We start from the raw sequence: 72,089 nt of genomic DNA on the forward strand, positions 1-72,089 counted from the left end.
AGGCTGTTAACTTCATGTAGTTCTACTGGAACATAGGAGAGATATGACAGAAAGTTAGTTTTATAAGGCTTACCTACTGCACCTTTAACATGATTAACAATGGCTCTGTTCCGTTCAAGTGCCCCATTGTGTGCAATACCAGGACCCTGAATCTAAAGCAGCTAAATGAGATTCAGCCATCATTCATTGGAGTATTTACACCTGTGTGTTTCCTACTGACATCATAACACAAAAAAAAACCCCACAGATATAAGAAATGCAGCTATAGCACATATTGCCTGCAGGGGTCGTATTAAAACTGTAACACTGGAGCAACTATTCCTTTTTTTGCCTTAAGGTGCAGGGAGGGAAATTACATTTTTAATTTATAATAAAGTATGAATATAAAACATATTTTGTTTAAATGTCTTGTAGAATCTCTGACAAAGGTTGAAATAAATAAATGTATTTTATGTCCATGTTACAAGATGCCATTCATCAATTCAGTGCAAAATAACTGACCTAATCTGGTTTTAGATTAAAGTAGGGCAGTCTAGAGGGAAACTCTAGTACAGGGTCCCGTAGCTGAAAAAGAGATGGAGCACGGACCTATAGCTATTGTATAAAATGAAGTTGCATATTCAAATGGGCCTACAATAACATGTAGGGCGGCCTAAAGCCTTTATACATACCTTTCAACTGCATAGAATACTAATCTATTAAAATAATAATTGTTGGCATGATTTTATAAATCATGTTTTAATGTTAAACATACATGTGGCACAGTGAATCTTACCTTTAGTACCTAAATAAAACATCACATTCATTATTAGTTTCACTTGTTTTCATTTTAAACTAATTGTATATCTGAATACAATACCCATTTTCTATAGGCTCAGTCTGCCACTTTTCTTTTTTAAAACAATTCCAGTGCTGGTCCCATGGTATCAGAATTGTGGATAGTCGTCATGGAAACATTAATTAGTCATGTGACAAGGGCTGGGAAGATTGGCATAACAGGCAGCCCAGAGACAGTACTCTGATCCATTGGAAATCACAAATGTCAGATTGCCAGCATTCTGTCAAAATCATATTTCAGGGGGGGGGGGGCGGTGCCACCCCGTGCCCCCCTTCCAGCAGATCTCTGCTCTAGTAGACTAGTCGGGGAACAGGCCCTTTAACAGGTCGTTACTGAAAGGCTGGTTATAAATGGTGTTGATCAGTTTCCCATCATGAGAAAGTGAGTGGCTCCCTGGCTCCAGTTCGCCTCGGGCTCTGGGATCGCTCACTCACAGAACTGATGTATCCAGTCACCAGGCTGTCAAAATATGCAGGCACTGTTGACTCAGCAATGTCGTGAGTTCAATCTACAGAGAGCTGAGAACACGAGCTCCATAGGCCCAATCGCTTCTCAAACAGCGCCACAGCTCTGTGGAGTGAAGTAACACGTGGCGTGTTTCTATATGTATTTATTCAGGATCTGGACACAGGGACACATTTTGTAGAGATACATTTAATATGACGATATAAGGAACCAATTGAACCCCCGAGCTCTTTGGCTGGTGCTTTCAACATTCATCACCATGCAGCTCCTTTTACTTGCAGCGGCGCTTCTATTTACGCACGACTTCACCGGAGCTGTGCGCTCTGACAAGTGCGCCTCCCGCTGCGACGTGAGCTTGTGTCCGAGCCCCAGCTGTCCCGGCGGGTACGTCCCGGATAGATGTAACTGCTGCCTGGCGTGTTCACCGCGCGAGGGAGACCCCTGCGGCCGCAAAAACGACCTGCCCTGCGGGGATGGATTGGAGTGCAAGCTGCTCGCTGCGGGGAGGCGCCGAGGCTCCAAGGGGGTCTGCCGGTGTAAAAAGGAGGATGAAGTGTGTGGAAGCGACGGGAAAACGTACGGTAATGTGTGTAAGATGAGAGCGGCCAGCCGTAAAGGTGAGCAGAAGGGGAGAGCCGCAGTTAGCCAAGCGCACAAAGGACCCTGTGTACCTTCCGGCGCAGGTATGGGAAGACATTCACTTTTTGGGTTTAACGAAAACATATGATTATACAAATTCATAAAACATCGTGTCTGTGGCCTATAGCTGTAATAGTTTACAGTGCTACTGTCAGGGAAAACTCAGGAGCAGCTTGACTCTGGATCCGTGAAGTTTAGGAGACTTGAACCATTTATTGAAATCTCGGTAGAGGAGATTTAGGATTAAGCAGTGCAGTTTAACCACAATGTAGTGCCATCCCAACTCTGAGGCACTCTGCATTTCCAAGAGACATTTATCTAACATGTCAAGTTTGGGTTATGTAAAGTTAAGTTATTAATAATGGCGCCATGACATAGGCGCCGCAAACAGATGCTCACCTAAATCAATGTTGTTTTGAAAGTCCAGTATCTCCCTCTGGGGACAGGCTACCTGCGGGTGTATGTGTTTGTCAGTAAGGTGTGTGTGTGTGTGTGTGTGTGTGTGTGTGTGTGTGTGTGTGTGTGTGTGTGTGTGTGTGTGTGTGTGTGTTTAACGCTGACCTTAAAAGGAGACGGTCCTGGAACACAACATTCCTATATCATGCAGCTGCATACATTCCCTCAACAGAGACATACATATACATTCATACTTGAACACAGAACAGGTTTAGTGATGGAGTATGGCGTAAGTTTGGATGGAGTAAGAGTAAGTCTTCTCCTTGCCTCATCTTACCATCAAAATAGCGTTTCTGGACGTACTGATCCTTCTGTATTGAGAGCTGCAATAATTAGTCGATTAGTTGATTTTCAGAAAATTAATCAGCAACTATTTCTGATTGTTTTCACTAATTTTCAAGCAAAAACCCCCAAATATCCTCTGATTTCAGTTTCTTCAATTTCAGGATTTACTGCTTTTCTCAGTTTTTTAATATTGTATTCTGTCTCTAATATGTCTCTTCTGTCTATATATCTATTTGAAGACATCACTTAGGACTCGGAGACACTGATGGATATTTTTCACTATTTAATTTTATAATCGATTTATCAAAAACATAATAGACGGATTAATCCTAATAAAAATAATCCCTAGTTGCCGCCCTGATTTGAATTGTTATTTTTTTTTAACATACTTTGGCTAATTAGCATTGCATTTTGCTATACTGCACTTTTTTGCAGCACTAGCATTGAAGGAATAATGTTTATCTGATAATATATCTTCCCTAAAATCACATGTGTGTGTGTGTGTGTGTGTGTGTTTTTTTTTTTTTCTGTTAATGCAGTGCTTTCTTCATGTCAGTACAGGTCGTCCACTGGTCCGTCCCAGCAGCCCTCGCTACAAGTTCAACTTCATCGCTGATGTAGTGGAGAAAATAGCACCTGCTGTTGTCCACATTGAACTGTTCATAAGGTGTGTGTGTGTCTGTGTATGTGTCTGTGTCTGTGTGTGTGTCTGTGTGTGTGTACAGAGAGATGTTACAGCTACATGGAGTGTTGAGTAAAAGACACAGCAGTCTTAGCAGAGTGTTTTTGAAGTTTGACCCTTCTAACTTTAAATACAAAATATTCCTATGGAATTACTTGGGTACGTACTTGCGCTCCGCTTACCCCTCATTATAGTGATACAACTTCAACAATTCCAACCTGTGTCCTGAAATAAGGCCTCTTTCTCTTTCTCATTCCCTGTCTCCTTCTCCCCTTCTCTGTCTCCAGACATCCCCTGTTTGGTCGCCACGTGCGTCTCTCCAGTGGCTCTGGTTTCATCGTGAACCACTCAGGTGTGATTGTGACCAACGCTCACGTGGTAACCACAGCGACCACGGTGACAGGGAGGCCCCAGCTGCGCGTGCAGCTCAACGACGGCGACGCGTACGAGGCCACGGTCAGAGACGTAGACCGGAAGGCGGACATCGCCACGATCAAAGTCCACCCCCAGGTGAGAGCGTGCACGCGCTGAACACACAGGAGGGGCTTTTACATCCTGTCCAGGCAACTTCATCATCACTTTTGTTCACCCTTTTTCCAAATTCAAGTAATGTTACTTTAGTACTTTAGTATTTAGAATGTATCTTCCAGACATCTCTTGAACTTAATACAAAAAAGCATTCTGCACTATTGCACACTACCCACATCCTGACACGTGTCTTGTGCCAACGGTTTTCTGCTAGACATTCATAGCGGGAATACTTTCCTAAACACCAGCTCTGTGACTCATAGACACCGCACTGATGTGTGTATTCTCACACCCATATCTCAAATACTTGGACAGTTTTGTAAGCATTAAACTCTTCTTAATTCCCCTCTCTGTCTGTCTCTTTTCCTAATTGATTTGCCTTCATCCTTTGCAACTTGCTCTCTGTACAACTTGTCTTGGCACCATTTCTGTCTTTTTGTCTCCATCTGACACGTCTACCTGTGTTGGTATGTTTGATCCGCGTGCGCCCATTTGGGAGCAGAAAAAGCTTCCTGTGCTGTCTCTGGGCCGTTCAGCTGATCTGAGACCAGGGGAGTTTGTGGTTGCTATTGGCAGCCCCTTCGCCCTGCAGAACACCGTCACCACGGGCATCGTCAGCACCACTCAGAGAGACGGCAAGGAGCTCGGCATCAAGGACTCAGACATGGACTACATCCAGACCGACGCTATTATTAATGTGAGAACACACACACACACACACACACACACACACACACACACACACACACACACACACACACACACACACACACACACACACACACACACACACACACACACACACACACACACACAGGTCATTCAGTCTGGATGAGATGTTTTGTTGTATATGGATTTTTGTCATTTGTGTCAAAATCATTGATGTTATTGTCCCTGTCTCATATTTCATCTGATCTGTGAGAAGTATGGAAATTCTGGAGGACCTCTTCTTAACTTGGTGAGTAGTGTTGTGATGACTTGGATGATTGTGGAGGATTGTTCAATGGGACTGTCAGAGGTCCACATGAACTATTATTATTTTTAATCAGAATACAAATAAATCAGTATTAGAAATATCTGAACCCCCGCCTATCTGTATATCTATATATTTATTGTTTATATTTATTATGCACTGGCTGAAGAAGCACTGCAATTTCATTGTATAAACCTGATGTGCAATGACAATAAAGATTCTTATCAAGAAACTCTACATGGGCTTCTGATTGCAAGATTATAAAACTCTCCCTCTGGCTATGACAGATAAAACACAATGCAGAGCACCCTGGGGCTCCCTACCAGTAGAGAAAACGTGATCAAGTGCCCTAGGTCGCCCTACCAGTAACACATATAGGCTGCCCTACATGCTAGAAATCGTTCTGCATGTGGTGGGGCGCCCCTCAGGCATCACATAACACAACTGCTTCAATATTACTATTGTGGAAATATGTGGTTTTGGGCTATATAATCCAATTTGACTTGATTTGAAAAATATTGGTAGACATAACAATTACAAACTTGTTACATAAAAAATGCTAAAATAAGTCATTTATTGACTGGATATATTAACTGGAATGCACACTTCCCCCAAAAAGCACAAAATAAGTACGAAAAGCTGGCTGCTGTACTTTGTATACTGATCCAAGCAGCAGAGTTACATAGACATAGACCGCTGAATGTCTGCCCACATCTACGATTTGTTGAGCTATTCAAATGAATGAATGAAGTAAACTGGCATTTCAGTCTTCTTTTCGGGCTAACATTTGCATAAATGATTGCATATATACAGTGTGTATAGCAATATTTAACGTGTTAGACTACACACAGTCTTCTTTTAGATAGTATTTGTAGTAATCCAAATGATATATGTGATACATGTGTGTATTTTATTTCAGGACGGCGAGGTGATAGGCATCAACACGCTGAAAGTGACAGCAGGGATCTCCTTCGCTATTCCCTCCGACCGAATCAGACGCTTCCTCGCAGAGTCACAGACCAAACACAGCAAAGGTCAGAGGTCAAAGCTCGGACCGCACAAAGATAGAGAACAGTAGGAACACATGGATTCATAGCCTTCCCAGTGGTTGTTTCTTTGAGCTTTAGCGTCTCCAGGCTGTCCAGAACTCTGCTGCAAGGCTTTTAACTCACATTAACGAAGGAGCACACATCACACCTGTTTTAGCCTCACTTCACTGGTTACCAGTCCAGTATAGAATTCAATTTAAAATCCTGGTCCGTACTTTTAGAGCCCTGCACGGTCAAGTTGCTCCCTACATCTCTGACTTGATACAGCTTCATACCCCCACCCGTAGCCTGAGGTCATTAGGTCAGAGGCTATTAGTGGTTCCCCGCGCTCATTTTAAAACTAGAGGGGGTCGATCATCCCAATCAGCGGCTCCTAGGCTGTGGAATGTCTTGCCTCCCTTTCTACGTTGTGTGAATTCTGTCGAATCTTTTAAAAAGCAATTGAAGACTCTGCTGTTCAAGCAGGCTTTTAGTTATTCAAAGTTTTTTTTATGGTTGTTTATGTTTTCTATTTGTATTTCAATTTTCTTGTATTTTAATTTGTTGTATTGTATTCCATTTTATTGTGAAGCACTTGGTGCTATACAAATAAACTTTACTTACTTACTTTCTCACTATTTCTCAGTAAATCCCATCCCAGTTGTTGTTGTTGTTGTTGTTGTTGTTGTGACAGAAAAGACCAGACTGCAAAGAAGACTTACAGAGGAGCCCCAGTCTGATGCAGGTGAGAAGCGTCTGTCGTCATGGAAATTTCCATGACGGGGGGGTCACATTCTTTCTCCAAGAATAAGTTTATACTACTGTGTTGTTTTCAGACGTGTTGGAGGGGAAGAGACATTTTTTAGGCATCAGGATGCTTGCTGTAACCAAAGCGTGAGTTGTTACATCCCCACACACATTTGAGATTGTAGCTTTTTATTAAAAAGCCTGAGCATTTTCATCAAGAAAATTTTATTCAGCATTTAGTTAAATGATAATGGATTTATTACCCATTTTCTTCCAGTGAAACTAGTTTTTATAACTCTATTTATTGTCTTATAGTACAGTGCATCTATACCATACAGTGCATACAAACCTATACACACACACACACACACACACACACACACACACACACACACACACACACACACACACACACACACACACACACACACACACACACACACACACAGACACACAGTTTAATAATAACGTAAAATAGCATACAATAAATTAAGAAAAAAAGTACATAAATAATATAAACTGGATCAAAATAAAATGTGACATAATTATTAATTAGGTTATTTGTAGTTGTCCATTGTAGTATTTTTAATATGCCACATATTCTGTCTGTTCTGAGCATATTCAATATAGGTTTTATTTATTGTTAATTTCAAAATATATCCACCATTACATATAAATAAGGCATATTATGTTACAGACTTTATAATTGTGTCTAACAACCTTCATCTCTAATTAGTAATATTTGAAATCACTCAGTACGGATAATGACAGACTGTATATATCCCTCCATAGAAGATGGAAGGGTGGTGATGGATGCCTCAGTGAAACTAGTTTTTGCAACATATGAAAAGAAGTTTATTAGTATTAATATTGGTATTGGTATTAGCATTAACATTACCGTTGTATATGTGTGCCTCTCAGTCTAGTAGCAGAGTTGAGACGTCAGAATCTGGACTTTCCCAAGGTCAGCAGCGGAGTTTTGGTGCAACAGGTCATACCTGACACTGCAGCAGAAACGTACGTTCACACACACTTGCAAAAACCCAAGTGCGCGCACACACACACACACCACACACACACACACACACACACACACACACACACACACACACACACACACACACACACAGAGAAAGAGTACTCTGAAGAAACCTTTATAGAAACAAGACCACCATTCATCAAGTAGCACTCAAACTTTGGTGTTCTTCAAATGCCATAATGTATTTTTTTTTACGTGAGGACTATTATAAAGGATTTCTTATACATAAATGATGACTTGTTACATAATCTGTTCAGTCATGTGTTTGGCATGTACACATTTTACATTATGACATACTATAGCAAATCATGGAGTACAGTTTGTTTCCTCTGTGTTTATAGTGGAGGGATTAAGGAAGGTGACGTTATAGTCAAACTAAATGGACAACCAGTCCACACCACCAGAGACATCCACGAGATGCTGCAGCGGGACCAGCCTCTCCTGCTTGAGATTCGCCGAGGCAATGATGACTTACTGTTCCACATCCACCCTCAAGTTATAGTACATTGAAGGACAGGAGTCAGTATAGTGGCAGTAAAGGCCCACCTGGCCATGGGCAACATACTGCAAGGATTTATGAACAAGCCATGTTTGGAAATATAATGATGGAATGAATGAATGATATGCTCAACCATTGAATAAATATAGTATTTTATTACAATACTCAACATACTGCAGAGGAAATATATTACACTGTATATAATATGAAGCTCAAAGACTTTCAGAATAAAAGCTCCCAAACAAGACTGGTATGTATGTGTCTGTCCTGCAGCTGTTGTCCGTCTGCACAGACGGCAGCTTCGACTCCTTTGTTTATGTCTTCTTGTCCCTTCCACTCTGCCTTGGAAAGACATTCTCCTAATTTAAACAAACCTAATCCGACACCTAGACACACAACTTACACACGCACACTGAGCTGTTACTGGAAAACTCACTTTTATCCTCTCCTGTTTTGGTAATGAAAATTCTGCATGCTTAACGTTCTCTGAACCTTGACGTTAAGACAGACAGAAACTCCTTGTGGGGCTGCTTTGTTGGTGTCTTTAGATAATCCAAATGCAGCCTGAAGCTAATGATGGAAAATTGGTAGCATCTGCTTCAAAATAAAATAAAATAAAATGCAAAGATGTAGACCTGAGCAAACTCTCTTCTTGGTGGCTTGACATTACACTATACTCTTGATTTGTACAGATGTCTCCTCCCATGATGACATTAGCTAAAAATGACCCCACACGGCACCTTATGTGTGTGCACAGTTCATAAACTGGACCCAGACAGACATTCCTTCCTGCTTATTTGATTAGAAACGGTGCCATGTTACTGTTGGCTGTGTAGACATACACAGAAGGATGACGGAAAAGAAGAGAAGAGAATGGGATAGAAATCAAGAAAAAAGGGGGGAAATGATGCTTAGAGAATAAGAGACTACCGCAGTGGACACATTACTACCATATCACCCAACAGGAGTCTTTCTTTAATGTGTGTGTGTGTGTGTCTCACACTGACCCAATTGTTTGAGAGTGTGTGTGAGGTGTTCTAGTCTTGCCAAGACATATTGTCATAGCAGAGCGCCAGAGGGGCAGACAGGGGACACAGCTGTTTGTCCTTATACAGACAAAATGATCACACATGGCTCACATATAATCAAAACCTCTCACACTGCCTGTTTCTAGGCTGAAATTAGAGATACATGCGCATCAAATCCGTTCATCTACAATGGAATATATACAGTTTATTTCCCATAAGGCCCCATTCAAGCCGTGGCGCAATGAATGTATCACCATCTAGAGGCCGAATGGAATCAAGTCTTGTTCAAATTCAACCCAAATTATGATTCCCAAATAGAACACTAGATGGCGTGTTGGGTGTAATAATTCAGTCCTGATGTGGCAGCTGAAACTCAGATTATAAGGCTACTGTATAAGTGAAGTATAGAAGTCCACATATAGCTCTGGTTTCTAATGTTGAAGCTAAAGTAGAGCGCACTGGATTAAGTTATTTTTACCACTGAATGACACATTCAAGTGACCAGTAATAACCATTCTCATCAGACTAAAATCTTAATCAACTATACATTTTTGGATGAAAGATCACTTAGAGTAATATCCAGACATCATGCGATATTTGTTGGTTTAGGTGTATTGGGTGGTTCAGGCACTGGGGTCACAAGAGGGGTCTGTGTGTCCCTGATCAACTGTCCATCCTCTCTAGAGGGCACAGACTCTTCTTCCTGTGACTTTTCCTCTGGTGATGGTCTCACAGTAGTCAGGCTCACCAGGGGCAAACTCTCAAGTGCTGACGATCTCTGGGCCTGTATTATGACGCAGGCGGATGTGGTCATGATGTCTGCGGAACACTCGTCCATTCAACAACAAATGAGAGTGGACCTCTCCAGGTAGCCATTTCTGAGTAGTGTTGTTGCTGAAATTTCTGATATAGACATTGTCACCAGGTTTCAGCTGTCTCACTATTGCCTGTTTATCATGACCCTCCTTCTGCTTTTCCTGCTTTCTCAGCGCTGTGGCCTTTATGTCTGGACGCAGCAGGTCCAACCTTGACTTAGGCCTACGCCCCATCAACATCTCTGCTGGAGCCCCTGCAGTAGTAGTCTGTGGCGTAAGGCGGTATTTAAACAGGAAACGTGAAAGCCTTGTGCTTAGAGAGTCACCTTTCATTCGCTTCAGACCTTCCTTCACCGTCTGGACATCTCGCTCCGCTAATCCATTTGAGGCCGGGTGGAAAGGAGCTGTACGAACGTGCCGGATTTCATTCTGTTCTATGAACGCACCAAACTCACTGGCGAACGTTGGACCATTATCCGTGACCACTGTGTCAGGCAACCCGTGGATTGCGAAAACTTGTCTGAGCTTGTCTATGGTTACGGGTGCTGTTATGTTGGTCATGATGTGAGCGTCTATCCACTTGGAGTGGGCATTCACCATTATGAGAAACATCTGCCCCATAGTCTAGACCAGGGGTGATCTGGCCACTCCCAGGGATGCAAAGGGGCTGGTGGCGACATGTGCTGATTAGACTGACATTGTGTGCATGACTTTACCTTGTTCTCCAGGTCTAAATCCATCCTTGGCCAACAGACATAGGACCCTGGCAGGCTTTTCATTCTTGACACTCCTGGATGGGTCTTGTGTAGTTCTTTTACAATCTGTGAGCGACCTGGGGGAGGTACGACTACCCTCGACCCCCAGAAAATGCAGCCATCCTGTAGGCTGAGTTCCGTTATGCGTTTGACATATGGTTTCAGTTCTTAACTGTCAACCACCTTGGCCAGCCCTGCAACAGATAGCCTAAGTCTTTACTTTGGACAACACTGGGTCTCTCTCTGTCCACTGCTTGACCTGGCCTGGCTTAACAGGTGTCTGTGACAGTTTTTCCAATGAAAAGACACGAAAAGGCACATATGTCGAGTCAGGTGTCTCTGGCAATGGCAGACGACTCAACGCATCTGCGTTTGCATTGTCCTTCCCCGCTCTGTACACTATGGTATACTGGTAGGCTGACAAGAGGAGTGCCCACCGCTGGATTCTGGCTGACGCTAGCGGCGGAATGCAGCGAGCATGCGAGGCTCTCCTCCTTGTTGTTGTCGCTGCCCTACAGCCGCTCCGTGTGCCTCCTCATGTTCCTCTTCGCTGCTTTCTCTCATGAAACTAGCCGCCAACCGTTGACTAGCTAGCACTGTAACACTAAAAACAAAAAGGAATGTAAAAACACTTCCAGTTCACCTCGTCGCCAAAAATATGTGGTAACTTAGGCAATCATAAGGACCACAGTGAAGGTTGTACCGAGTGGTGGCTTTTAATAGTGAATGTGGACAGGCAAACAACGTCACTTGAGCCCGAAACTAGCATTCTTCTTCTAGCAAATAAAACACTGCTTAACACACAGTAGCTGAGGGAGTACTGAAACTAGTATCACATAATTACGAGAGCTCCACCTAGTGGCATGAAGGATCACTAACATCTTAAGCATTACAACAATCAGGGTTATCTCAGCTTGGGCGTGGAGACTACAAATTCATAACAGAAAGCGTTACAAACTGCAAGATTTGGGCACATACCAGTCAGGGAGGGTCTAACAAAAACTAAGATCCAGCAGTTTGACCCATGACTAAAAGTCAAGATATCTCTGCCTTTGTATCTGTAATTTTGACCATTCTTAATCAGTTGAATCTGTCTCTCATGAGTCGCCCAACTTATCAAAGTACTCCTTTGAATTGGAACACTTTATCCACACACTACTGTATATTAGCCTGTCTTGAGGGGTTTCATTTTTCACATTTTTACTTATCGACATTCCCCTGTAGGAACTTTTTGACCAGGAGGAACATCTATGGCCCTGAAACCCTGTTTTCTCAATCAGCTTCTATCAGTGATGGAGTCATACACACAATCTTCTGCCAAAGTTCGAACAGTTTTGGCTATTTTACATTTCATTTGTATTTTTATCTGAACTCTACTCAGTTTTCAAGTAGACAGAAAGGTAATGTCATGTATTGCCATCCAATCCAATCAGGATTTAGCAACATTTGAATTAAACTCTTATGAAAGTTGTGGGATTGTTGCTTATGTTGCTAGCACCGTCAGTCAAATCTGATTAAATCTCTCCCACACAATTTCCAATAAATCAGATTATGTTTGCTTTATGAGTTCTGGAGTGTTACATTCTTAATAAATAGGCTACTAAATGAAGCATAGCATTAGTTCAGGCAGAGGGGGCCTACCCGTGCTTTAAGCCCAGCTCTATGGTTGGGGTCCTGGGTCCAGGGACCTTAGCCCTCCAGGGAAGGCATCCATAGGGAATAATGGACCTTCAGCTCAGTCACGTGGGCTCATGATGCTTGGTTCATCATTTAGAGAGAAAGAGATAAAGACTGAGAGACTTTTATAATAGGGCGCAATCATTATGCCCTATGTAATGTCAAACTGTGAGTCATCCGTGACCTCAGAACCTGGTGACATTCTGAGTGCCGTCAGCAGCTATTAATGGATGCTAACCACCTCTGCAGTTTGGAAACAAACACAGGCACTTTGCATTTTATGTGCCACGCAAATGAACCTGAGATGGAAGCTTCTGCCATCAGCTGATACAAATACTGAGCTGGTAATCTCTAATAACAAAAAAGGAACCTTCTGGATTTTGGCAGTGGTAGAGAGTAACTAAGATCATTGACTCAAGTACAATTATTAGGGTACTTGTACTTGAGTAATACCCATGTTATTCTACTTTATACTTCCACTCCACTACCTCAGAGGGAAATATTTTAGTTTGTACTCCACTACATTTATTTGACAACATTAGTTACTAATTACTTTTCAGATTCAGATTATTAATAAAATGTATGACCAGCAAAGAAATCATGATTATGCATTAAGATAGTTAGCAGTATACAAGGTATGTAAAGTAAATTAACTCCACCTTTAAAAGCAGCATCATTAAAGTGATCCTTACACATGAAAGCATCAATAATTATGATCCAAGCACAGACTGGGGCATCGGGCATGGCAGCAGAGTTATAAACAGATTGGACTCAATTTTATTTTTTTCTGTCACACTGTGGCAATACAGTAGTACACGCCTAACTACTTCCATCTGTCTGGATTCCAACTCTCACTCTCTGTTTGACTCAGAGCCTTACCGGCCAAAAATACTGTGGGCCACTTACTTCATTAGAAAAGAAGAGAAGAGAACTTTTGGAGAGAAAATAAGAACATCTTTCAACCCACCACACACACAAGCACCCACGCAAACTAAACACACAGAACAATACAGCTAAGGGCAACCTCTCTCACACAATGAGCTTCCACAACTGGACAATTAGTCCTGGAAAAAGCAAATGAAATCCATGTGTTGATGTTGAGTATTCTGCCTGGAATTTATACGTTGCCTCCACCTCCACAAATGGGATAAAATGGCACATTCAAGTGCAAATCTGTAGATGCAAGGATAGTCTATGTGTATCTTTATGACAGCTAATACACAGAATATTTCATTTTCTAAGGCCAAGGCTAAGTTTTGGAAGATTTAATGAGGGCTGGAATTCCAGGCATTCCTGGCAATGTGTGATCAGTGTGATGAGTTTTTCCTCTGAAGATACTCCGTCTATTCCCAGTCATTTCAAAGTTGTTGTTGGACTGAAGGGAGACAGTGGAAGACTCCTTTCCTGTTTGTCCTTTTGGTCCATCCAAACAGCTTTCTGTCCGAACAGACAGAACGGGATGATTATACAAAAGATTTAAAACAAACTAAAAAAACAATAGTGTTTGATTTTTTACTTTTTTGCCCTCTCATACATACAGTACATGTGCAAACACGTGGTGTTGAGAGATCTTTTCACACTTTTTCAGCCTCTCTCCCTGTCCCATCTTTCTGTACTTCTAGTTTCTAACTTCCATATTTTGTCTATTTTTTCGGTCTTTTTATATGTCTATTATGTGGTCTCTAACCCTCAAGCGCTAAAGATATTAATTTATCATTTCTGGGTCTGGGCAGTTGTTTCATGTTGCAGTAGCTACACCTAAATGTTCTCTCGGCTCCCATGGTGGATACAAGAAATTTTTTTTAACATTAGACATCCAAGCTACCAGGCTAAGAGCTTAATAGCAACTTTCAGCTCATATTTTGGCCCACAGCTTTTCGGGTCACTCTCACCGCCCTCAAAGCAGCTACCTGCCCAGCACCAAACAGCAGACATACACAGTTAGAGACTAGCTGGTGAACACAGTGGGGCATGTTACACTTGAAGATCCAGATATTTAGGTGGAGATCAAAACAGAGCTAAAGGTGAGTGGATACTGGACTTACATTCATTAGAGGGACACAAACATTACTCCAAATGCTACTAATTTTGCTCTGCAACTGCTGGATGTGTCAATAGGAAACACATTCACATATCAACGTATAGGCTGTGTCAGTGTTGTGTCCAAGTGCCTTCATAGGTAGTGCTAGGTGCTAGGTTAGGCCAGGCTAGGCTAAATGCCTGATGGCCATATCAATCTTCTCATCTAATGCTTGGCAAGAAAGTGAATTCAAATTTCCTCAAAATGTTGAACTACTCCTTTGTGATTCAAATATTTTTGTCATGCGCTGAGCTAAACTGTTCAGCAAATCTCTTTCAAAACAGAGATAGAAGCCAGTGCTTTGCTGTGGTTTTACACAAATTCTTTAGAACTGGATTGCTTCAAATCCACCCTGCCGAGGAAATGACACACACACACACACACACACACACGCACGCACGCACGCACGCACACACACACACACACACACACACAGTAAACTGAGCATAGAAATTCTTTTGTCAGGGCTCCAGCAATAGCTAAATCCTGTGAGCCCTTCCTCTGTCTCTCAACTCCCTGTTTCTGGCACACTGCTGACTCATGCTTTCTCTCTCTGTCTCTGTCTCTCTTTCTTTATAAATCCAGTCTGCAGCCTTTGACTCTCAACTGCTCTTCTTCTGTACTCACTCAGGCATTTCTCGAAATTTTAAATAATTCAACTGCATTCTCTTATCTTGTGACCTCTGCATGTCTGTGCGCTCACATAAGCGATATAATTGTAAGCGTTTGTGTCGGTTTAGCTCACGGATTGTATGTGTGTGTTTAATGTGTGTAAGCAGTCTTGATCACCCCTTCTGTCTGTGCAGTTTCTTTTGTGTTTGAAGTAACTGGGTAATTGCCTCTTACTGAAGCTGTTTAGCTCTTAATGAGAGTGCTTGCTGTGCCCAAGCTAGAGGCCCAGTATTTTGTGGGTAAAGTTGGCACACGCACACAGAGAAACCAGCGTTTTCCTGTAGTTGGTAAGGGTTCCCCTTGTCTTGAATATAAAGCTTTTAGTCCGTTATGTCTGACAGGTTTTGGCTGTGGTGTCACTACTTTTCTGAGAAGTACAGGAGGCGTTATGCTGCCAGGTGGTCATAAACCTGATTTGCTGGAAGAGGCAAAACAATGCTGTTTTTTGAAAGCGTTTTTTTTTTTTTTTTTTTTAGGCTACAGCATCTAGAAGTCTCCCTTTCCCAGAAACTGAACAGCAAACATCTGGAACACACATTTGTGAAGATAAACAACAAGCCAGCCAAATGAAGTGGAAACTGTAATCTTGGGTATCTTGGATCTTGGATAGGTAGAGGACCACGTGTTCTTTAATGGCCTGAGCGGAGGCCAGAATTGTCATTTCTAAAAACAATAAGCTCCTTGCTAGACAAGAGGAATCCAAAATGAGCCCAGAAGACAGTTTATTAGAAGAAAATGGCCTATGAACTTTAACTCTGCATATACAAAGGGTTAAGTATGGCACTACACACAACAGTTTTTGACTGAATGGCAATGCGTTTGTTTTTTCCCCAGTAGTGGTAGGATATAAAGATGGGAGGACAATTGGTTGTCCATCCATCACTCTGTTGTCCTATCACAGGATTTCACGCTAACAGTTTTAGACAAGATTAAGCTCTATAAACAAATATCTGCATATAAATGCAGAACCTGTAGGCACAGGGACAAGATTGTTTGTAGTAGTATTGACCAATCAAAAAGAGAGCAAAAGAGTGGGATCTTGGAACCCATCAGCTATCGTCCGATGATGATTTAGCTTTTTATTAGCTTATTAACCCTCCTGTTGTCCTCGGGTCAAATTTGACCCATTTAAAAAAAGTTTCACTATAAAAAGTTTGGGTTTCTTTCAACCAAAACATGGATCATTTATTTTACTTCTTCACAAGTAAAATAAATGATCAGTTCACTACTTTCATTAAATTTGGGTGTTTTATTCAATTTTATAACATGTGAATTTTTTTTAATAAAAGAACGTTGAAAAAAGTGACAAAAATATCGTGAAAAAAGCTTCAAAAACGTGAAAAAAAAAAAAAAAACTTCAAATAAAGTAAAGAAGAAATCTACAAAGACATCGAAAAAAGTGACAAAAAAACTTGGAAAAAAGCTTCAAAAATGTGGGGAAAAAGAGTGACAAAAACTTCAGGAAAAAAAAAAGTGTCCAAAAAATCCGACCAGAGCTACAGTGACGAAAAAAACAAGTTTTAATTTTAAATTTTGACCCAAAAAAATTAAAAGTTGCATGGTCGATAGGAAGACAACACAAGGGGTTAATTCATTTTCATTCATTTTGGCGCCACTTTGACAGCAAATAACTTTACATCTGAAGACTCTATTTGTCCATTGTTTATTTCTAAAGAAACACGACAAAAATGTATAAAAGGCTCCATTACCTTGTACCTCACGCTATGGCTCCGTAGCAGACGCTTTTGTAAAAACAGGCTAACGATTGTGTCATAACCAAGTGACTTACTGTCGCACAGTAGAGGAATTACCGTATAGTACAGGAGAAGCTCACAGGCAGTTTCGACTTACATTAGCTGTTTAAGTTTAATTACTAATGTTAACTATCATTTTAGTTAGCAATAATTAGCATGTGCCCATGTTATCTCCTTACATATACCTACGCTCTTGGTCTCTGTAAGATTGGGAATGATTGAGATTTTATTCCAGATATCTGCTGGCTACTTCGGAACCCAAAATACTGACCATCGCCCGCAGGGGCTAACTCGTCATCAGACCAATAGCCAATAGGTTTCCGAGATTGGATCAAGAGCAAGACATCTTTACAAACACTAGCCAGATTTCACAAAAGCACATTATGTCAACGGTGTCAAAGTGCAAGTGCATTTATCAATATACAGTATACACAAGGTAAACTGATTATTTCTCGTCCATGGCTGTTCACAAGTCAAATGGCTTCTGGGATAAAACTTCACTTCCTTCTAATTGTTTCACACACAATCAATCTAAAACAGATTCCTGATGGATTTAGCTTAAGGGGAGACACCCCAGGCAAAACCATCATTTTTGGGCTATTTAGCTAATTTAGTCTTCTTTCAGACTGAAAAAAACATCCCAAATACACATTTAGGTGTTTATTTTACTACATTTGGCTCCTTTTTCTCCTAAATTCAGCAAAAGTTAGCATCAGATAATGCCTCATTTGCATATTTAAACATACAATTTCAGAAAACCTGTAATACAAAAGTCTTGCAAAATGTCTGATATTTTATAATCCATAATCTTTAAAGGTCATTTTCTCATAATGGGTTTTTCTCAGACTCTGAGCCAGAAGTCTCCACTTCAGTAGCACTTAGATACACCAAACTTTCCATTTTCACTCCTATCTATATTCTGAAGGTTTTAACAGAGGGGTTTGTTCAGATATCATTCATAGCCTGATGTATGTAACATTTTATCTACAAACGAATATGGATTTTTTTTAATTCTAATTTATGCAGTGATAAAAGGAGATATCCAAAATCCCCTCTGTAAAAACCTTTGACCCTAATACAGTATGTCAACAAATTAAAAGAAGAATTTTGAACCTGGCTTTTTACAATGTTCTTCTGGAAATGTATGCGAATTAGCACATATTTTGCAAGATAATGCATCATTTCCATATTTAAACGTAAATATACAGAAAACTTGTAATACAAAATATATTTGTCTTAATGTAAGTAATCAACTGGGGTAGTTTCATGGTGATATCTATAAGTTCATTTTTGTTTCCTATTCACCTTGGGTGTCTCCCCTTAAAGTGGTCACAGTGGTACTAACGTGTAGGGTTGTTGAGATAAAGCGGGAAAGAGAGGCAGGGAGGGGGAGAGAGGCAGACTGACAGAGAGCATGGATGAAAGTGAGCGTATGTGTGTGTCTGGACATGTGAGTGTCTGTTTGAGTTAGTGTTTCTGTGCAGAGCGTTTGCTCTGTAGCTCAGAGGACTAAGACCTATTTTTACACTCCCACTCCCACTCTCCGGAAACACTCACTCATGACATTTGTTTCTCCTCATTTTCCCTCTCACATTATCTTCTCATCTCATATCTCGTATTCTTCTCTCATCACCATCATCATTATCACCGTCATCCCTAGACAGGGGCATGCTACCATCACCTCGACAAAATGCCGTGCTCTCAGGTTTTTTGAGCATCGAATTGAATTGAATAGATCAGATAGATCAGGGCCACTGCTGCCGAAAAGGAGGGATTCTCTTCTCTCAGTCACTACAGTCTTTAGTAGGAGAGTGAAGAGCTTCACGCACGGACTGTTGAGGATGCATTCAAATGTGAATTTTTGGGGCGCCTGGTTAGCTCATCTGGTAGAGAGTGTGCGCCCCTATACAAAGTCTCAGTCCTCGCCACAGCGTCCGCGGGTTCGGTTCCGACCCGTGGCCCTTTGCTGCATGCCATTCCTCCTCTCTCTCCCCTTTCATGTCTATGTTATTCTATCAAATAAAGGCTTAAAAATGCCAAAAAATGATCTTACAAAATTTGAATTTTGGTTAAAAATAGACACCTTCTTCACAAAATTCACCTGCAGGGAACCGAGCGAGGCTGACTTGCGTGCAGCAGTTAGATTGGAGTGACGGATGGACAGACAGAGAGTATCAATTATTTACAGGGAAAGGAATAGAGGCAAAGTTAAGGTGATGAGGGCGCTCCATATTGTGTTGCCCACCGTGGGAATTGTGATGTTGTGGAATTGCGCACACACTCACAGCATATGCACAGAGTCACATAGGGCCAGTGGCTTAAGTGCTTCTGCCATCAGCATTCCGTTGCTTGCATAACAGCTTCTCCAACCCTGGAAACCCTATACACGTGACCACTAAGAGGGCTCTTTCTAGCTGAGGAGTTTCTCATTCCCTCTCTTCCTCTTTTTCTCCCTCTTTTTTCTTTCTCTCTTTCTTCTTTGCAACAAAAGGGTTTTCCTTCACGGCAAGATGAACCCGCCCGAGGAGATAGCAGGATGACAAAAGAAGGGGCAGCGAATTGGGCATATTACTACTGTATATGTGATCTTCAAAGAACCTGTTAATGATTGAATATAAATGGAGCCTTTGGTGACAGGAGAGACAAACAACATCTGGGGAGCTGGTGGGAAGAAAATGTATGTAGCCCACCCTCATGCCTACAGACAAGCATATATGATATCTACAGTATATACTGAGGTAATAGCTGCCCACGCATTCGCCACACAAGCTCACTCATGCTTGCAGAGGTGAAAGTATGGAGGATTTAAAATGCCTAAATAAATACAAATCGCAGAAATAAAGTGAAATACAGTACACATTGTTATTTGTATTTTCTTTTGACGTATGCACTTTCTTGTCAATTAAATATAAAACATGTTAAGACGACAATTATTTAGCTTTTTGTCTTTAATAACTGAATTAATTCTTTCATGACTGAGATTAAGGAATTATCTTAGAGTGCTAAATCAGACCAGGCGATGTGCGTGTGACTACCACTAACTAGTCAGTCAATATCTCTTATGTATCATATGTGTACTCGGAATGTACAGAACACATGGCTCTACTGGGCAGTGCCGTCTTGGCTCGTACTACTACACCTGCCTATTTGCTGAGGATGCAATGAACGGCACACTGGAGCAGTGCAGTGCCATTTATATAGAGAGTTTGGCCAACTAGGGAATGGAATGTTCTGAGCTATCCCGTTATGCAATTGGATCCGAGGTAGTCACGTGTTTCGTGGACTCCATGTTGGATATTACATTCATCTGATTCCCATTGACATAGTGCAGGGAATAGTGGAAAAATGTAATAAATTATTTTTTTAAATGGCATAAATCACCGAAAAAATGCCCAACTGTTGCGCGTTTGGCTGCACTGAAAGACAGGGAAGCGGCAAAAGATTTCACATGCTCCCCCGTGAACCAAAAAAGGCGAAAAGTATGGGAGCTGAAGGTGAAAAGAGCTAACTGGAGAGCAAGTGACTACTCATTATTGTGTGAGGGAAATGTCAATATCTCTCTTCGACTTATGATAACAAATTACATAGGACAAATATAGTAATACCATTGCTAATGTGTACCATACTGTCAAAAAAGTTCTAGCACTGTTTGAAGTTAGCCATGCATTATGCCAGCGTTAGCTTTTTTGCTAGCACTCCATGTACCTAAATGCTTTTTGTAGTATTATTTATCATTATTAAACCACATGAGCAGAGTTCTGTTGTATACTTTAGAAGCTGTAGCCTATAGAAATAACTGAACACCTGAACTAGAATAAGCTGCCTGTAACACATTCTGGAAAGGTAAGTCCATCCATTTTTCCATCCTGCACATGACTTTCCTCCCCCTTAATTCATTTCATTTTCTTTTCAGCCTCCACTTCCATCCTTCCTCTCATACTTCCCTTGCTCTTTCCTCTCCTCAAACTGCATTTGTAATGTAGATTATGCCACACAGTGGCTAATATTTTCATGAATCTTATTTAAAGAATGCGCTGTGGCAAATGGTTTCTTACTGGCAAATCAAAACAAATCAGTGCCAAGGCGACGTTCAAATGAAGAGTGATGAAGCCTCCAGAGACAGACACACACACACACACACACACACACACACACACACACACACACACACACACACACACACACACACACACACACACACACACACCATGACATCCCCATCTCTGACATTAACTCCTGCGTGCATGAATATTGTTCAAGCGTCACATGCCAGCTCCCGACTGCACGTGCGGGGCGCACCGCATTGCCTGCGAAAGAGGAGGCGCCGGATAGTGCGCATGTTCGAGAGTAAACACTGCGCACGTGGTAAACCCGGAGTCGTCATTTCAGCACTAGACAGCTCTCTCCGCGTGCGCTTCTGTGGCATGTGCGCGCCGGTAAAGCGACCATCCGTCACAGCTGGTGGAGGGGGGGGGGCAAGCAGAGAGCAATGCACGGCAGACTCTCCACAGCATCCTCCGCACGACTGCTGCTGACGCCGAGCCTCGAGAGATGAGCATACCGGAGTTCCTACTGGAACTGTCCATCGTGGTCATAGCTGTTGTCTCGTTGCTGACGAACATGTCGGTGCTGCTGTGTTTCACCCAGAGCGCCGAGCTAAGATCCCACGTGCCAGGCATCTTCATCCTAAACCTCTCCTTCTCCAACATCCTCCTCACTGTCATCAACATGCCCGCCACTTTTCTCGGAGTGGCCAAAGGGGCAAAGCCCCTCGGCGACTTGCTCTGCCAAGCTGTGAGTTTCGCTGAGACTTTTCTCACCGCCAACGCGATGCTGAGCATGGCCGCGCTGAGCATGGACAGGTGGGTCGCCGTGGTGTTTCCCCTCAGGTACTCCAGCAAGATGCGCTACAGGGACGCGTGTCTGATCGTGGCGTACTCGTGGCTGCACTCGCTCTCCTTCTCTCTGACCCAGCTGCTCATGGCCTGGGGAGGTTACAGCCACACGTACGCCTCGTGCACAGTCCACCTGGACGGGGGGAAGAGGTCGCAGCTGGCCGCCTATGCGAGCTTCACGGCGCTGTTCCACTGCGGCAGCTTCGCGCTCTGCCTCCTGGTGCTGTGCTTCGCCTACCTGAAGGTCCTGAGGGTGGCCAGGTCCCACTGCAAGATGATAGACGTCATTACAGTGCACACTCTGATTCTGTTGGTTGATATTCACCCCAGGTAACGTGTGCGCCTACTGGAGATACAACTTTGAGGCTGTTGAGCCCTTTAGATGACGAAGAGGATTTTAGGGCCAATGTGAAAAAAATGTATTGGAGTTCTGAGTTTAAAGTCAGCACTAAAGTCAGAACTTTAAACTTATAAAGTCAGAATTTTTTTCATTTTTCCCATCACAATTCTGACTTTAAACTTCAAACTCAAATACATTTTACATATGTGGCCCTAATCCTCTTTCCATATCAGATGAATGTCAACAGTGTGAGATGTTCCACTGTTAGTGCAGTTTGACTTGTTTCCAAGAACATTCTTGGCTTAAAAATAACTTGCTTTGTAATACTAATGATATAAATCGTTAATATATTAGCTGATATGTCAGACATGAATTCATCTCTCTCTGTGTGTCAGTGTGAAGGAGAGGTGTCTAGCTGAGCAGAAGAAGAGGAGGCAGCGCGCCGCTAAAAAGATTAGCATCTTCATCGGCACCTTCGTCCTCTGCTTTTCCCCCTACGTTATTACAAGGTAACCGCCTGCTGTCACTGTTTATCACAGGCTTTATGCCAGCTGGTTAACTTTCCACATGACTCGTCTGTCTTCAGATGCTTTTCCAGTAAATCAAACTGTGTAACATTTCCTGTGTGTCTGATGTGTCTTGTGATACAATAATGGGTAAACTATATCCTGAACACACCAGTAATATAAATGCAAGATTTCTGAAATGTGTTTCTAACATTCGTTTGGTTGAATCTGCATTGATTGTGATGTTTTCTAATATTTTTTAATAGAAATATATAATGGAGTGCTATACTACAGCCTCAAGTAAAATTCAATTAACACCTCTCCAACACATCATTTCAACACGATAAGATTTACTCAGGTAACATTTATTGCAGGGATATTACAATGGATTACATTATAATGTGCAATTGTTCATATCCATGCATCTATTAGCTACTGGAAGGACAGAGTAGCTAAGATGCCCATTTAGCAAGAAAATAAGTCATAATAATAAAATACAATCACATGATTCGGATTTAGTATCTCATAATTATGAAAGATAAGAGATAGAGCTAATAAAGTGTTGTTTTTGTCAATTTCTTTCAAGTGTGTGATAGAAATGGACTTCCATATTCAGTACATAAGAGCCAAGAGAATTGACTTCTTCTTCTTCCTCGTCCTGCAGGTTGGTAGAGTTGTTGCCCTCTGTGCACATCCCCCGGTACTGGGGCATGACAGCCAAATGTCTGTCCTACGCCAAGACATCCAGCGACCCGTTTGTGTACTGTCTGCTGCGGCAGCAGTACAGGAAGGTCCTAGTTAGTATCATCAGCCGGGTCCTGAGACAGAATCCCTATGCGCTGTCTATCCACAGTGCCAGCAGCACGCTGGACACCACAGACGACAACTGCATTGCCAGAATCACCTGAGCTCGAGGTGCAAACATTTAAATGATTCAACATCTGCATCCTTCTCGCAGGAAGGTCAGAGGTCAGGGTTTCTGAAGAAGCAGCAGCCCTGCAGATGGAACCGGAACGGAGTCAGTGCCTTGCTCAAGGACACTTTAACACAGAGGTGGACCACAGTGTTGTCCACTGCGAGAACTGTTACGGACACGAAACAAATGCGTGCTCAATAAGACGCACTCTGATGTGTGCCAAAGGCTTCCTCAGCCTCCACAGACTGCTGTTTCCACAGTGCTTGTCAGTTTGCCTGCTGAGGCATTGCCAAAAACACACCACATGAAACCTACGACATTATATTATTTCATTTATTATGTTTAATACTTTCATCAATGTACATGTATGGTTTGAAGAAACCTGGATTTGTTCGAAAGTGGTCTTCATGTTTCAGTGAAAGAACTGGAAATATGTTCATTCTGATTACTGTTTTGAAGCTAATATTAAAGTTTATAAGTGTTAATTAGTGATATTTCTAACATGTCGAGTGCACAAATGTGTGGAGATGTTATATCAGCGCAAAAACACAGATGAAAAATAAACTCCGCTGCCACAGACACACTATAGTCCACTGTACATAAAAGTGAAAAAACAATAGATTCTGGTCAAATTGTGATACTGTAGGTAATTTAAATTATTGTTATGTCGTACATGTAGCGGTTGCTCCCAACATTTTTGCCTTGTGATTCTTAATCACACGAGCTGTGAGTAATTCAAACAGGGAGTGAGTCATCTGAAGGACTAGTAGTGCAGTGCCCTTGTAGAACATGCCTGTTTGGAACAGGCCGACTGATGTGCTATTGCTGCGTGCAGCTTTCTGGAGAACCGCTCATCTAAACAACTTCCCACTCGACGCTGCGCTTCCTTGAGTCCTGAGCAATACGCCTGCCATAGTTGGGTCACATACCCAAGTCACTCGTGGTCAGAAACACTGGTGAAATACACGGGAAAAAAACACCAAGAGCAGACTGTACCATTAGGCAAGACAGGCAACTGCTTGGGGAGCGAGGTAAAAGGGCCCCAAACAGATATAGATTTATTAGTTTACATATGAAAAATATTGAATATATCACTATTTTAAATCCGCCCTGAAAAACACACCAAGCGGTGGCTACCTTCGGTCAACCACACTTAGTGGAGGAAGGCTATTCAGTGCTAAATATCAGTCGCTTGCTTTCACTTAACCACAGCGGCAGCTTGTAAATGTATTTAAAGAATATCAAGGTATTTTGGCGGTGGCAATGTTATTAGTAGGGCTGTCTCAAATAGTGGAACGGTCTGTGACCACTCAGTCTACTGAGAGTCTTCAAGTCGGGCAGTCGTTTTTTTGTTGTTATAGCGAACTGCTACTTCTGGGGATATTATGGTTGGGGTACAGGTCGTTCTCAGTATTAAAGGGGCGCTATGCAGTTTTGGCAATTTCTTCGCTGTTTTCTCACTTTTTGCTTGCAGGTTTCCCTACAGAGCTCCCCCTACAGCTTCGGAATAGATATTTGGCAACACTGTTGTAAAAACACGTTGGCGACTCTCCCCCCCCCTCCCATCTTCTCCCTCTGGTCATGTGCATTTGTTTTCAAAGAAGCCGGCGAACACACGGAGCCATGTCCACTGAGGTGACAGCTAGTAAGCCTGTAGCAGACAGCGATCATAATGGAAACCTTTACAGACAATAGCAAACACCCTGAGGTCACAATAATAAGAAATACAAAGATTAAACTGAGTTTATCTCAAAGATACTTACAAGTGCAACAGCAAGAACACCAGGTCAGCATCGGATTTGCAGGCTTGTGTTTGTCTCACTCGGTCAGTCTGCCATTTCCCCTTTCTCTGTTCCTCCGACAGTGCTTTCCTAGCTTTCTGCTTCTTTTTACCGGCTCAGCCATGACGATAGTGTGAAAAACTCCATCGCTACCTTGTTCTTATAGCTAGCCAGTTCCTGGATGTGTGCAGTGCCGTAAAGCAGTTTGTTACATCGCGAGTCCTGATATCACGCGATACTTCCTGACGCTGAGGCCGGTGGCTCACAGACTGAAAGTTGCAAGGGTGATTTTTCCGCTCACAGGCGCTAGGCCAGACGACCACCATTCAACCCGAAAAAAGTCATATAACCATTCCAATGACTCCGAAGCTGTTCAGTTAAGGTAAATTAAGTTATAAAAACTGCAAAGTTCCCCTTTAAACATCAGGGCCGTGCACAGGTACGGACTATTGTTGCCGGGCAACTGCCCGTTTTCCCTGATTGGTTTAGCTGCCCCTCTGGTGAAAGAGCCTAAATAAACTTTTCTTTCTTTCTTTTTTTTTATATTTTTTTGCTGTGGTGACTGCATTATTACGATAATATGCCAATCATTACTAAAGTTGCCTTCATGACAAAGACGACTGAAGAAGAGAGTGAAAGAGCTCAAAGAAGCAGCTAAAAGATCTGACACTTTGCATTTGATGATGTCAAGCAACCATCCTACATTATTCATTTAATGTGAAGTTGGCCTATTTTATCAGAAGCATTTTCTTTAAGCTGGAGTAGGGTAATAACTCATTAAAACATACATTTTATCTAAATACGTTTTCATTTAATAATAAATGCACAGTAAATTGTGTCTGTGCCGTGTATAGCATTGTGAATTTGTATGGTGTAATTGTTCTTTATAATATATATATATATATATATATATATATATATATATATATATATATATATATATATATATATATATATATATACAGTACAGGCCAAAAGTTTGGACACACTTTCTCATTCAATGTGTTTCTATTTACATTGTAGATTCTCACTGAAGGCATCAAAACTATGAATGAACACATTATGTACTTAACAAAAAAGTGTGAAATAACTGAAAACATGTCTTATATTTTAGATTCCTCAAAGTAGCCACCCTTTGCTTTTTTTGATAACTCTGCAAACCCTTGGTGTTCTCTCAATGAGCTTCATGAGGTAGTCACCTGAAATGGTTTTAACTTCACAGGTGTGCTTTGTCAGGGTTAATTAGTGGAAATTTTTTCCCTTATTAATAAAAAGCAAAGGGTGGCTACTTTGAAAAAATCTGAAATACAAGACATGTTTTCAGTTATTTTATACTTTTTGTTAAATACATAATTCCATATGTATTCATTCATAGTTTTGATACCTTCAGTAAATCTAATAATAATAGTCATGAAAATAAAAAGGAAACGCATTGAATGAGAAGGTGTGTCCAAAATTTTGGCCTGTACTGTATATGTTGCCGTTGGGGGCTATTATAGGAAAACACAACCTGTCTTTTCACTGTTATGCAGATGATTTGCAAATTTATTTGCCTATGAAACCGAATGACAGTGTCGCACTACACTCCCTGCTTAATTGTATTAATGATATTAAGTTGTGGCTGTCACAAAACTTTCTTAACTTGAACGAAGATAAAACGGAGTGTATCATCTTCAGTACTTCAGCCACGACAAATGGTCCATCTTTGAGTTTGGGAGCACTGGCTTCATACTTTAAGCCAGCTGTCAGAAACTTGGGGGTTACTTTTGAATGCAACATGAAATATGACAAACAAATCAGCAATGTTGTTAGAATGAGCTTTTTCCAGCTCCGTCTCCTAGCTAAAGTTAAGCCATTCCTTAACAGGTATGATCTAGAAAAGGCGATCCATGCTTTTATTAGTTCAAGGTTGGATTACTGTAATGCTCTCTATGTTGGTTTGAATTTAACCTCCATCTCACGCCTTCAACTTGTGCAAAATGCTGCTGCTCAGTTTTTAACAAATCATCTAGACATGCACACATCACTCCCGTTCTTTACACCCTACATTGGCTCCCTGTGCGTTTTAGAATAGATTTTAAGATTTTATTATTTGTTTTTAAGGCCCTTAATGGCCTGGCCCCGGAATACTTATAATTTTAAGCTTGCGTGAGCACAGTCGGTCCTTGCGGTCTTCTAACCAACTGGTTTTAGAAGTGCCAAGGTCAAGGTACAAACGATGGGGTGATCAGGCTTTTGAGGTTGCTGCCCCGAGACTCTGGAATAAGTTACCCCCTGATATTCGCACAACTACAGATGTTGCTCTTTTCAGGTCTAAACTCAAAACCTACCTGTTTAGAATGGCTTTTAATACTCAGTAGTGGTGTGACAATTTCCTCTTCCTGTTACTATGTAACTTTTTATGATTCTAGTGTTTTCTACGTTTCATTCTTCTTATTGCAAGATATGTTGTTGTATTCTTTGTTCCTGATGTGAAGCACTTTGGATACCTGCTGGTTGTTGTAAAGCGCTATACAAATAAATTTTGATTGATTGATTGATGATTGTTTGATTGCTAACGTTAGCTCAAAACCATAGACAGTATATTGTAGGCTACTTGTCGCAAAGTGACGCATGCGCAACTCACATCTGCACTCGACTCATACATTGACTCACATAGGGTAGTGACACCGTTGACATGCTGCCCCTTCACTCCGATTGGCTGTCGCTTTGTCACATCACTCCGCATTTGCATAAAATAGACTTGTTGTCTATTTTGGCCCCGCCTTGCTCGTGGCAGCAGCGAGCTCGTCGCTTGTCGCTGGCAAACGGCCACTCCCATTGAAAATGAATGGTAGCCTGTCGCTTTGTCTCTGTCTCTTGTAGCTAATGTGACTGTGGGGTAAAGTAACGGTACAGATCCATATGTCCGACACGACTGAAGCTTGGTGTCGCGACGTCATACATCCATGGTCGATGCTCCACGCCCCTGACCAGCAGCTGATTGGACGAACGCTCGACGTGGGTTTGGCTACTCGAGAATTTCATGGCGGCTCGTTGAGAATACGATCTCGTATTTTACAAAAATAGTTCACTGAAACGTGTTTCTGAAAACATTTTAAGCGAGAAATAGGCCATGCAGTTGCTGAATCTGTCTTCATTTCAGATCGACAAAGGTTAGTTTGAAAGATTTTCGTCTAATTCTACTGGATAGTCGCGTCGCGTTCAACAGATTAATTTGCATAAAGCTGGGCATTGGCCAGCTTCTTGACGCGCAACATTTTCTCAAATGCAGCGCCGCCTTCCCAGAATGCTTTGCGTGCACGTTGAAGTCACTTGACGTTCCTTTTCAGAATGTGCCAACAAATCATCAATCATAGACTCCTTTTCAAGGAGACGCAAATGTTCCTCCACTTTCGCTGATATTTTCCTCCTTTAAGTTCTTTCAATGCTCGGGATCCTGCCGCCGCGGACGGACTCTGCTGCCCCGCTATAGCTTCTCTCTGTCCGCCAGCCACCGGCAAAGGCAATGGAACTTCCCCGACCGAAATCGACGTACAGGTCGTCCTGGACTACGTGGAAGATCCTCCCGATCACCACTCTGTCTTTGGCCGGTCCCATCTGGATCAGCGGGAACCGGCGCAGCAGCGAGGTGAAGCGGTGTTCCTGCCCGGGGGAAGAGACGCAGCCGCCGGCTACGGAACTCTCCACCTCCCACTGCTGCCCTTCAAGAGTATGTGCGCAGTTCTAATATTAATCTTAATTTATATAGCGCTTTTCTTAACATAGTTGCCTTTACAGTCCTGGCTGAGAGTTGTGTAGGCACATATGAACTAAGTGACCGTTATATTTGTTTCTTGCAGGAGGCTTAAAGAAAAACGTCATGACCAGCCAAATCACCCGTAAAGATGCCGAGAAGGCGTTCTCCAAGTGGCTCATTGGTGCTAGGGACCGGGGGAGTAATATGGCATTTTTCCATTACATGGTACCTGCTCGACTTGCCTCAACTCTACTCGACTCGACTCGACTCGACGCACTGTGCGTTCGCTTTCCATTGCAGATTTTAGTACCGCCTCAGTGTGGCTGGTCGTCATAGCGACTGCCGTGGGCGTGGCTTGGTAGCGCTGCATTTCCCCCAAGCCCCCAGGAAGAGCGCCATGTCTATATGCCACCATGGGCTTAGCGGATAACGGTGGTACTGCACCCCATGGCCCAGAAAGACTTTTCACATAGACATTGCATGGCGAAAGAAACGTCTATATTTCAGCGGATAATTTGTTTCGGGGTATATAAACCTACCAGCTTGAACAATGAAAGGGTCCTTGTTTAAAACATCACGTTTTTAACATTTTTAACATTCACTAGAAGCGAATCCAGAATTATTAAATTTGAAATGATGAACGCGCATAATGGACGCGAGCAGACCCACGGGACTGCGCACGGCCGCTCACATGACATGATGTTCTTCCGAGCTCACGTAGCTAGCTGTAATAATGGATATAGCTAATGGTTGTAATTCACCATGTGTTCTATTAATACGTCCATGGTATTATCTTATGAAGTTATGATACATCCGAGGGATGTATGTATGTTGTAAAGCCTGTTACGTGGATGTAACGTCATTAGCGTTTCCCAAACTGGCGGGGCTATCGGTTAGCTAGCTAGTTGCTAACATCAGGGTTAGCTAGCATGGCTGTATTAAGATCATGCCTACATAACGTTACTACAGACATAGTGATTACATGGCCTTGGTTCTCTCTTACATACATCCGAGGGCTGTATGCTGTAAAGCTTGTAACGTGGATGAGAGATGAAGCCATGGATGAGCTCTGTTCACCATACTGCAGGCTAACTGCTAGCGCTAGCTAGTAGCTAGCTAGTAGCGCGACATAATGATTAAATCTCCTTGGTGGTCTAGCTAAATACATCTATTGTTAATTTAGCTAAGCATGTAAACGATCGGGAACAACGAAAACACAATTTTTAACGTTAGTGAATATTTTAGACAATGAAAACGGCGAGTTCATGAGTTCGCCACTTGTAAGAGACACGAGAGATAAGCTCATGAACGAGCATGTTGCTACCGGTTGCTACGACAACACAAACAAATTGTTGCTAGTGTGCGTGTCCATCGTGACGTCATGGGCCAAGAATGCGGAAGATCCGAGCTCCATGTTGTCTTAATGCGCTTTTGAGTACTCTCATTGGAACGTACGTTGCTTCCCGCCGAACACTGTATCCAGTTCTCTTAATACATCCATGATTTTCCCCGACTCATTTCCTGGTTCTCCTTCTCCATAAACAACATGACATCGAGGAGAGAGTTAACTTTTACTGCTCCAGATTTCCCACCGTGGTCAGAAAGAACAGGGGAGACACTTTATTTCTCTCACTATATATGACTCTAGAGTCGGCACTCGCTCCGGAGCTAATTGCTGTCACTCTCTCACTGATCCCTCGCTCTATCACCCACTCCCCACACACACACACACACATACACACACGCCGGCTCGTCGCACACACCAGTGGAGAAGTATAAACATCAGGCCACTTGTATGCTACGGAGAAAGCTCTGCGTGGAGCCTCCGCAGGACCAAGAAAAACTTTGTTTCAAAAGAAGCTGGAGGCAGCAAACAACCACAGCTGGCTAAACTATTTAAACATGCATGGTTGGTTCAGGACACCCCCGTCTGTCACTAGCAATGATGACGCAGTGATCAGTGATGATTCTTTCCGACCAATCTGTAGTCTGCAGGTTTTTACGTCACCTTTTAGTATCGCCTCAGCTCGCTTGGAACCTCGACTGAGGTGGTACTAAAAAAAGTACCTGTTGGCAGGTACCAGGGACTTTTTTTGTAATGGAAAACCAAAAAAGGCGAGTTGAGGCGAGTAGAGCTGGTACCATGTAATGGTAGTAATAGACAGGCCCGACCCCTCAACAAGGACTTCCAGGCTCATTTGAGGTGGAAAGTAGGGCTGCACGATATGAGGAAAATATCTAGTTGTGATTATTTTGACTGATATTGTGATTGCGATATGAGTCACGATATTGGAGGGAATTATCGTTTTTGTATCATTATTCTCATTTTCATTGAAAATTATTAACATTGAAAGAAATTAAAGTGATTATTGTGTGATTTTTGCAAGGATCTGTACCAAACAAAGATTTTTTTTCATTAGTGTGTAGGAGAGGATTTGTAGGCCGTGGACATCTCTGCAGCACCACAATACTTAAAGTGCTCATATTATGCTCATTTTCAGGTTCAGAATTGTATTTAGAGGTTGTACCAGAATATATTTATGTGGTTTAATTTTCAGAAAACACCATCTTTTTGTTGTACTGCACATTGCTACAGCTCCTCTTTTCACCCTGTGTGTTGAGCTCTATGTTTTAGCTACAGAGTGAGGCACTTCTGTTCCATCTTTGTTGGGAGTCGCACATGCTCAGTAAGTACTGCTAGCTAGTCAGTTGCAGAGTATGAGGGAATGCCATGCTAGCAGCTAGGCGAGCATTATAACGGGTTACAAAATGATGCACATTCGTCACGGAAGTAAAGGCTGAAAAGCATGTTTTGTTAATTTTACTTAAATAAAAAGGTAATTAATTGTATTACTGGTCTCTTTGTTATTGTAGCTTGTTTAAAGGTCCCATGACATGGTGCTCTTTGGATGCTTTTATATAGACCTTAGTGGTCCCCTAATACTGTATCTGAAGTATCTTTTATATAGACCTTAGTGGTCCCCTAATACTGTATCTGAAGTCTCTTTTATATAGACCTTAGTGGTCCCCTAATACTGTATCTGAAGTCTCTTTTATATAGACCTTAGTGGTCCCCTAATACTGTATCTGAAGTCTCTTTATATAACCTTAGTGGTCCTCTAAACTGTATCTGAAGTCTCTTTTATATAGACCTTAGTGGTCCCCTAATACTGTATCTGAAGTCTCTTTTATATAGACCTTAGTGGTCCTCTAATACTGTATCTGAAGTCTCTTTATATAGGCCTTAGTGGTCCCCTAATACTGTATCTGAAGTCTCTTTTATATAGACCTTAGTGGTCCCCTAATACTGTATCTGAAGTCTCTTTTATATAGACCTTAGTGGTCCCCTAATACTGTATCTGAAGTCTCTTTCCCGAAATTCAGCCTTGGTGCAGAATTACAGCCACTAGAGTCAGTCCCACAATGAGCTTTCCTTAGGATATGCCATTTCTGTGTCTCTAGCTACTGAGGAGGAGAGAGGGCGGGGCAAGGTGGAGGGTGTGGCCTTGACCAACTGCCACTTTTCTTGTTTGAAAGCCATGATGTCTCTCTCCCATGGGTGGGCCAAATTCTCTGGGCAGGCAAAACAGAGAAAGGGGAAGTAATCTTGCTTGTTATGACCTCATAACAAGCAAGATTCCAGATCGGCCTATCTGAGCTTTCATTTTCTTAAAGGCAGAGCAGGATACCCAGGGCTCGGTTTACACCTATCACCATTTCAAGACAATTGGGGACTATAGGCGGATTTATGATGTTAAAAAACCTCATAAAGTGAAATTTTCATGCCATGGGACCTTTAACCCAAGATGTTTGGGTCTGTGGGACCCGTTTTCAATGTTTCCTAAAATAGAAATTATGCTATTTATTTAGTTAGCCCATAATGGTTATTACCCTTATGGGTAGAATAGCAAGGACCCAATAATCAGCCGATCTGGGGCCCAGCTAGTGTGGGCCCCAGATGGGAGAAACCTGGGTTGCCCATGTGGGTTTTAGCTTCAGCCCATCTGGGCTTGCCCACATGGGGCCACCATGGAACCCCCAGACAAAATTAACTGAGCCCCATCAGTTGCCCACGTGGGTTTTAGCTAGGGTCCATGTGAAGCCCACCTTCAGCCCATATCCAACCCATATGGGCCTCACTTGGGTGTGTTGATAGGGACGGACTGACCGCCGCCAGACGAAAGCGTGCTGCGTTTGGCATCTTTTGCACATGCGGCTCACCGCATGCGCGACAGACAGACAGCCGGACGGACAGACTAACAGAGAAAGATTCCTCCCTTTATTGGTTAGATGCCTAAAGTATCCAGTATTTCACAAGAAATAATAAAAAAAAAGCAAACGAATAGACAAAAGTCACAAGACAACAGATGTGTAGTCTTATTCCTGTAATCATATGGTGACCCCTCCTATTTATCTTGGGACCCTCTGAGGGGTCCTGACCCCTATGTTGGAAACCATTGCTATAGTCATTGTACTTATACGTTCCTATAATGGTTTAATAATAGACTGTTCACACAGACTAAGCACTGAATTGGTGCTCAGCAGCTGTATTGGGTCAAACAAACAGACATGAACTTTTCTCACTCCCACCCCCACAAGCCACGTTTCTTCCTCGTGTTCCCACACACACACACACACACACACACACACACACACACACACACACACACACACGCAGCAATGTGCAGTGAAATATGATCGGCGCTCGCTCGTTACACACAGCCGTGAGCCATAATTTTTTTTTTTTTTTTTTTTTTCGGGCCAGGGATGCTCCGCGCAGACAAAGGAAGGAGGTTTCCGTGCTGTGGGTGGTAATTATCGTGCAGCCTAAAGAAGGGAAAAGTTGCAGCTTCAAACACACACTGCCACATCACACACCGCCGTCACTGCACTCCAGCATGCATTCAGGCCTTTTGGTGTTGTTTCTTTCCTTGACGAGAAGTTGCTGGTGCGCCCCGCAGCAGACTTGTCATCCAGGAGACGAGCTTTTAGGTAAGGTCTCTTCAACTTAAAACAAATGCTTTATAGAAATATGCGTTACTGTACGACAGCAAAGCGCGATGCGTAGGAAAAACAACGCGGGGCAATATGGGCGATTTGAGATCTACTTCTAAGCAATAAAAAATCAGCTGATCGAGTTGGCGATGCAGACCCCGTGGACGCACAACACACTGTATCCTGACATGCCTCTAAGTTAGGTGCTGTTCTAAATAAATAAGTTATTTTCTTAAAGTATATTCTCCACTCTCCCCCCAGCTGTATTGCATACAATCAAAATGTGACCATGACTTCATGTTATTGTCACCTGCTGCTTTTTTAAAACCACATAAACAGTAATAAAGCGGAGGCCCTGCTTTGGCTTAGACTTGCTTTTGAAGATGTCGCCTCCTAGCGTTTTATTTGTGACCCACTAACGTGTTCATGTTTTTTTTTTGTGTGTGGCTTGTACAGGAAGATGCAGCAACAACGTCGGAGACAAACGTAGGTGGCTCATTTTAACCTTGTGTAATGCATGGCCTTCCATTAAATCATATCTGTTCAACCGTGGTAAAGTTGGTTTTATATTGGACATTGGATATTCGACACATTCGAAAAATGTATTATGCGGCTTGACCTTTTGACCTATTCATGTCAAAATACTTCTGGTGAACTCAGCTAACCCCCTACACCCATCTACACATAACACAAAGTTTAAAAAAAAAAGAAGCATCCTTTTGATTTTTAAAATATTTTGTAATATTAAAAAATGCTAAATCTATTATGCGGCTTGACCTTTTGACCTATTCATGTCAAAATACTTCTGATGAACTCAGATAACTCCCCCTACACATAACACAAAGCTTTTTTTTTTTTTTTAAACATCCTTTAATTTTTTAAAATATTTTTTAATGTAAAAAACATGCTATAAATCTATTATGCAGCTTGACCTTTTGACCTATTCATGTCAAACCACTTTTGGTTAACTCAGCTAACTCCCCTACACATTGCACAAAGCTTCTTTTTTCCCAAAAAAAACATCCTTTGATTTAAAAATATTTTGTAATATAAAAAAATTATATAAATGTATTATGCAGCTTGACACACGCGCGTCAGTCGCGGGGGTAACTGAGCAGCAGCCCCGCCCACTGCAGAGAGCCGACAGGATTGAAACAGCAGAAGCTTTCAGAGACTTTACATTGAAAAAACGATGCAGCTTACATTGATGTTAAAATGAATACAGGTTGGCAGGACTGTCTGAAATGTTTTGCACGGTCTAATGCTGTACGTTTTGTTGGTACATGTGAGATGTTCGAGTCACAAACGTGTCGACTTCAAAAACAAGGAAATGAAACGTGTTACGTCAATCTGTTCTCACTTCTGCTTGGTCATTGGCTGTGATTGGTTGAATTCACGGGAAACTCCGGTTATTGGTGAAGAGTAAAATATATTTATAAAATGAAAGGATGTTTTTTTTTTTTAAGAAGCTTTGTGTTATGTGTAGGGGGGTTAGCTGAGTTCATCAGACGTATTTTGTCATTGATTGGTCAAAAGGTCAAGCTGCATAATATTTATAGCATTGTTTTTACATAAAAAAATATTTTAAAAATCAAAGGATGGGTTTTTTGAAAAAAGAAGCTTTGTGCAATGTGTAGGGGAGTTAGCTGAGTTCACCAAAAGTGGTTTGACATGAATAGGTCAAAAGGTCAAGCCGCATAATAGATTTATAGCATTTTTTTAATATTACAAAATATTTAAACAATCAAAGGATGTTTTTTTTTTTTTTTAAAAGAAGCTTTGTGTTATGTGTAGGGGGGTTAGCTGAGTTCATCAGAAGTATTTTGACATGAATAGGTCAAAATGGCAAGCCGCGTAATAGATTTTTCGAATGTGTCGAATAGCCAATGTCCAATATAAAACCAACTTTACCACGGTATCTATTAAAGATCCAATGTTGTATGCCAGGTAGGCTACAGAAAGTGATCAGAGCATGTGTAAAATCACAAATCAGGGCCTATCTACTTAGAAATTAGACTATGTGACCTAAGATGTATTTCGAGGCAATGACTTGACTTTCAGGGCCGGGAAACCAAGCTGTCTGACATACCAAGTGCCACTGCAAGATGCAACAGGCCTTCTCTCCAGACAGCTGGTCTCTGAGAGGAGAAGAAGCTGCAGCACTTGAGCCTAAACCTGCAGGGAAGGATTTATGAAGCTTCAGAAATCTCTCTCTCTCTTTTCTATTTGAAACACCAGGTGCTACACCTGCCAGGTCTAGCAGTTTTTCTTTACTACTCTTGGAGATGTGACTGATACCGATCTTCCAGCGAGAGTCTAGCAACCAAAGAAAATATTTGTATCACCTCCTAAACTAAAAAATAAAATGAACTTGTTTTCAAAAATGTAAATTACCAACTCTCTCTGCTTTCTCTGTTCCACAGCCACCTGTACAGAGCTGAACCTGGGCTACTGTAATGATATGGAATACTCTAGGTGGGTGGTAGTGGTTGGTACTAATGTAGGCGAGACAATCTTTGCCAGCTAAAAACTTAACCATACAAACATTTTAGGGCATCGCTGTAGTTATTTTGATTTCAATGTTCTTTATAAGCTGATTGTTGGCATCATTTCAGCCAGAGTGATGAAAACAAAAGATCATGCAAGTCATTATAATGAGACACTTTCTGGAAATAATACCTCAATATCGCGACATAATACCTGAGTATCTCAAAATAATGACGTAGTATTGCAAATAAATGACTTAGTATCGGAGAATAATGAAAATATTTCTCAAAATTATGACTTGCTTATCTCAAAATGATGAGAAACATATTAAAATAATGACTTAGTATCGCAACATAATGAACAACTTTTAAAATAATGACATAGTATCCCAAACTAATCAGAAACGTGATAAATAATGACTTATCTCGAAAGAATGACTTAGTATCTCAAAATAATGACTTAGTATCTCAAAATAATCAGAAACGTGATAAATAATGACTTAGTATCTCAAAATAATGACTTAGTATCTCAAAATAATGACTTAATATCTCAAAATAATAAGTCAGTATTATTTTGAGAAAGTTTAATACTATAATGACTTAAAGGATCTTTTTTTTTTTTTTTGGTCATCCCATCTGCGGAAATGGGCTTCTATAGTATCACGGTTAACAACTTGTGTTAAAATGCTGCCACTCCAGAACCATATTCCCCAACATCCTTGGCCACCGGAGTCGCCTGGAGGCAGAGTCAGGGGCAGAGTACCTGCTGCTGAGCGTCATCCACGGCCTGCTCAACGGGGAGTGCTCCCCTGAGATCCGTCTCCTGGGCTGCTCGGTGATCGCTTCCCCCTGCCGGGATGACAAGATGATCAAACCCTGCCGCAGCACATGCGATGCACTGAGGAGGGACTGTGCCCATGCCTTTGAAGCCATCGAAATGGCCTGGCCCTACTTCCTAGATTGCGACCGCTTCTTTGCCAGCGACCGTGAGGGCTGCTTTGACCCACTGGCACGGCTGAAAGGTAAAGGCAGTGGGAGAAGAAGTATTCAGATCCTTTACTCAAGTAAAAGTATGAATACCACACTGTACTCTGTTACAAGTGAAAGTACTGCATTGGAAATGTTACTTAAAGAGCTCATATTATGCATTTTTGGCTTTTTCCCTTTCCTTTATTGTGTTGTATATATTTGTTGTGCATGTTATAGGTTTACAAAGTGAAAAAGCCCAGTCTTACCATCTCCAACAGAAAACACTGTCCACCAACTGCTCCAAACAGCTCTATTGTAGTCCAGCCTTTACTTCAGAGACACATGTGCGTCACTTTGTAACACGTTATAATGCTCGCCTAGCTGCTAGCGTGGCACGCCCTCATACTCTGCTTCTGACTGGTTAGTAGTCCTTACCTACAGTGCCTTGCGAAAGTATTCGGCCCCCTTGAACTTTTCGACCTTTTGCCACATTTCAGGCCTCAAACATAAAGATATAAAACTGTAATTTTTTGTGAAGAATCAACAACAAGTGGGACACAATCATGAAGTGGAACGAAATTTATTGGATATTTCAAACCTTTTAAACAAATAAAAAACTGAAATATTGGGCGTGCAAAATTATTCAGCCCCCTTAAGTTAATACTTTGTAGCGCCACCTTTGCTGCGATTACAGCTGTAAGTCGCTTGGGGTATGTCTCTATCAGTTTTGCATATCGAGAGACTGACATTTTTGCCCATTCCTCCTTGCAAAACAGCTCGAGCTCAGTGAGGTTGGATGGAGAACGTTTGTGAACAGCAGTTTTCAGTTCTTTCCACAGATTCTCGATTGGATTCAGGTCTGGACTTTGACTTGGCCATTCTAACACCTGGATATGTTTATTTGTGAACCATTCCATTGTAGATTTTGCTTTATGTTCTGGATCATTGTCTTGTTGGAAGATAAACTCAATCGTCCCAGTCTCAGGTCTTTTGCAGACTCCATCAGGTTTTCTTCCAGAATGGTCCTGTATTTGGCTCCATCCATCTTCCCATCAATTTTAACCATCTTCCCTGTCCCTGCTGAAGAAAAGCAGGCCCAAACCATGATGCTGCCACCACCATGTTTGACGGGGGATGGTGTGTTCAGGGTGATGAGCTGTGTTGCTTTTACGCCAAACATAACGTTTTGCATTGTTGCCAAAAGTTCGATTTTGGTTTCATCTGACCACAGCACCTTCTTCCACATGTTTGGTGTGTCTCCCAGGTGGCTTTTGGCAAACTTTAAACGACACTTTTTATGGATATCTTTAAGAAATGGCTTTCTTCTTGCCACTCTTCCATAAAGGCCAGATTTGTGCAGTATACGACTGATTGTTGTCCTATGGACAGAGTCTCCCACCTCAGCTGTAGATCTCTGCAGTTCATCCAGAGTGATCATGGGCCTCTTGGCTGCATCTCTGATCAGTCTTCTCATTGTATGAGCTGAAAGTTTAGAGGGACGGCCGGGTCTTCGTAGATTTGTAGTGGTCTGATACTCCTTCCATTTCAATATTATCGCTTGCACAGTGCTCCTTGGGATGTTTAAAGCTTGGGAAATCTTTTTGTATCCATATCCGGCTTTAAACTTCTCCACAACAGTATCTCTGACCTGCCTGGTGTGTTCCTTGTTCTTCATGATGCTCTCTGCGCTTTACACGGACCTCTGAGACTATCACAGAGCAGGTGCATTTATACGGAGACTTGATTACACACAGCTGGATTCTATTTATCATCATTAGTCATTTAGGTCAACATTGGATTATTCAGAGATCCTCACTGAACTTCAGGAGAGAGTTTGCTGCACTGAAAGTAAAGGGGCTAAATAATTTTGCACGCCCACTTTTTCAGTTTTTTATTTGTTAAAAAAGTTTGAAATAGCCAATGAATTTCGTTCCACTTCATAATTGGGACCCACTTGTTGTTGATTCTTCACAAAAAATTACAGTTTTATATCTTTATGTTTGAGGCCTGAAATGTGGCAAAAGGTCGAAACGTTCAAGGGGGCCGAATACTTTCGCAAGGCACTGTAGGTACTGCGCATGTGCGACTCCCAACAAAGATGGGACAGAAGTGAGATGCCTCACTCTGTAGCTAAAACAGAGCTCAACACACAGGGTGAAAAGAGGAGCTGCAGCAATGTGCAGTACAACAAAAAGTGTTTTTTGAAAATTAAACCATGTAAACCTATTCTGGTAAAACCTCTAAATACAATTATGAACCTGAAAATGAGCATAATATGAGCACTTTAAGTAACAGTATGTAAGTATCATCAGGAAAATGTACTTAAAGTATTAAAAGTAGAAGTACTCAATGCAGAAAGATCCTCTCGTTTTAGAGACTGTTTATCGGTGTTTAATCAGCTCATCATTTCAGCTGGACTTGTAGGCCTATATATTGTTGGGTAGTTTCATTTATAATAAAACATATGTAAAATATCAATCATATGTAATAAACTGCATGTGTTTTGTGTGCAGAAATCAGAACTTTTTAGCTGTCAGATTAATGTAGTTGAGAAAAAAGTACAATATTTCTCTCTGAAATGTTGCGGAGTAGAAGTAGAAATGAAAATTTGAGTACCTCAAATTTGTTGTGAGTAAATGTACTTAGTTCCATTCCACCACTGGGTAAAGATCACGCTGTTGTGTTGTAATGTTTGGACCAATGCATTCCTAGTGCTCTGTGAAACAACCAAAGCATCCCTTCTCTGCCTTTTCCATAACCTCCTCCAGCCAGACAGGAGCAAGAAATGTCCAGCCTCTCTCCCGAAGAACCCAGCACCATCATCCAGTTCACCTACACCTCCAACCCCCACATGTACAGCTTACTGAAGAGAACAGCAGCCAAGTGCTCCCACATCTCTCACGTGTACAGCATCGGACGCAGCACAGAGGGCAGGGATCTACTGGTCATTGAGTTCAGCAACAACCCAGGACAGCACGAGCTATGTGAGTAAGGAAGAGCAGTGGCAATCGATTGTGTGATAACATTGTGTTATATGTGCAGCCTTGTGATTACACAACACATTCTCACTCCCATCGCGTAAAATACGGATGCTTGGTCAGGTGCCTTTGGCGTTGTTATTGACGCTAAAAGTCTCCTTTAGCGTCATATCTAAACGTGCATTATCGAAACGCACTTGGTCGGGACTATTGGCGTCACTTTTGATGTAGTTATGTTAAGGAAAAGGTTGTGAGAGGGCTTATAAAACGGATTTAGGAAAAGAAGAACGGGACAGTTGGATTTAGGAAAAGAAGAACGGGACAGTTGGGTTTAGGAAAAGAACAACCGTAAAACAAGCGGAACATAAAGTTGAATATGAGAGCTAATCTCAGTTTTACCATCCAGAGTCAGGCTGTATCAGACTCTCCTGGTGATATATCTAAATATTAATATTATTTGGTTAACCAGTTTGGTTAATTGGGTGTTTATTTACTCAAGCATAATACACAGTTTATCAAATTGTCAGAAATAACAGGTAAATGCATAGATTTCTGTCAAATAAGGTAACACAGACTCATTGCCTGGTCCATGTACAGTAACATGGACCAATCCAGCCCAGTCTCACGGCAGTTCGTGAAATGTTCACGTAATTTAATCTATTGATTTCTGTACACGGACATGTCTATCTCGTTTTTTTCGTGATGGTCAGCACGTTTTTTAAACTAATGTATTTCAATGGGAAGCATCTTTCACGAGCACAGCTAGATTCTTTAGTAGCGAGTAGTATGAAAGGCCTGTGTGGTTGTGGTGGTGGATGGGCAGGCCCGGATTGGCTAATCGGGAGCACCGGGAGAATTCCCGGTGGGCCGGTCTGGTTGTTTGGTTGGAGGGCCGGTGTTCAGGTATGGCACTGGGTTGAAATCATAGTTGAATATTATTGATGCTGTCCCTATGCTGCCTGCACTCGCAGCCCACTTTTTGTATTTACAGTATTTATTTTTTCTTGCAGCCCACCGTTCTCTTCATTCATGCAGCCGCACTCGCAGAGTGCAGCCTGGTTAATGATGACCTCTTTATGTTCGGAGTCCTCCGACGGCAGCACCTTGCTAAAAAAACAACAACAAACCGTCATCGTACACAAGTCACTGGTGCTTGTTGGAGGATGCTACCGCGAGCAAAAATAAGCTGTTTTAAACGGGTAATAGAAAGTTAGTTAGGAGAAGTGCCTGCAAACCAGCGTTTATGTACGGTATATGAATCAAACTTGTTCTTGTAGCTCCGCAGCAGCAGCTAGTAGGCCTACTAGTCCAGTTTGCTGCTAACAGTGACAATGAAGAGCCAGTAAGTTTACCAAGCAGCAGCTATATGAGCCCAGAACTCCAGTTTGGGCAGGTAGGGTTGATCATTGACTGAGTATTATAAGAATTAAGAGTGTGGTGTTGACCTGCTCTATATGAAAAATGCCCTGGGATAATTAATGATGCCAGATGATTCGGCACTACCATAATGACACTGACTTGACTTGATCAGAAAGCTTTGTAAAAAGGAGAGATTTGTGCTGAGATTTATAAAATGTGATTTAGTGTCAGAAGCAGAGCCAGTAGTGTGCATTAGGGATAGCGGCTGTCAGTGTGGATGGCACATCTACTGTAAGCTGTTGTATCACAGTGTGTGAACAAGCAAACATGATCAGATTAGCTACAATATAATCACTTTTTATGCCCAAATATTACTTGTGACCCATTATGAAAGTTGTATGAAATATTCAAAGGAAAAAATAGATTATGGTGTCATTAGAAAGTGCAATACAATGTATCTTGTTCTTTATTTAATCTGTGATTACTTATTTGCACAGAAACAAATTCTGATATTGTTCAACATCATTGGGTTGTTGTTAAGATGTTAACTTTTCTAATAAATCTACATTGTTAGGCAACACTTGGAAATAGTGATATTTTACAAAATACACCGAATTACAAGGATGTAGAGGACAGGACGCTATTGCAGACTTATATACTAAGGTTTTGTTTAAATTTTGTTAATATAGTCATTCGTGAAGTAAAGTGGGCCAGTCTAAGGCATGAAAATCCAGGGCTGAAAATGAGTCCCAATCCGGCCCTGTGGATGGGTCAAACAACACAGGACTTGCACCCAGGAGACCGGGGATCGTGTCCCGCGTGTCACGTTTCCTAAACCCACCTGTAGCTTTCTTCTTTTACTAAACCCAACCGTCGCGTTCTTCTTTTCCTAAACCCAACTGTCCCATTCTTCTTTTCCTAAACCCAACCGTCCTGTTGTTGTCCCGCGTCCCGTTATTGTTTTCCTAAACCCAACTGTCCCGTTCTTCTTTTCCTAAACCCAACTGTCCCGTTCTTCTTTTCCTAAACCCAACTGTCCCGTTCTTCTTTTCCTAAACCCAACCATACTGTTGCTGTCGAATCGTGCTGTGATCACGAAAGGGGAATAGTAATATGGGGAATTACTGTACAGTAGTACTCCAATATGTTTGTGAGCTGGTCGCTACCTTTGGTGCTAGGCTGGTGTGTGTATGTGAAATGGGTTTATCTGGGTTTATCTGTTTTTACTGAAAATGGCTGATTGCTGGAAACAACACTAATGAGAGCGGTGAGAGTGAACCAAATCAGTAAAGTTGTGATAGTGAAACCAAACAATGAGCTGACAGACGCTATGACCCTCAGTAGAGCTGAAAGGAACTGCAGAGTCAGGTGATAATTCTCTGTGGATTCATCACGACTGGAGACACCTTTTACATTACACATAGGCCTAGTAATTTGATGCATTCTTAATACAGCAAGCGCAAATTCACAATAGCTGCGGTGACGAATTGGCATGCATCCACGTGTTCATGCATTTACACATTCACACATATAAACATGTAAACAGCCTCCATGGCAAATCTCTACATTATGACATCTATACTTTTCCTGGTCTATGAGTTCTTGAGTTTTTAATCATTGTCTCTTATTTCGTGTAATAACAATTTGTTGTTATTATGTCAATATTTTCACAACTGTGACCTGGATTGTTTCACCTGGTCAATATATCTTCTATCACTCAACTTCAATTCAACAACTAATTTGCACATTTACAAGTTTTGTTCTAATCAGTAGGCTTTATAATCTTTAACAATGGGGATGGATTTGTTTTATGCTGTTGTTTATGCTTTAACAAAGAAGCTCTGATAAATGAATGCTGTATACTATACACCACCAAATTGCAGACACAGCTAGCGACTAGATGGTGAATGTGCTGGAGCATTTAGCTGCTAAAAAAGCCAGATATCTCCCTCAGGAGTTAATGGGGACCTAAACAGAGCAAAAAGGAGGGTGAATATTGGTCTTTATCATTAGATGGACACCAACACAACTCCAAATGCATGCTAATGTTACTACATGTCCGCCACATGTGCAAAGAGGCAACTGTTTGCTTGCACTTTCTAAAGGTATTGTAATACTTTAATATTGTGTTTGCCACCCCAAAGTGGCCAATTCAATGAATGCAGCTTTAACCATGTTTGCTTCTGTCTGTTAACCGTAGTGGAGCCAGAGATCAAGCTGGTGGCCAACATGCATGGCAACGAGGTGCTGGGCCGCCAGCTGCTCATATACATGGCCCAGTACCTGTGTTCAGAGTACATTCTGGGAAACCAACGAATTCAGACCATCATCAACACCACCCGCATCCATATTCTGGCCTCCATGAATCCAGATGGCTATGAGCTGGCCGCCTCAGAGGTAGAGGATAACAATGACCCGGAGCTCAGCAACCAGGAAGTAAATATTGTTAACAGGAAAAAAAGACAAACCGCCATTATCCGCTCTCATTCTCATTGTCTGTTCAGTCTGTTCAGCTTGAGGTGTGGAGGTGGAGGAATGAGGTACTCTGCTGAGGGAGCGTGAGCATTGCTAATACAGAGGGTTTTTACAACGCTGTTTGTGGGTTGTGAAATGGGACACCGTTGAGCAACTTTATGACAGTGTACCTGCGCTTTTTGTAAGGCTATCAATTTTAAGATATCTACAAAAGGAACACATTTTGCTATGGGATGCTGAAGGATAGGCCTTTGCTCTGCTCTAAGAATGTTGAAGATTAATTGTAAACATTAGAAAATTGGTAATTTATTAATGTAGGTATTAAAGTGCTCATTTTATGCTAATTTTCAGTTTCATAATTGTATTTAGAGGTTATATCAGAATAGGTTTACATGGTTTAATTTTCAAAAAACACCATATTTTTGTTGTACTGCACATTGCTGCAGCTCCTCTTTTCACCCTGTGTGTTGAGCTCTCTGTTTTAGCTACAGAGTGAGACATCTCACTTCTGTTCCATCTTTGTTGGGAGTCACACATGCTCAGTAGCTAGGTAAGGACTACTAGCCAGTCAGAAGCAGAGTATGAGGGCGTACCCTGACAGTACCTAGGTAAGGACCACTAGCCAATCAGAAGCAGAGTATGAGGGCGTGCCACACTAGCAGCTAGGCGAGCGTTATAACGTGTGTTACAAAGTGACCCACGTTTGTCTCTGAAGTAAAGGCTGGACTACAATAGAGCAAGAAGACGAGCAATAATAAATCAGTGATTGTGGGAGGCTGCTAGTGGATTTAACTACTGTTATGTCTTTTTCCTGGTTCAGTTGCTAAATTAGATGTAGGAGATCAGAGTACTAAAGCCTTCCACCTTCCACCTATCACCCTATTGTCTACTACTAACCAGAGAATTCAATACTAATCATCACTCCACTTTGTTTGTTTAGCACTTGTAAAAGTCCCTCAGCTCTCTTTATTCTGCTGTATGTTGTGATGTAGTCGGATTGTGAGACCAGCTTTTTGTGGACTTTGTGCGACAAGCCTGAGAAAGTGGGACTTTGTTGGCATCTCTTGAGCCTTTTAATACTAAATATAACATTACTGACCCAGCCTTTTGGTCAAAATGCTGTGCATTTAGGTATCAGGCTGTGCCACTGTGCCTCTAACAAGCCCTGCATGCATGTGTGCTGTAGACTGATCATGTGTATGCTCAAATGTGTGTTGCAGTCATTTGACAGGGGGCTGTTAACAGTCGTGAGGTCCACTATGAAGATCAGTGATGATCATCATTGTCCATGTATGTAATGTCCAATCTGAAATGCACTCCATAGCCTGATATCTTCATGGTACTACACACCGCTTTACTCCAAGAGAGGCAGTTTACATGCATGGGTTTTAGTCTGACAGGCTGTCTGACTGCATTAATGAAGGTGTGCAGCATATATACAGAAATATGATTACATCTCAAATGTATTATGTAGGACAAACTACTTTGAATGTATTCATATTCTGTATATTGCATGTGTCCTATACATTTTTCAAGTATACTTATCAACCATTAAAATAAAACATTAAAATATATATATATATATATATATATGGAATTACTGGAATTGTTGGGTCTTTGTAAATTATAGAGTGTGGTTAGACCTACTCTATCTGTAAAGTGTCTCGACATAACTCTTGTTATGATTTGATACTATAAATAAAATGTAATTGAATATTTGTACTGAATATGGCAACGTATACATATATGTAATAATATGCAACAGTTTGCCTATAATCCCCAAAAATATTTTCCCTAATATTTCGGAAAAGTGGTTTCCTCTTGTCACTCTATTTGCTACTTTTTTCTCATGACGGATATATGGTCTTGTCTACATGTTAACAACAGAATTAACAGCGATAGCCTAGCAGGTTCCTTCCTGTATGTCTGACTAATAATCATATCATTGTTTCTCATTATTTCCTTCACATAATCACCCTACCGTCCTACTAACGACTACACATCATCATGAATAATGTCACACTCTGACACTTTGTGATACTCCTAGTTGTTTGAACCTAAACTTTCCAGGGTCACTTGTTGAATGGTTGGACCAATGGACGGACCAACGCCCAGAATATTGACCTCAACCGCAATTTTCCGGACCTCACCTCCATTTTCTACCGGAACCGCCGCAGCAGGCACTACCGCATTGACCACATCGCAATCCCTGACGCCTACTGGTTTGGCAAGGTAACAGGATAGTTCTTATTAATCACATTAATCATCAGCACATACAGTATATCAGCCTGGCTCCCAAAACAATTCAATCCTACCTTTGGGCTGTAGGTGGCACCAGAGACCTATGCAGTGATGAAGTGGATGAGGTCCCTGCCCTTCGTTCAGTCTGCAAGCCTTCATGGAGGGGATCTGGTGATCTCCTATCCCTTTGACTTCTCTAGACACCCGCAGGAGGAGAGGATGTTATCACCAACTCCAGATGAACAGGTAGGGAGGAAGGATGGCTTTCTGGATTGATGGATTCTCTTTTCTTTTCATGACACTTTCTACTTCTACTCCACTACATTTCAGAGAGAAATATTGTACTTTTTACTCCACTACATCAGTATGGCAGCTTTAGTTACTAGTTACTTTCCAAATTAAGATTTCTGCACACAAAAGTTGATCGACAGAACTTTTTTAATCGTTTCCAGATTCTAAAATGTGAGGGTTTTTCTGCATTGAGTACTTTTAATACTTTAAGTACATTTATCTCATGATAGTTACATACTGTTACTTAAGTAACATTTCAATGCAGGATTTTTACTTGTAATAGGGTATTTTACAGTGTGGTAATAGTACTTTTACTTAAGTAAAGGATCTGAATACTTCTTCCACCACTGGCAGCTGGTCAAAACTTCCTCTCTCACCCCACACCATGCTCAGATCTTCAAGCAGCTGGCTCGTACCTACGCAGACTCCCACGCCACCATGTCAAACAACGACACAGAAAGGTGTGGAGCCTCCTTTTACCGAACTCGGGGCATCATCAATGGGGCATTGTGGTACAGTTTTGCTGGTGGTGAGATACGACACTTTTCAAACTACAGAGAGAACCGTGTATACACTAGTTTTTCTACCCGTCTCATTGGTTGTGAGGGACTCATAATGTACATGTCTCCCTTGCAGGTATGTCAGACTTCAACTACTTGCACACCAACTGTCTGGAGATCACTGTGGAGCTCGGCTGTGACAAATTCCCCTCAGAGGCCGAGCTTTACCCAGAGTGGAAGAGGAATAAGGAAGCTCTGCTCAGTTTTATGGAGTCTGTAAGTGTCTGTTAGACAGGCTTGACGACCAGTTTGTGTTAAAATGGGCATATTTTTTTTTTACAGTGCAATATTTATTTAAATTGATAGTGGAAGGATGAAACAAAGTGTGAACTGATAGCCTCTTCTTAAGTCAAATTTGCTAGCAGAACACTTGTAGCAAGTGGGTTTTAAAGACCAGAAAGGACAGAAAGTTTAAAAACAATATTAATAAGTATGTGCCTATACGCGTAAGAAATATACAAACATACGGCATAAGCACTTGACCCAGAACAAAGTACTAGGCAGACAAGGAGATAATATGCTTTCCATTGTGCTTCTTGTCCCTGAACAGGTCCATCGAGGGATAAAGGGAGTAGTTACGGATGGTGATGGAAATGGGATAAAAGGTGCAACTATCTCTGTCAGGGGGATTAGAAAAGATGTCACCACAGGTAAACACAGTCCTGCATGGTTACATATTTCCAGGTTGGTATAACTTTGATGTTTATTTTTGGTTGATGTATATTGTAGCCTTCAGGAAGTTGGTGTTATGGTGTAGCTGTGAGGCATAACTTTACCTTTTGATATTAAACAGTTTTAGCCAAGCTTTTAGGACCACGTAATCCTGGAATATCTCAACAACTGTTGGATAGATCACCATGAAATATATGATATTCATGAGTGATGCCCTTATGTTTCACCGTGAATTTGTGCTTTTGAGTGAAATGTCTCGACAACTATGATTGTCATAAGACATTCACGTCCCTCTCAGGAGGAATTGTAATAACTTGTGATTTCTAAACTTTTTCTCTAGCATCATCAGATCAAAATTTGAATATTTCTAATATTTGTTTTGTGATTAAACACCTGCAAAAGTAATGGAATTCCAATATGCCTCAGCTGTATGTTGTTTAGTGCTCATTAGAAAATTTTATGCTAACACGCTAAGATGGTGACCATGGAAAACACATCTGCAAAACATCTGTATGTTAGCATTGTCATTGTGAGCATATTAGCATGCTAACTTTAGCATTTCAAAGCACCGCTGTGCCCAAGTTCCGCCCCAAGGGGGTAAGCTTCGCTTCAGAACTTAAAACTCCTATGGCGCCATTTTGATGCTACAAAGCCATCACCTCCCGTTAGCATTCCACTGACTAGCATTCATTTTGACGTCACTTGACAGCGAATAACTTTACATCTGAAGTGTTTAAAGACTCTATTTGTCCATTGTTTAGTTCTAAAGAAACACGACAATGTATAAAAGGCTCCATTACCTTGTACCTCACGTTATGGCTCCGTAGCAGACGTTTTTGTAAAAATAGGCTAACGATTGTGTCACATAGTAGAGGAATTAGTACAGGATAAGCTCGCAGGCAGTTTCGACTTACTTGAGCTGTTTAGGTTTAATTACTGATGTTAACTAGCATGTTAGTGATCAGTAATTAGCCTGTGCCCATGTTATCTCCTTACATATACCTACGCTCTCCGTCTCTGTTAGATTGGGAATGATTGAGCTTTCTCTTGGCACAGCTACCAGAAGACTTCAACTTTCAGACACGTTGCTCACGTTACATTTACGTTGTCTCTCTCAGTTGGAGGCTGCGCAGTAAAGCTGGCGATCACCGGAAAAGTGCTTCTAATATCCTTCACTGGTCTCCGTCCAGAGCAACGGGGTCTATTGGTCCATTATATACTGTCTATGGTTCCGCCTCACAGAGCTGCTAGCATGGCTGTAGACTTATTTATATGTACACTCTACCCTCTTGTTTCTCACACTTGTTTTTTGTTTTTGTTTTTTTTTACTGTGCTCTTCTTTCAGTTCCTCTCTTCTTTCATTGGTTTGATCCCGTCTCTAACATGTTAACTGCATTAAACTGTTCTCTTCCCCTCCCTCCAGCTGAAGATGGAGACTACTGGCGGCTGCTGAACCCCGGTACACACATCCTGACGGCCACAGCCAAGGGTTACTCCAGGGTCACTAAGAGGGTTTATCTGCCTCACCACATGAACAAGGCTGGACGTGTCGACTTTGCCTTGAAGAAGGTTGGATCTTTGTCTTTATTATCTTGTTCCACCAATGTTATTCTAAAATGATCCTTGTTTACCTTACTTTCTATACATGCATGGTTTAGTTTTAGTAGAGATTTATTGTGTCAGATTTAGCTACTTGCTCATTTCCATCTGCAGTCCCTGGGCCAGTGAACACAAACACTAATACAAGTTCAAAATACAATAAATACTAAATGGATGGTCATCCATTATCTCTGCTGCATCCTCACTATTTCCCTTGTCCTGCATCTAGGTTCCAATAGAGCCCGATATCGACGACCACCTCTTCCCTACAGTAGACACATGGGATCGATTCGACCCATACAACCAGTTTGAGCGCTACGGTGAGCCAGACGTAAGTCAGGGAGGGATAGAGCGGGAGGAAAAACCATGGTGGTGGAACTACTTCTCCCAGTCTGGCATCTCACCTCCAAACTGGCTGCTGCGAAGTGTCTAGATGCACTACAGGACAATAAGGATCCCAACATACCACTGCGAGACTGGTGATGGACGGTCCCACTGGTGCTCACACAGCAGGACTGAGCTGTGACACTAAAATCAGCAGTACCTAAATAGGCTTCAGTGCTTCCTGGAAGGATGCAAATAGGCTATTTTCCGCCAGGCAACACATTTGATTCTGGACTGTAGGCGGAGTTTTGGTCAATATTGCTTTGCAGCTGCATTTAACTTCTTTTAACTGAAAATTAAACCACAGGGAAATACAGGATGTATGGATGCATCAATCAACTTTTTAAGATGTTCACAGTCAAAATTAATTGTATGCACTTATTTGAATATTGCACATTACGATTACTCATGTGACGGCAGCTGCATAAAATGTCCACATTTTTAAAAATTGAGTTGGGCACAAATTTCAGCCACATTTTATACATCACACACGGCATAAGTGCAACAGTCAGCATTTTCTGTACCTGTGACAGCACATCATATTGAGCACCACATTTAAGCTTGGATTAGCAGCAATACTGTGCCAATTGTGAACAGTAGAAATTCTTGCTTTATTTGTTTTTCACAAGCATAACAAATAAATATTAAATATTTGTGGCATATATTCTTTCATTTTTTTATTAAAAAAATTATTAAGTATTATATGTTTTTAGAGTTTAAAAGTACTTGTTTTCCACCTCTCAGCTCTAACCTATCTTAAGAGGCTGTTGTTGCCTTTGATCACCAGGGGGCGCCAGAGAACACGTAATGACAGCCTGTGCCAACTTCTTTAAAATTCTTTAAAAGTAGTCTAATTAGATGGTAGGTACTCTTCATTCGTTCATGAAATCATGTATATCTTCACAAACGCATTGAGTCTGTTTTAATACACGCCAACATGGTGAATTGGTTGACTGTGTTGATTTTACAGTCTGTGCAGAACTTAAGTCTCAAATGAAAGGTCGTAGTAGTTCTCAGAAACCACCAGAAAAGAATATTATGTGTCAGGGTCAAGCTGCTGCTACTAGAAATTATCTTGCGGAAGAACACTTTATTTTTTTTTATTACACATAGGGCTACTGCCCATGTGCGCGCTGTATCCTTGCGCCCTCGCAGTATGACAGACAGGTTGCGTTTGCTTTGTTTGACGTCATTGTCACCAGTTTCTTTTTAAGCTAACAGACGAGTTGTTTTGCTTACAGGCTCCGCAGGCAAACAGTTAAAATGAAATTAATGTGACTAGCTAGCTGGCACATTTCACCCGACCTTTTTAACAGAAAGCTAAGTTACTGAATTTAGTTTTTGTGTGACAAAACGCAGCATGCTAGGTTTTTGCTCGACAGATACAACTGACACAAGTCTTTCCTTCATTTACGGTAGGCTACTCAATCACAGAAGTACAATTTAGTTCGACAGTCTGTCAAACTTTATGTTAGTAGCCGTATTTTAATAAGGGCACGTTGATTCTCAGTTCCATTTGGGTTTACCAGCAAGCCATGTCAGTGAGTCAGAATACCTGGGCTGTTTAACTACACAGACAAATGAAATACAGCCATTGTGACTGTTATCACCAGCTACACCTGTTTGTGCTGTGAGGAAAGTCTATTGAGGAAAAGGTAGGGTTGATTTCATGGCAGTGATCCTCGCAACATGTTCTCAAAGAAATCCTGACAGTGTTGTCTAATTGTTATAAAAATGCCACCACACATTTAAGTGCTTTTATTATGTTTTCAAGTTTTCAGTGTTTTGGTTAAGGTTAGGGTAAGGTTTTTGAGGTGGTTCTGCTTCCTTTAGCAAAAATGGCTCTTGTTGAGTCCAGGGTGGCTTTTTGTATGTAACAAATTAAAACTGTGATATTTACTATCCAAAAAAAAAGGTATAAATCTTGAAAGCAGTCCTAACAGGCAGCAATGATGCATTGCACACAGAATCAAAACTATACTTTCAAATCCTGTTACAAACCTACCTGGATCAACCAATCAGCACTAACTACCTGCATGCACATAGGTACGCTTAAAAAAAAACAGGGACCATGCATGGCCATGTGCACCATGACAAATACTGTAATGATAATGACAGACATACAGTGGGGAGAACAAGTATTTGATACACTGCTAATTTTGTAGGTTTTCCTACTTACAAAGCATGTAGAGGTCTGTAATTTATTTCATAGGTACACTTCAACTGTGATAGACTGAATCTAAAACAAAAATCCAGAAAATCACATTGTATGATTTTTAAATAATTAATTTGCATTTTATTGCATGACATAAGTATTTGATCACCTACCAACCAGTAAGAATTCCGGCTCTCACAGACCTGTTAGTTTTTCTTTAAGAAGCTGTTCTCCACTACCTGTATTAACTGCACCTGTTTGAACTTGTTAACTGTATAAAAGACACCTGTCCACACACTCAATCAAACAGACTCCAACCTCTCCACAATGGCCAAGACCAGAGAGCTGCGTAAGGACATCAGGGATAAAATTGTAGACCTGCACAAGGCTGGGATGGACTACAGGACAATAGGCAAGCAACTTGGTGAGAAGGCAACAACTGTTGGCGTAATTATTAGAAAATGGAAGAAGTTCTACAGTCTCAAAGAAAACCATTAGTAACACATTACGCTGTCATGGATTAAAACCTGCAGCGCACGCAAGGACCCCCTGCTCAAGCCAGCGCATGTCCAGGCCCGTCAGAAGTTTGCCAATGACCATCTGGAAGATCCAGAGGAGGAATGGGAGAAGGCCATGTGGTCTGATGAGACACAAATAGAGCTTTTTGGTCTAAACTCCACTCCCCGTGTTTGGAGGAAGAAGAAGGATGAGTACAACCCCAAGAACACCATCCCAACCGTGAAGCATGGAGGTGGAAACATCATTCTTTGGGGATGCTTTTCTGCAAAGGGGACAGGATGACTGCATCGTATTGAGGGGAAGATGGATGGGGCCATGTATCGCAAGATCTTGGCCAACAACCTCCTTCCCTCAGTAAGAGCATTGAAGATGGGTCGTGGCTGGGTCTTCTAGCATGACAACGACCCAAAACACACATACAGGGCAACTAAGGAGTGGCTCTGTAAGAAGCATCTCAAGGTCCTGGAGTGGCCTAGCCAGTCTCCAGACCTGAACCCAATAGAAAATCTTTGGAGGGAGCTGAAAGTCCGTATTGCCCAGCGACAGCCCCGAAACCTGAAGGATCTGGAGTAGGTCTGTATGGAGGGAGTGGGCCAAAATCCCTGCGTATGCTGCAGTAAAACCTGGTCAAGAACTACAGGAAACGTATGATCTCTGTAATTGCAAACAAAGATTTCTGTACCAAATATTAAGTTCTGCTTTTCTGATGTATCAAATACTTATGTCGTGCAATAAAATGCAAATTAATTACTTAAAAATCATACAATGTGATTTTCTGGATTTTTGTTTTAGATTCCGTCACTCACAATTGAACCTATGATAAAAATTACAGACTTCTACATGCTTTGTAAGTGGGAAAACCTGCAAAATCGGCAGTGTATCAAATAATTGTTCTCCCCACTTTTTGGTTGCACTAGTCTGTAGCATCTCTTTATTTAGGTCCATCCAGCATAATCCATCTGCACCACCTGCATCCTACAGCTTTGCCACAGCTGGAGCAGAGGATGCACAGCAGTCTATCAATAATATCTGCTGGCGACTGGATCGCGTGCAACCTCTCCTAACCTCACAGTCCATCTGCTATCTGTTTCTAAAGCACACTGACACGTGCTTGAACTAATGTAAGTATATTAGCTTATAAAAGCCATATAATTTTGTTCTCGCTTAAAATTGTAGGGGGCTACTTAGTAGGCCAAATGTCCGGGACCTCTTAACCTGGGACCCTTGCTGTCATCAGGTCAGCTGTTAGCTGCTATCATCCTCGTCTTTCCTGCCGCCACGGCATCACTATTTTATGAATGAAACATGGCGGAGAAACGTAAAAGTGCTGATAACTGCTCTGTATCAAAAAAGAAGGTAAGGCTCTATCTCGAGAGTTACCTCAACTTTGGCTTCGGGGGGGGCTCAGCTTTTCTTAGACATGAGTAGGGGGGGCGCCAAGGAAAAACGGTTGGGAACCACTGATATACTGTATGCTCAGAGCAGGTTTTATGATGATGATGAGCTTAAAGGTACAGTTTTAAGTATTTAATTAGCTAAAATCAATGTCTTCATTCATAAGTTGTGTAAAATTACCTCTGCCAATGATCTGGCGAAGAATTTCTTATCTGTATTTACGTTGGATGGGCAAGTCCAAGGAGGCTTCCGTGTCGTTCTGCCATTTTGAAAAACTATAATCGCTGAGAGGGACATAGAGCACTAGCCTACCTGTCTAGCTAATCCACAACGCGTTTTCGTTCAGAGCCAGCGTCACGTGACTGAAACCAGCTGAAACGGAGAAGGAGATCAGTGAGAGGCACTTGTCACCGCCCCGGCAAATTTGAAAGCCTGCACTGCACTTTAGTTCATAATAGAGGATCATACTTATGCCGAGCTACAGGAGAAGGAATCATCGTTGCCAAAAAAGCGAAAATTGGAAGACATGTTGTCATAGCTTCTTGGTACATAACTGCTACCGTAATAGCAACATGCATTTGAAAAAAGCAAGGCGCTAGAAAGCACTATTCGTTTGAATGCAATAAATACAATTTCACCTCTAGATGGGAGAAATTCCTACACAGTGTACCTTTTAATGCAAGTCTGCAGTAGGTGGAGAAACGTCCTCATTGTGAGGCTATGTCAACAGTGAACTAAATTGAGTCCAACAACCAATAACGGTTGGACAATTCATTAGTGTTAATAAAAGTATCATGTTGGACGTCATAATGTTCCTATACATCCCACAAAGCTGGATGTAAAAACAATAATTTTAGAAACTGAAAGATTTATAGTCATTACTCACTCTCACCCCCGTCACTCCACTCAGCAGCTGGGAAGCAAGACACGAGAAACTTCTGTTGGTCTTGAGGAGCTGCAGCATGTATTTGTGCTCAGACTACCGTAGCATTCACTGCTACTTGATAATTCACCGCTAAAACTCTTCTCTGCTCGCTCACATGCTGGTTTCACCGCATTTACTCTCTCTCGCTCAACCACACACACATACACACACTCACACACTCACACACACATACACTACGTACTGGCTTACTGCTGTTGTCCAAATGAGCTATGCTACTCTTACACCACTGTCTGGCTCCTTGTCGATTTTGTGTTTTGACCATTTGTGAACTGTGCTAAACTGTGGTTGCTCTTCATTGCAGGCTTCACCCAAGCAAAATCTACATTACTAATGCAGTGCCCATTCAAAACGTGGCTGTTAGGAACGGTCCGATTGTGTGGCTTCCGGTATTGCTGCTGCTTGCAGCTTCGCTCATCCGAACTACTTCACACATCTGCACTTCTTTAGGCCTTGAGCAATACACCTGCCATGTCATAGCGTCTCCTAGCAAGAGTATACTGTACGTGTAATTTGCTAACAGATAGCTATTTGGGACCAGGCTATTTCCGGGAACAAAAGCGTTCACTACGAAAGTTACAACACTGATGCTTGAAATGTTTGAGTTTGCTACAATGTAACATTTCCCTTCATCTTTTCTTGAATGTACTTTAGCGAGCGATGGAGAGCCAGCTGTACCAAGCATGTCTTACGGCGGTGTAACAGTTAATAGGGGTCCCCTCTCAATACACTACACAGAGTGTATAAATATGTCCCATAGATCTCAAGAGCTTGAACTCGACACTGCACTTCCTTGCATCCTCAGCGATACACCCGCCAAGTGTGAATGTCAATCGGATGAATGGTTGTCGAGAAAATCGAAAGTCAGACAGATTCTTTCCATTTTAATTAGATGAATGAGGTAGTTATACTCTCTTGTGTCTCTATACAGGCAGTCTTCTTGCCTCATTAATGAACTCTGATACTAATAGTCAGAACAAAATGAAGAGTTATGATGTATTTGTAGATTTTCTTTTTGAAAAGGCCATTTTTGAATCATGCTATATTTATCGTCTTTCCAAGGCAGTGTGTTCCCAGATGTCTCCTCCTTATGTTCCTGGAGTGAGTTTCCATCTGGCAGACTACTGAGGTTTCTGCCTCTCTCTCTCTCTCTCTCTCTCTCTCTCTCTCTCTCTCTCTCTCTCTCCCCTTCCCAATGCACCATGTAGTCACTTTCAATCTGACTGCATCAGTTTCTCTAACATAACCTGTTTTAACACTGCTCATATAATGCAAATGCCAAACCCTTTTGCTCTGAACTTCCTTCATCCTTCTATTTTTCTCTCCCTCCTTTCTCTTTCTGTCTTTCGTTCCTGTAGCTATCTAGCTGCTATGCCCCAGGACTAGAGGCCTGTTCAATGTGGCAGAGATGATTTGTTTGCTTTGCAATTATCTTCCGTCAGTGGAGACAAATGGATTCATTCTGCATAGAAAAACCAACACAGGCAGGGCCGGAGCGATAAATGCAGTGGAACAGACTAATATGTACTGCCCAAAGATAAAGATAGAGATAAGGAACATGGAGCACCTCGGGTAAAGAATAGGTAGCTTTATAAAAAGCTCAAGGGACAAAGAGGATCTCAGAACCACATGGCTGCGCTGCTTATTGGAATCGGTGGTGATGTGTTAATTGTAGCTTTTGTTTTGAAACGTCAGCCTGTATAGTGGTCCCGCACATATCATTGGCCCTTTGGTGTTCAGTTGATGTAATTATCTTTTTATTACCCATTCAGCAATGCAATGTTGCTACTATCCATCCATAAGTTGAGCATTGGCCTTTGTTTTTCATATACTTACTTTTTTTGCTAACCCGGTCTCCTAAACATTATATTTATATAGGCGCAGAGATGTTCACAAGTCATTTTTTGGAAGTCCAAGTCGAGTCTCAAGTCTTTCAGCTCGAGTCCAAGTCAAGTCTCAAGTGTTTTGCCATGAGTCCAAGTCAAGTCTCAAGTCTTTGAGGGCAAGTTCAAGTCAAGTCTCAAGTCTTTTGCCATGAGTCCAAGTCAAGTCTCAAGTCTCTGGCCATCTGATCTGTCCCTAAGACTGTGTTGTTAAATCTTATGAATTCAAAGCATGTCTTGTAGTTAGGAAAAAATCACGTATGCTTTAATGGAGCTAGCTTAATTTTTTTTACATCCAGAACGTAGGCTACACTGGGTCTCCAACTTAGGACATCTTATAGTCTAATCTTCTGCTACTTAACACATCCCTCTAGCCCTCGGACCTGGTGAAATATTAACCTAAGTCTGTCACATTATCTGGATACAACCATAAAGATACAATGTGCCTGTTCCCAGCATTAGCACAACTCGTTGCGATGGTTATCTTGTTACCTGTGACGATATATGCTAAATGTAACGTCTATTTTACATTAGCAAGTGACTGACCTATCTGGGTGCGTTTTGAGATGCCTGATGAAGTCCCACGTTGTTGATCCGGCATCATTTATCTTGGTGCCACACACGTTGCATGTAGCTGTTCCCTTACTGCCACTGTTTACCAAGTTATTGAAAGCAAAACTAATGACAAAAGGCACAACTCCGGGAGGACTGTGTCGCCATCGTCAGTGTATTTATGTGAGTGTGCACATAAGGCATAGCGCATGCGTTACGTTGCACATTATGGCAAAGGCCAGGGGACAAGCAGCTCGTCATACGTTTCCCCAACATATATGCGCCAATAAAAGAAAATAGAAATACATGAATACATTTGGATTTTAAAGCAATAATTGCATGAAAACAGTTTGTTGACGAGTTTCGAAGCTCGAGTCCGAGTCAAGTCTGAAGTCTTTTGGGTAGAGTCACAAGTCTGAAGTCTGAAGCTGTTTGTGCGACTTAAGTGCGACTCGAGTCCGAGTCTCAGACTCAAGTCCTCATCTCTGTATAGGAGTACTACTAATACTCAGCAGCAAATATGTTTAAAGAATCATAATGCTGCATGGATTATGTTTTTTTTTTTTTAAACATATTGAGTAATGTTTTTAATGAACGTACCTGCAAAATGTCACAGACGATAGTTTAATATGTTTTTCCTACAGGATCTACCCGTCACAACCAAAGCATTATTTACAATTATATGATTATGTTTATGCGTTGTTTCACATCATATCAGATAGATTCTTAAAAAAGAAAAAAGGAGCACAAAACGATAGTCAGCAACATTTAAGAACGGCTTGTTTATTGCTAAGGCCATATGGTCAACAGGCCATAAATGATTTTTAAAAATGTAATAACAATAACTTATTTCACCAGTAAATTGCTGGTAAACGACAAAAACAACCACTAGATGGAAAAAGGGTATTTTACAATAACTTTGAATGCAGCACGAGGCTGGCGAGGCGAGTTTCAAGTGAACGCACCGTCTGTGTTGTTTTTCCGACAACGGCAGCTGCAGACTACTTCTCTGTGTTGGAATCCTTGACAGTGAAATACAGTCACACCGCGTTAGCTGTCAGCATTTTAACCGTTCTCTTAATACATCCATGGTTTAATCCAGCTGCTAGCTAACGGTAGGCTAACGTTACCTGCTGCCAAATGTATTATACTAACTAGCATCACATGCAGCAATGCTTCTGTTGCCTCTAATGGCGCTGACACACTAACCCGATTATCGGCCGTTGGACAGTCGAGGTCAGTGACTCAAGTCTGTTCGGTGTGTTCCGTGCCGTTGTCCGTTGGAGGAGCTGTCGGCCTTCATTTTGGCCGACCTGACATGTTCAGTCGGAGACAGGGCAGTCGGGACTCACCCGGAAATGGCGAGAGGAATGAGCGTGACTAGAGTCCCTCAAAATCTGACGAAAATCTTTTAAAATGACCTTTGTTGAGCTGAAATGAAGACAGATTCAGCAACTGCATGGCCTATTTCTCGCTTAAAATGTTTTCAGAAACATGTTTCAGTGAACTATTTTAGTACAATATGAGATCGTATTCTGAACCAGCCGCCATGACAGTCTGGCTTTGAATTTCCGGAGAAAACAAACCCACATGACGGTTCGTCCAATCAGCTGCCGGTTTAAATTTTTTGGGCAACAATACAGATTAGCGTCGCCGTATTACGTCTCGTCTCTTCGGTGTGTTCCGAGGCACTTTTTGGTCCAACTCGGGGAAACTGATTAGTCCGACTGCCTTTTCTGCCAACGGTTGACTGTCTGGTTGGTGTGTAACTGCCTTAACGTCCGTTTCGGAGCATCAGAGGGCAGCGCTGGCATTTCAGTGGCACCAAAATGAGGCACTGAAATCAACGTTACTATTTGGTCCAGTTGATAACAGTTGTTAGGGCACCGGTGGCGTATTAGCACCGGATGTCGGTACCCAACCCTTCTTGCGAGAGTTCATTTCACTGGATCACTCAAGATGGTTGTATGATTACAGAGCGTGTTGCGTGAGGGTTAAAAATACTGTGCATTGCAGGGCTTGACGGTAACGGTTGCCCCGTTTGGCAACCACCTGTTCAATATTTGTATATTTTTAGTATATAAAAACTTACTAAACTTACAAAATTGGAAAATCTTATTTTAAAAGAAGTCAATATTTTATTTGGTTGTCCCCGTTTAAACACTACGTTCGGGCACAACACAGCATTTCAGCTGTTATGCGACTGCTTTCCACACACGCGCGTTTGCCATGAAAAGATACAGGCAATGCAATTTTCTGTTCATGTTAACAGCGCATTTTAAAATGTGGTGCTATTATGGCACCGGTGCCTGTTATCTACAGGATGGAATAGCAATGCGGATTTTGGTGCCTCATTATGGTGCTACTTAATTGCTCTGTGATGCTCTGAAACAGACGGTAAAGGCAACAGAAACATTGCGGCATGTCACGCTAGCAAACACTAATAACACGTTACACTTGGCAGCAGGTAACGTTAGCCTACCGTTAGCTACAGTAGTGACTGGATTAATTAAACACCGTTAAAATACTGACAGCTTAACGGTGTAAAAGTGTGACTGTAGTTCACTGTAGAGGATTCCAAATGCGGGACGAACAACAGTCTGCTGCTAAAGCTATGAGTTAAAAGACTCAAACTAGCACTATGGTCACTGCTGTTGTCGGAAAAACAAAACAGACAGGACTAAATTTTGCGTTTACTTAAAATTGGTAAACCTTGTGGTGCATTTAAAGTTATTGTAAAATACCCTTTTCTCATCTGGTTTTGTCTTTTAACAGCAATTTAGTGAAAGAAGTAATTATTGTTAAAAGTTATTGTTACATTTATTCTTTGAATTACTTTATTGTAGTACCTTTCTTAGTTAGTGCAAAAAGCATTACATTCTTGATATTACATATTACAGTTTTTTACAATCACTTTGCTACTAATTTCAGAACCGTGATGTAATTTTTCAAAACTCTAGACACAAAACTCAAAACGGTAATCACTTGTAAAACAGGCTGTCCAATGTTCAAAACATTGCATTTTGCATTCATATCTTTAAAGAAATCTTGCACTTGCACAATCATTGGTTCAAAAAACTAATTGATTGTGAAATACCATTGAAACGTTACTTTAGATCACCCACACACAAGCTACCCATAGTTTCACTGGGTCATCGTTCGTACAATCATTAATTATTGTAGTACAAAATAGGTGATACATGTTTCATTATCCCTGTAAAAGTACTGCAGTAGTAGAGAGAATACTACAGACGCATTGGAATCATTGAACAAAATCTGAAATGTATTGATGAAAAACAATCACAACATAGGTTTATTTGAATCAAAGCAAAATAATTAGCTACAAAATAGAAAAGAAAAGACTGTAGTACTGTACAGATTTTTACAATCACTTTGGCGCTAATTTTAGAACCTTGACGTCATTTTTCAAAACTCTAAACACAAAACTCACAAACAATGATCAAAATGCACATTTTTCAAAACTCTAACACTTAACTAACTAACACTAACACTAACACTCAATTGCCTGGATACAATACACATAAACCTAAGATCATTTGTTCATTTAACAAAGATCACCTGTTCAATATGACACAACTTAACATCAAAGTACTACTATTTCAAAAAGCAATTCACACATTACATTTCAGATGATTGTCTATTCATTTCATTACAATCATCTAAGGGCCATTACAGAGTCAACGCGAGCAACGCGAGCAACGCGAACAAGCAACGCGAGCGACGCGCTCCCTTTCATAGTTTAAACAGCGGACGCAAGTAGACCCAAGCGTCACGGGCGATGCGTGAAATGCAATACACCGCCCACGCAACAGGGGGTAGCAGAGTGCTCCACGGTGTTCGGACGGCAGAGCCAGACCCTCCCGGAGAGTGGCTCTTGTCAGGGAGCATAGATATATACCTATGGTCAGGGAGCAGCTGGCTGGCTGACTTCTTTTTATCAGATGCTTGTTTCCCCACCAGTACAGTATGCTACGATTGGGTAGCACTGACCAATACATTGATAAAAGGTCGCTTATAAATGGTTTAGCAGGTTTTAAAAATATATAGATACATTTGGGTCTCTCTCTCGCCTCTTGAGGAGGGCACACAGCATAGACTATACACAACGTTAATACCGAGAAACTGAGATTTTCTAATTACGACCACTAATAAGCTGAGCTTGAAGCTGTTGTCCTGTGAGCCGCCTATCACGCAAGCTGTTGACTCTCAGAAACTTGTCTTCTGATTCTGTTGTGGCTTTTCGTCTGCCAGACCTCTTCCTGTCAGAGTTTCCCCCAGTTTCTAAGTGCCTTTTGATGGTGAAGAATACTGTACTCACTGACACCTTGACTTTCTTCGCAATTTCTCTGTAGGAACGACCAACATTCTTAAGTGTTATGATGGTCTGTCTCTCTTCCATTGTTAATTGCCTTTTCCCCGCCATTTTTATAGCAGCACACTACTTTCTACAGTACAATACTGTTCAAATAATGCTCACAAGGGTACGGTACCACAGTGTGTTCCAACAATACTTTTATACAAACAGAGGGGGTTGTAAGTAATCCAGACAAGTTGGAACACCTGTGGGAATTGGCAGCACCAACTTTCAAAGCTTGATCAACCTCCATTGCTGCAGAACAGCTTTACATTGTTTACCAATTTCTTGTTCCCTGAAAAAGGCCTTTTTGTAAAATACATTATTTTTCTTACTTTTTTTTTTAACCTCAGGCAGTTCACCACTTACCTTTGTACCATTTCAAGCTATTCATTGGACTTGAACTGCTAAAATTTCAATAAAAAACAAAAACAATTGGGGTGTTCTAAAACTTTTGACCAGTAGTGTGTATATATATATATATATATATATATATATATATACAGTATATATCTCAATCATCAGTAATGAGTTGGCAGAATTGGAGAAGCAATTCCAAGGGCCTGAATCCATACAGTGCAGTACTGTCAATACTGTAAATAGTCTCAAAGGTGGTACATGGGACCATAGAAACAGTGTCTGATAAACAGTAATAGATTACAGTAAAGAAGGATGATGAAATATTACATCCATAGATCATGTATTCTGCTCTACGCTAACTGGTGACAATGAATCTCGTTATCTTGAAGCTTTCATGATCTAAACCTGGAATATTGTTTGTCTGTTTCCATACAACTATGGATTAAGAGTAATGCAACAGTTATCATTTTGAGCAGTTGTATCAATTGATAGTTAGATGATTGTAATGAAATGAATAGACAATCATCTGAACTGTAATGTGTGAATTGCTTTTTGAAATAGTAGTACTTTGATGTTAAGTTGTGTCATATTGAAAATGACGTCAAGGTCCTGAAATTAGTGCCAAAGTGATTGTAAAAAACTGTAACATTCAATAGAAACACCAAGAGAGAACAGGGGGAACACATCACACAACAGAAGAAGAATAGAAATAATAAAAAACAAAGAAAATAAGACAGCAACAAAAAGCACACACACAAAAAAATAAAATAAGTGTGTGTGTGTGCGTGTGCGTATCCATCTACAGTATGCATTTATTCGAAAGTTTACTTATTCTTCTAACTATATGCTCTGGATACAATTTATTAAATTTTTCAATTTGATTTCTGACTGTTATAGTATTTCCAGTGTTTGTTCTATTGTCTTGTACCATGCTTGAAGATCTGGGGATTTGGCTTGTTTCCCAAAGCCTGGTCAGTTGCTTCAGTGCCATTAAGCTGAGCATTTTAAATATGTATCTGTCTCTAGCATTAATCTGGAGGTTTGTATTAATACCCAAAATATTTCCAGGTGGGAGTGGAAATGGAATGTCAAGTATACGTTTAATATCGCTCATTACCTTTTGCCAGAACACTTGAATTAGTGAGCAAAGAAAAAAATATGTGCATCTGATTTGCTTTTCTCTCACCGCATCCTCTCCAGCAGCTTGTTCCCTCTGTTGCTGTGTTTGTTTTACATCCGTGAGTTTTGTGATCCATTGCACCCCTTTGTGAGAGGGATGGGAAATTATATTGCAAGCCATTATGTCATTGTTTCATTATTTAAATGTGTGGTATGGTTACATAATAAATGAATTGCTCAAAATATAGGCAGTTTAAAACATGGCTACCGTATTGTCAATTTCGGCAACCAAATGCTGATGCCTGGTTGCCAAGCCGGCAACCATTTTGAAAAGTTAGCTAGTTGAGCCCTGCATTGACAATATAACACAATATCTATTACATTTGGGTTGAATTACCTTGAATGCAGACTTTGGCTGATGTGAGGAGGCGATCATTGTTTACATTTTCAGGAACTTCTGTATTATTAGGTGCCAAATTGAATGTACCTTTCAGAAAAAAGATCTGAATTTCCCTGTCACAATTAAGTCTTGGATGCTGATGTTAACACTGTTTATAAGTCGGAAACTGGAAATTATGCTAACTCCAATTTGACATGATTGTAGCATTAGGTGACTCAAAGCGCTTGGTTAAGGTTAGGGAAAGTTTATGGTCTTGGTTAAATACTCAAAGATTCAATGGAGGTGAAGGGTCTCCCCATTTGCCCCTAATGTGCGATGAACACAACTGGGTTGCAGACTTTTTCTGTCTCTGTTGAACTTTCAAACTATCCACAGTAAAAGAGATTAACCTTTTCCTCCCAGCTCGCGTCTCCTTGATTTTTCCTTCTCCTGCCTTGTGTCTTCCTTTCCTCTTTATGACCCTGTCTCCCCCTTTCCCATGTCTCTGTTGACTATCCCTGTCTCCCCCCTCCTCCCCTCCCCTCCCCTTTCCCCTCCCTCCCTTTTATATGAAGGGCAGGTTCAGGGGTCACCAATTACTCAGAGAGGGCTGAGAAAGTTGTATGGGCTCTGCCCTCGGGGCTGCCATGTTGCATTACCATCAGGGAGATTGCAGGTACGCAGCAGCCACTGGCTGCCAGCACAACAGCCACAACCTCAGCACCGGACCGTATAGACTCAGCTAGGTTCAAACCCTCCTCATGCCTGAGCGGCTGGCTGGCTCCGAGTCAGCCCCCCTCCCTTACTGACCTGCTGGGCAGAACTAATATGTATGTCTAGACTTCCTGGGAACTCCTCTACCTGAGAATACACAGCTCCACAGTATGTGTGCTGATTGTTCAGCTACTTTTTTATTGATACGTAAATTCTGTACTCTGCTGGGGCTTTAATATTTTTTGTCACGCCTTTTAGAAATTCTTATTATTTGAAATGTATTTAGAGATAACATTTGCGATCCATGCTTTTGTCGACCATTCAGAAGACAAGGCCATGGCTCTGAAAGAAAAAGAAGAAAGTGCTGCGAAGTGTAGTAGATATGTGCCCACTACTAGACAGGCAATCTGCAAGCTATTGTTCTGCATTTTCTTTGTAAGAAAGTAACAATCAGATCATCTGACAGATCTGTCGGGAACTTTTGTATTCTTTTGAAGGAAAACGTAATATGATGAAAATTATTTGAAGCTACAGCCAGAAGACTTTTCTTGGCCAGAAGCTGTGAGATCTTGAGGTCTTGTCATTGTAAGGCTCCTGGAGAAGAAATACTTTGGCACACCTCCAATTGTTGTTTTTATACTTCCGTTTTTTAACAGATTCAAACAGGATATAACATGCTAATTAGTCAGTAAGTAGTAAGTAAGTAAGTAAGTAGTTAGTCACTAAGTAGTATGTCAGCTTTAGAGTTGCTGGTAGGCTAGCTGTTTCCCCCTGGTTTCTGTCTTTATGCTAAGCTAACAGTGTTCTGGCTGTAGCTTCACATATAACGGGCAGATATTAGAGTGGTATTGATCTATTATTCCTCAATTTGCCACTTAGAAATCAAACACAAAAACACAATTTACTATTTAGCATTTTCTGAAAAGCCCAGACTTCAGTACATCTCTAGCCTATAAACAACACCACAAATGGTCCGCCTGCATTGTGTCCACCTTTAATAACATTGCCAGATATACAGGGTTGTACAATACACAATGCATGGCTTTACGTTAAAAATCTATCTATTATTTAAGGTTATACCAGCTCATATTAACATAAAAAGTAGTCCAGGATCATTTCCACACATCCTTCTTTAGCGCTGTCCTAGTGTACTGGCTGTTAAATCCCTCTGTATTGACAATGCTTTCTGTGTTGCACCTTAAAGAGATGTGATGGATGGTGAAGATGTTCAGTTTAGCTTTCTGTTTCCTTTCTGCTCTGCCTCCAGGCTGTCCACACTCAGCCTCACCACTTTGTTTTTTCTGCCTGCCTCGGCCACCTGGGGGCTGCCTGTGCAAAAAACAAAAGCAAAAAAACACAAAAACACATTTGACTTGTAGAACTCTTTATTCAGACATTTCAAAAAGTGAAGACCTGATTCACGTATCCGTTCCAAACCCCGTCAGAACTGATTGTCAGGCTCACAGAGAGGCCCAGCCCAGCGCTGTTTAGGCCAGGGCCAACAGAAGCTGTGCAGCCAGTTGGAGTTTAAATGGCTCTTGAATAGAGAATCCCAGAGTCTGATTCAGTGTGCTCAGCCAAACCCTCTGTAATTGCAAAAACAGCACTTGGTCCACTAATAATGGGTGCGTGTCATTTCCAATCCCCAGTCCGCCTGTCTGTCCATGCCACAGAGGCAGCAATTACAGACTCAGGCCTGCCACTGGACATGCACACAGCAAGGTCAGAGGAACAGTCCACTGTGTGTATGTGTTATGTGTGTGGGGGCGGTAGGTTAAGGGGTGCATGAATAACTGAATGAGGTGTGTGTGTGTGTGTGTGTGTGTGTGTGTGTGTGTGTGCTTGAAAGGGCAAATGCAGACTTTAGGCTAAGCTCGATTTAAGAATTAGACATTCCTATTCAGTTAGATCGCCACAACAGTACTGTGAACGTGATTTATCCCAAAGTTTGAAACCATTAAGACTTTAAGCTTCATCTGGGTTCTCCTCAGTTTGCAATGTACACTTACACAGTAATGTCTAGCAGTATCAATATTAGTTGTCATCCACTAAATGTAAATGATTAGTTGTCATTCGCTAAAACTACCAGTATTGCATTATGCTTATTGGCTTGTCCCAGTTCATTGTCTTGGTTGCTGTATCCTGAGATTACATTCAAAATAAGATGGCAAGACAAAACCATTTCTAGCAGATAGATAAAGGATAATGTTTTATCAGCGTGAATTGAAACCTCCTTTTCTTTTCCTTTTCTTTTCTTCTTTTTTTACTGTCTAACTGAGTGTGATAACTAAGACCTTGTGTGAGCGGCACACAGTTGGACATCTCTCTGAGTCACTTCCTTTACTAAACACTCTCATGGCTACCCATCCATGACTCCTACAATGGCCATCACGTGGATTTACTAAAACATCAACTGATCTTTCCTGTTACGCTGCTATTGTTTTATTTGATTTTCTCTGCAGAGGCATGACAAACTGGTGTCACGGCAGACAATGGAATGGAGTCAGGGTCTGACCCCAAAACTAATTTGCCATCTTAAGCTCTTTTAACAAGTGGCAGTACTCAGTACTCAGTTTGTTTACCCCTCGTTCTGCTTTCCCTTTATTTGTTGTGATTTCCTTTTTCTTTTTTGTGCAAAGAGCTGTGAAGGGTGGAGGAGTAGAGAATTGAAAAAAAAAAACTGTTTTAGGGATTTTTCCTTTGTCTGCTTTCACATACCTTTCTCAAATCCTCTCTGGTTGGCTTTTGAGAAGTTTGAGCTTGAGTCTTAGTCTTTACTGGTGTTTTTCAGTCAAATCATTTGAAACCATTACCTACAATCTAGATGCATGGCTCTCACCATACCAGTATTGTGTAATCATTTCTTAAATTAATACGCTTCTTTTTTCTTCCTGAATTTCATTGCTCGTGATTTGAGCAAAGATGGTATCTGCTTTTGATTTTGTTAGAGTGTCGTTGCCATAGAATTGTACCACAACAACCAGTGTCTGGTTGCTGAAGGGGTCATAGGTCAGACCAGAGTAGCCGTGAGCAGCGACAACGCGTGTGAAATTGGACACAGCTCTGCACCATTTGTTTGTGATTACGTCAATTTCCTAGGGCAACTTCTGTCAGCACCTTCTCGCAGACAGATAGCATACACAACATGGGAATTTGTGAAGGGATTATGATTTTAAATAGACACTACATTTTCACTGTTCATAAGGACAATATTGGAAATGTATTATATAAGACTAGGCTTGCAGATATTAGTAGGGCTGTAGTGTCACACAAAATTCCCAATTTGATATGTGGTCACAATTCTGTATGTTGTCGGGACAGCAGAGAAAACTAAATATTAGATTTCTTTACTTTGAAAAATATAAACACCAAACAGTATACTGTTATGCTTATGCTATTAAAATAGAAGTCCTCAAACATCTGGATATGGTCAGTAAGTAATGTAAAAGAGAACTAAGACAGAATGCAGTGTTTCCCCGAGGATTTTTTTTCAGCAGCAGTGCGGAAGCTTGAGTTTTATTTTGCGCTTCCGGAAGATATTTAATGTGTCTGTTGACACGAGAAGGGCACATATTTGTAAATGTTGAATTACGTTTAATAAAATGCTTCAAGGCCTCACCTCTCTTTCCATACTTGCATGTCTCACCTGTACTAGGCTACCTGTCGTCCTGTCTAATAATGGAAACCTAAAAGAATGAAATCATATGTATATATAACGCCTGCCAGGTATTTTCACATTTGATATACAGGAGACAACACACCTCCCCTCCTCTTTAATTTGATCCAACTAATCTCAGCTTCAACATGACCATCATCAGTCTTTCTTTTCCTTACCAACCAGTTCAACAAACTTAACTCAAGTTAAGTGTGCAGAGATAGGCCTATACAGTGATCACATTTTGGCCAAAATGTACTTTCAAATATTCATTCTAAAATAAATAGACAAGTTAAAATATATTTGAATTTCTGTTAGATGTTTAATGAACATATGGAGGCATTATTGAAAATGAGTATTATAAGAAATTGATGGAGATTATTGATGTCCCTATTGTCAGTTACTGTAATTACTGAAGTAGCAAACACTATTAGCTGTTATCCCATTACAACAAATCAAATCATATCAGCATAGTAAAACCCACACCATCTAGGCATAGGCCTGACATTACTTTCAATAATAAACTGTGAATTTGGTCCGATATTTGCTATTGATGTTTCCACACTGGGAGCCCCCCCCACCAATATGCGTCATGTTCTGCATAGTCATGTTTTTATTGCCTTCGTTGCCGCCAACAAAGTGCTTTCTATTGACAAATAACAGACTGCTAAACAGTGGCAATCTATAATCCTCGCTTGTCCCCGACTCTGGCTGCTTAAAGTAGAGATAGTGAGTTTGTTGCGTTTGGGGAGATTTATGTATATCAGTGGTGCTAATCATTTACCTGCATCGCTGTTGAATAAGGAGACACTGGTATGTCTGTATTGGTCCAATTTGAATACATAACTATCAGCAGAAATGAACATACGCTGCGCTGGAATATGGTCTAGCTACACCTCTTATCTATTCTCGAATAGGGGAAAAAAATGCTCTGGCTGGTTTGTATTTCTATAAACCAATCACAGCCCTCTAGGAAGATAGCGGAAGGGGAGGGACATCATGCGCCAGATGTCAGGCTTTATCCCAGCACTGTACATCCATTGAGCCAGACTAGCCATTTCGGGGTACAGTTCTGATATTAGTGGTCCACACCACATATGACGATGTAACACAGTCGTACTATTATTGCCTTTGAACTTTAATAACATGTTGGCAAACAATTTCATATTTACACATCCAGCAGACACAGAGCAACATTGTCATCCTATTGAGTCACGTTTGACGTTTCAAGGCACCTGAGAAATTGAACATGAATATTAGTCTTTCTTTAATAAGTGTTTTGGTTTTCACCAACTCCAGAGACAAATACCTGGCTCTTTGGCTCACTAGATGCTCCATTATGTTCACCATTTACTTGCTAATTGTGTTTGTCTTTTGTCTGTTGTTGCTGTTGGTGCTTGGCAGGTGGTTTTTGAGAACTTTTTGCTGAAATCTGCAGCTTGTTACTGCTGGAATTGGGCTTAAGCAGAATCTAGATCCAAATATTGAAAAGAAATGTTGGTTTGTGGACTTTTTAACGGGTCATAGGCTGTACTAAACCAAGTCATGTACCGTATCCAATGTACTGTTATGAGCGGTAAGGGACAAATACATGTACCATTACACCGCTAGCAGACAGCCTGGCCTTTAACAAGAAGAACAGACACACAACAACATGAACGCAAATGTACACTTGCACAAACACAGACATACACGTTCAATGTACACACACACACACAAACACACACACACACACACACACACACACACACAAAATTAGTTTTCCAAATTTGTTGTAGTTGTTCCTCTTGCAGTAAAATGCCCTAAAGCCATGTGGCCAGTAGAACAAATATAAAAGCGGAGGATGCAGAATTATAGAAGGCTGTATTTTTAGTATTAGTCATCATGATTCAAGGGGAGAAGTGAGCAAAGATAATGAAGAGAAGAAAAAATGTGAAACGACAATGCGATTGTTACTTTGCAAACCAAATTAAGATCAAACTTAAGGTGCATTTGTTAAAAAGGCATATAGAGGTCAAATTATTTTGTTGTTTACTTGGCTAATGGGATTATTTTATTTTAGAATTCTCCTTACAGACATCTGACATGTCCTCATGGATGGATACTTTGAATATGTCTTATTCATTGTCTGACTGATGGGAAATTAGAGTGAAAAAGTCAAATGTTGGAGTTGAAATGTCATTTAAAATAGATGTCAGGACTTGCATTAAATATTTTCTGACTTTATTGTCAGTTTGAGGCATATTAGACCATGCAGTGTACATAACTCAGCGATATCTTTTCTTTCTGTCCTTACAGAGAGTGCTCTGAAAATGGCCTTTGCATCATTCAGGTAAAAACAGTTTTTATTCATTTTTTATCTCTCCCATCGTTCCCTCAACCTCCAATCCTTTTAGTTTTGGTGGAAAGTAGCAAAGTAAAATGCAATTCAATTAGGTGGGTGTTACCCCGGGGCCTCTGATGTTCCTTCTCTTCCTGCTGCAGCTTATGTCCATCTCCCCCTCTATTCCTTACGCAAGGTTGAGAAGTAGACCATGCAATATTGTTATTATTACACATGTCGCCTGAACAGTAGATCCCAGTGGGCTCAGTGGGGAAGAAGAAGAAAAAAGCCCCTGAAACTGTGACCAATAGGCTAATATAGTTATGTTACTATAAAATAATAATTTAATGAACAAAAAAATTGAATTTTAATATAACTTACTCGTTTTAAACTTTAAATTATATTCAAGCTTAAAGTTATGCATGGCGCTTTGAGTGACAGGTGGGTGCCGTCACAGAAGGCGAGCTAGACTGCTCATTTTTCGATTAGGTGATGTCAGGCACTGTCAAGATGGCGAGGGCCCAAGATGGCGGGAGCCACACACTTAGACCTTCATTTTGGCTCTTCAGAAACCTATGGGTGGGGCTGCGTACCGAATTCAATACTTTTTAGGCACCAACCGAATTGCCTCTAAAGTATCGAGTACTGAATATAATACTTGATTTCAATACCTAAGGAGTAAATATCATCAGAGTCAGTGAGCCAATACGTATGCAGCATGCTACTATCAAGATCTAATAATGTCTGTGATTGGCTGTCTAATGTTACACGTCGTAGAGACAGGCAGGAAAAACTCTACGTTAAGCACAGAGACGGGGCTCATGGAGCTGAAAAATGAATAGAAAGATGTGTCGTAATCTTGTAATTTCTTTTTGTTTTATAAAATTTGGATCGTAAAAAGTATCGTTTAGGAACCGGTATCGAAGTCAGGGTATTGGTATCAGTTCCTGTATCGAATTGTACTGAACGATGCTCAGCCAAACCTATAACAAGTCTATATTTTGTACAGTCCATGATAACAATTGGTTGGGTTAAACAGGTTAAAAAATGCTTATGGAAATACACATGTTTCACTTGATTCCCAATTGCAACTAATGTTGTCAGCTCTTTGCCACTATGGAGGGGTTTGTGAACTGGGGGTTAAACCATAATCACAAATTAAAAATGTGAGTTCAGGAAGAGGAAAACATTTAAATCCCAACTTCACTTGCCGTCATTTCAAACTGTATTTTACGAAATGACGTGTAAACTGACGGAAGGCTTTGGCAGGGCCATGATAACTCACTAAATAGACACTGAGATCCGTGGGCTTACTCCCTCTGAAGCCAAGCTTTGTTGGTCATGATTCCTCAAGGGAGAAAAACACACACAAAAAACAGAAGAACACTTTAAAAGTCAGCGAGGAAGAGAGAGACGGAGGAAAAGCCCTGAAGGCAAATGGCAGAGAACATCAGTGCCGTTAGACGGAGCTACTTTAGCTGTCATGCAAGAGTATGTGAACGCACCAGTGAACGCACAGTCAGCATCACTGAACACACAGATAGCCATGGTGGTGATGATGATGATGATGA

At 41.3% G+C, this 72,089-nt stretch overlaps 3 protein-coding genes across 5 annotated transcripts; all 3 read left to right on the forward strand.

Annotated features, from left to right (window-relative positions):
• The first annotated feature begins 1,562 nt into the window (after window positions 1-1,562).
• Window positions 1,563-8,424, forward strand: LOC120561373 (serine protease HTRA3-like). Its single transcript, XM_039804468.1, has 10 exons — window positions 1,563-1,986; window positions 3,245-3,350; window positions 3,653-3,875; window positions 4,396-4,590; window positions 4,819-4,851; window positions 5,786-5,900; window positions 6,589-6,639; window positions 6,731-6,788; window positions 7,563-7,658; window positions 8,022-8,424. The coding sequence occupies exons 1-10, from the start codon at window positions 1,563-1,565 to the stop codon at window positions 8,188-8,190; spliced, it is 1,470 nt and encodes a 489-aa protein (XP_039660402.1). The 3' UTR covers window positions 8,191-8,424.
• A 12,795-nt stretch (window positions 8,425-21,219) lies between these two features.
• On the forward strand, window positions 21,220-24,198 carry LOC120569764 (G-protein coupled receptor 26-like). Its single transcript, XM_039817860.1, has 3 exons — window positions 21,220-22,185; window positions 22,591-22,704; window positions 23,366-24,198. The coding sequence occupies exons 1-3, from the start codon at window positions 21,512-21,514 to the stop codon at window positions 23,607-23,609; spliced, it is 1,032 nt and encodes a 343-aa protein (XP_039673794.1). The 5' UTR covers window positions 21,220-21,511; the 3' UTR covers window positions 23,610-24,198.
• Window positions 24,199-33,819: 9,621 nt separating this feature from the next.
• On the forward strand, window positions 33,820-50,806 carry cpz (carboxypeptidase Z). 3 transcript variants are annotated; one of them, XM_039814555.1, is made up of 14 exons: window positions 34,068-34,129; window positions 34,589-34,618; window positions 36,194-36,386; window positions 36,556-36,607; window positions 37,318-37,640; window positions 40,356-40,571; window positions 44,125-44,360; window positions 46,470-46,631; window positions 46,728-46,886; window positions 47,325-47,460; window positions 47,568-47,707; window positions 48,042-48,141; window positions 49,587-49,732; window positions 49,992-50,806. In XM_039814555.1, exons 4-14 carry the CDS (start codon window positions 36,594-36,596, stop codon window positions 50,193-50,195), a joined length of 1,836 nt encoding a protein of 611 aa, XP_039670489.1. In that variant the 5' UTR covers window positions 34,068-34,129; window positions 34,589-34,618; window positions 36,194-36,386; window positions 36,556-36,593; the 3' UTR covers window positions 50,196-50,806. The 3 variants fall into 3 exon arrangements, with proteins under 3 accessions (XP_039670472.1, XP_039670480.1, XP_039670489.1); XM_039814538.1 differs by lacking the exon at window positions 36,194-36,386 and having other exon boundaries at window positions 33,820-34,129; XM_039814546.1 differs by lacking the exon at window positions 36,194-36,386 and having other exon boundaries at window positions 33,893-34,129; window positions 44,125-44,321.
• Window positions 50,807-72,089: the final 21,283 nt, after the last annotated feature.

Source organism: Perca fluviatilis, chromosome 1 (genome assembly GCF_010015445.1).
Source record: "Perca fluviatilis chromosome 1, GENO_Pfluv_1.0, whole genome shotgun sequence".
NCBI classification, from domain to species: Eukaryota; Metazoa; Chordata; class Actinopteri; order Perciformes; family Percidae; genus Perca; species Perca fluviatilis.

What these genes read in the sequence shown, in the direction of transcription:
- LOC120561373 (XM_039804468.1), top strand. Translation starts at nt 1,563, where the DNA reads ATGCAGCTCCTTTTACTTGCAGCGGCGCTTCTATTTACGCACGACTTC. An exon ending in CACATTGAACTGTTCATAAG is followed by an intron (nt 3,351 to 3,652) that starts GTGTGTGTGTGT and finishes CTCTGTCTCCAG; the next exon opens with ACATCCCCTGTTTGGTCGCC. An exon ending in CGATCAAAGTCCACCCCCAG is followed by an intron (nt 3,876 to 4,395) that starts GTGAGAGCGTGC and finishes ATTTGGGAGCAG; the next exon opens with AAAAAGCTTCCTGTGCTGTC.
- LOC120569764 (XM_039817860.1), top strand. Translation starts at nt 21,512, where the DNA reads ATGAGCATACCGGAGTTCCTACTGGAACTGTCCATCGTGGTCATAGCT. An exon ending in TTGGTTGATATTCACCCCAG is followed by an intron (nt 22,186 to 22,590) that starts GTAACGTGTGCG and finishes TCTGTGTGTCAG; the next exon opens with TGTGAAGGAGAGGTGTCTAG. An exon ending in TCCCCCTACGTTATTACAAG is followed by an intron (nt 22,705 to 23,365) that starts GTAACCGCCTGC and finishes CTCGTCCTGCAG; the next exon opens with GTTGGTAGAGTTGTTGCCCT.
- cpz (XM_039814538.1), top strand. Translation starts at nt 33,832, where the DNA reads ATGATCGGCGCTCGCTCGTTACACACAGCCGTGAGCCATAATTTTTTT. An exon ending in CCCACTGGCACGGCTGAAAG is followed by an intron (nt 37,641 to 40,355) that starts GTAAAGGCAGTG and finishes AACCTCCTCCAG; the next exon opens with CCAGACAGGAGCAAGAAATG. An exon ending in CACCAACTCCAGATGAACAG is followed by an intron (nt 46,887 to 47,324) that starts GTAGGGAGGAAG and finishes CACCATGCTCAG; the next exon opens with ATCTTCAAGCAGCTGGCTCG.